The sequence below is a fragment of the Sturnira hondurensis genome, unplaced genomic scaffold (assembly GCF_014824575.4).
Source record: "Sturnira hondurensis isolate 20B ecotype Veracruz unplaced genomic scaffold, ASM1482457v3 Scaffold0022766, whole genome shotgun sequence".
Lineage (NCBI taxonomy): Eukaryota > Metazoa > Chordata > Mammalia > Chiroptera > Phyllostomidae > Sturnira > Sturnira hondurensis.
In genome coordinates this window covers 800,222-872,310 of record NW_028095397.1, presented here as the reverse complement: position 1 = coordinate 872,310, position 72,089 = coordinate 800,222, and positions in this window count along the sequence as shown.

The following is a 72,089-nucleotide window of genomic DNA, read 5'->3' as shown; positions in this document are numbered from 1 at the left end:
GTCCCAGAAAGGGTGGGCCTCGTCTGTCACAACTACCAGGGAGATTATTCCTTGTACCTCTGATACAGAACTGACATTAGCACTAGACAAAGAAATGCCACCTCGAGGGGTTCTTTTTCCTTTCAGCTGGAATACTGTGTGCTGAAGTAAAACCTGGTGATGTCACCTGTCCTGCTGTGTGGTTCGATAAGAGTTCCGACGGAATCATCCGCAGGTGACCGCCACCCAGCCCAAGACACACGAGAGTTCCAGCTCCACCAAAGTTTCTCCTGTGCCACAGTCCCGTCTGGAAACCAGCTGCAGAAGCAGCTGCCACACTGGCTTCTAGCGGCAGACACGGACGCTTGTCTTTGAACTTCGTGTGGGTGCAGCCACACACCGACCACCGTTCTGAGTTGGCCCTGTTGCCCATCTGCTTTTATGTGGACCAATCCATGGTATAAACCCACCACAACTTGTTTATCTCGGTGCTGATGGAGATTTGCAGGCTCCATCTTTGAGACTACTCTAAATGAATATTAAAAGTGGATCACAACTTTCTCTCCATGTCTCTCCACGACATTGGTGCTTGATTCCAGCAGACACGTGGCTCGGAGGGGGATGGAGGGGTCAGAAGGGAGGTGCACATTCAGGGTTAGTGTGAACCACCGCGCTGTCTTCCAAAGCGGCTCCCCAGCCGACATCTTCAGAAGCAGTGTATCAAAGTCCCAGCCACTCCACATTGTTTCCGACATCAGCACTGTCTTTTCTGTTTGCATCGTAGCTCCATGCCAGGTGTGGAGGACCGAGGTTTCACTTTGCATTTTCCTTGGGACTGTGGTGGGTACAGAACACACTGCAGAGGTTCACAGGAATTTTCTGTGTGTTCTTGGTGAAGTGAGTGGTCACGCATTTTGATTTCCTCTGCTGAGTTCTCCAACCATTTGCAACTGATCTGTAATGGCATTTTTCGTAGCCTGGATGTGAGCCCAGGCTGGCCTTTTGGGTCATATAATAATGTTTTTTGGTGATCAAAATCCTCAATGTTAACGAAGACCAATTTACAAATTTTTATAGTTAATCACTTTACCCACTGCCAAACATCTATGCTTACCCAATACTAAATTGAAAATATTAACTGCATGACTGAAGTTAAGCCTAAAGAAAGCATTTGTGGTTTTTCGAATCTTGAATTAAATAACTTTTGATACTGTTAGCTAGGTCTCACATTCTATGGGAATTCATCCTCAATAATGGCCCCCACAGATATTGACACTAACCCTAGGAAGTGTGGCGTATGTTCACTTATGTGGTGAAAGGGGTCTGGCAGATACAATTAAGCCTAAACGGTTAGAGACGGACGTGTCGCCATGGGCGCTCCCAGGGAGCACCATCCATCAGAGGTCATTACCAAGCAGGCCATCTCTCCTAGGTACAGAGAAATGGAGCCACTGTGGCAGGAGCCAGAGGGGCACCACTGCCGGCCTCGAGGATGGGAGGACGGGCTGCAGGGCAAGGGATGCAGGGGGTCCACAAGCCGGAGAAGGCCACTGAAGCTGGGATTAATCACCGTGACCAGATATATGTATATGCATGTATATACACACATACATATACAGAGTTACATATATAGATACATATGTAAATACTTACATATTTAACCTTATCAACATCTTTAGATGCTATCTGTATACTCAAAGACCAGTCACAGGGCCCCTAAATTCTCTAACCCACTGAGTAAAAAGTTCATGGTTGCTTGATCACAAAATCAACTGTAATAGTTTCCAAATGTTTGATGAGGAACATTCACAGAGTAAGTATGGTGGTTGTTACTTTTTTGTGTGATGTTTCATTGAGGGAACACAGGGAACCTACGTGATTTTAGATGGTGTGCAACTTGGAATATAGGCTAACACAGGAACACGGGGAAGCGGTTTGAAAAATGTTCAGAGTGATTCAGGCTGCTGTGTTAACGGCAAGTGAGAACAGATGGCTGGTCGCGGAGCTCATCAATCTCAGTTACTCGCGGCGAAATAAACTTCGGAAATAACGAGGAGTGATTCATCAGGGCGGAGGACGAGCCGCTAGGATCACTGCGCCCCCTCGGGGTGGCCTCCCACGCAGAAGCAGACTGCTGGGCTACCGGGCGCCGGGTGGGACCCGGCGCGAGGGGGAGCGCGCCGCGGGCTCGCACTTGGTCTCGGCTCCTCCGACGGACCTCGAGCTCAGGCGGGCTATTCAGGCTACTGGGCTCTGCTGTCGCTAAAACAGACACATAACTCGGTAGCTTGAATGAGTAAATGCGTGCAACTGCACTTTTATGAAGTATCATGCAACCACATTAAAAGATACAGGTCTCTAAAAATAGAAACAGGAACTCTTCAAAACTATTTAAATTAGCAGAGATTTATCGTGTTTACGATTTTTAGCAAAACTCGACAGTAAACTAACATATTGATCATCAGCAAATTTATATTATGCATGCAGGAGAGAAACACACGCATGCACCCCAGTTTCCCGCCAGAGTGACGGCACAGACATTTTTGCCCCGAGTGGAGAACGCCGACGCCCACTCTCAGCGCTCCACCTCCTTACCCCTGCTGAGAACCGCGAGCAGGCTGAGGGCCCCGGGAAAGTCACGGCTTTGGTTGACAGCACCTCCAACTCCCCTGGCATCCCTCAGGGTGTCCCTAGCAGCCCGCGGGTCTCTGTTCCCGCGCCCACCCCGCCTGACTGAGATCATCTTTCTCTCTCGGGGGTTATTGCCCACACACTCGTGTTGGGGCCTGTCTTTCCCAGGGTCAGACGTCCTTCCCGGGAGCTTCAATTAAGGGGTGAGGGCTGGCGATGTGCATCAGCCTAAGTGGTGACGACCGGTGACAAAGAGCTGTCCAACGCATCCGCAAGTCGCCCGGAGGAACTGCAGCAGCAGAAGAAATGTGTAATCACGACAATACACTGAGTCTCGGTAAAGATAGTGCGAGTCCACGGCGTTTGAGTCGAGACCCCTTCCAGCTCGCACTGTTTCAGTGGGCCGGAGCTCAGCTGTCCACACAGATGCCCAAGAAGATGACACCTCCTCTCCCTGCAGCCCCTGAAGGCCATCGCCTCTCCTGAACGGACAGGCCGCCCGCTGAATGTTGCAGAAGCTCTCTCTGGTCCAGGCAAGAGGAGCTGTGTCCCCTTTGCTGCAGAGGCCCTGCCTTCTCAATTGTGCCCCCGCCAGTGGCTCTGTGCCTGCAGCTCCCATTGCGGAAGGCTTGCGTTGGAGCCCACAGCCTTTGTCCCTGCCTGTCCCAGCCCACAGAGGCGATGGGTCGGTCGGTCTGAGAGAGAACCCTGGAAAGAAACTAAGAGGAGCCCTCCTGGGGTCCACATTACCTTAAATGTTAACAGATGATGAAGAAAATCTTGAAAGGAGCAAGAGAAATACCCTCATTAGTTCGCAGCTAATTTATGATGAGCATTCGCAGCTGATTTAGGATCAGAAACAATGGCACCGAAAGGTTGTGGGATGACATTATCCAAGAGCTCAAAGAGGAAAACCTGTCACTCCCGAGTCTGATATCCAGAACAATTATCCTTCAGAAACAAAGGCAGGGGGAAGACGTTTCCAAACACACCACCGAGGAGAGAGACAATGCATCGCGTGGACACAGCCTTACAGAAAATGCCGAAGGACGATCCTCAGGCTGAAAGCAAAAGCCTCCGACAGTAATTCGAACACGCGCACACACAGAGGCCCCTTCAAGGGATCGTGTACACGCAACAGCAGTGTGATTGTACCTGTCTCCTCTTGTCTTCCCTTACCTCATCCATAAAGAAATGAAATTTAAGAAATAGGGGTGGAATTTTATTGTGCTGCCTGAGACACACAGGAGAGGAATGCATTTGACAGCAGCAGTGAAGTATCGGTGGGGAGGGCTCGGGCCGCCCGGAGCCCAGCGGTGGCACCGCGTGGCAGAGCGAAGGGGACCAGAGGTGGGCACACACCGAACTCTCGCTGTGCTCGTTCTCCCTTCTGATCCCTCTCCGGGAAAAGACACGGCCTTACGGGGGGCAATGCTTCCAACACCGTTTTCGGTTTACGACACACGACACACACAACGTGGCGGGTACACTGACAATAACAGCAAAGGTGTGCAGGGCAATCAAGCCACACGGGAGAAATGTTTGTGCATTCACTGGGACTAAGCTCCTTCAATCTGAAGTAGATCCTGATAAGTTAAAGTGTGTAGGGTAATCCTCCACATAACCATTAAAAACAAATATAATTAATATAGTCAAAAATCTTTAAAGGGATTAAAATGGTGTACTGAAAATACTCATTTAAAGCAAAAGCAGTAAAGTTCAAAGAAAATTTAAAAGGACATGACACACAAAAGGACCAAAAATAAAATAAAAATGGCAGTCCCGAATCCAACTATATATGTAAAATCCTTTAAATGTACATTGTTAATCTAGCCAACTAAAAGGCAGAAATTGTTAGCCTGTATTTAAAAAAAAACTATATAGTAAGATCATACAATATACTGTGTATAGGAGACATGCTTTACATTTAATATACTGACAGGTGGAAAATAAAATGAAAATACGTATTATACAAACAGCAACCTTTAGAAAGTTGGAGAGACTATACTGTTATCAAACAAAGTAGATTTAAGCCAAAAACATTATTGTTAGAAATAAAGAAGATTCTCAAAAACAAAAACAGACAATCCATCAGGAAAACATATGCACATAAAAACAAAGCCCTCAAATATATGAAGTACAAATTAATACATGAAGAATTGAGGGAGACAGACAATTCAATAGTTGATTCCAATATTCAATATTCAACAGTCAATTGGACAACTACGCAGAAGATCGACAAGGAAATAGAGGGTCTTAACAATGCTATAAGCCATAACGATAAACCAGGACAGACATCAAAACACCTCAAAACAAAATATAGATCATTTGCAAGTCCACACAGACCACAGCCCAGGAGAGACCAAGTCTGAAGCCATAAAATATGTTTCGATTAATTTAAAAGAATTGAAACAATACAATGTATATCCTCACACCATGATGGAATTGGCATTCAACAACAAAAATCAAAACTCAAACTATATGTGGACATGACAAACACATGCCTAAGCAACCACTGGGTCAGTAAGGAAATCAGAAGAAGACACTAGAAAACACCTTTGAAATGAGGGAGGGACACACGCAAGCCAACATCCCTGGAAGGTGACTGAGTTAGTGCTGAGAGGAAACTGACATCTGTAACTCCGCGCATTAAAAAAGAAGACCTCAGATTTAAAAAAACAAACCTGTAGCAGGCCTCAGATAAAACCCCCATAGCAGGGCACCAGCCAAGTTAGCTATTGGAATGATTCGGAAAATGTGCAAACATTTTAAATTAGGTGAGACAATGTAGGACAGTGTTATGCCTCCATAATTTTTCATAATATATGAAGTTCTCTATTTGCTGTTATGATTTTAAATGACTTTTAAGGTATGCTCCTCCTTGTTTTCTTCCTGATATATTGTGCTCAATCTATTAAGACTTGTTCAAAGTGAATTTCAACATTCAATTCAGTTCTTATAAACTCCTGCTCAGAAACACTGAATCGGAACACGAAAGTGAGGCCAGAAAGAGTCCCCACCTGCAACCCTACACCTGTGGCATAGGCTGTGTTTGTGAATACACATTTCTGACAGCTCACACTCCTGTGCACAAGCAAAGCGCAGAAACGGTTGAGTTTTTATTCTTGAAGGGGACACCTTTCGGGTTCAAAACCTGGGGATGGAGGTGTGAGTGGCACACTGGTGTAGCCACGCAGAAATGTCACTCCCCACACGGCCTTGTGTTCTTCCTCCCCTTTGGGTCCTCACCGGCCTCCCCAGCGGGCTGACCCGCCTGCCCCACTCCCCGCCTTGCAGGTGCACTCCCTTCATCATTAAGGACAGCGAGGTTCTGGTGGCCTCCGATCACCTTGTGAGCAAAGCCAGGCGTCTGTTGACCACCGAGACTGGCCACGCTGGAGGTAACGCCTAGGGCTCAGCTGTGTTTTGGCTCCAGGCCCAGGAAGGCAGCAAAGCGATGTCATCCCCCTCCCCTTTGCGCAGCCAGACAGAGCGACAGCATGGATGCATTAAGGATCCGGTGCAAGGGCCCACCGCCTGCGCCCCTAACCGGGCCCATCAGCAGAGCGCTGCCCCCGGCCTGAACTCCCTCCGTCCCTACTGACCGTTTCCCCCTCTGCCACCCGCCCCCGGCAGCCCCGAGCCAGGTCTTCGTGCACAGCACACCTGCGTCCCCGTCACAATGTCCTCAGAACCGCGCCTGCACCTGTCTCCCTGGGCAGCGAGGCGCGCGGGTGAAAGGACCCCCTGTTGGGGAACCAGAGCCACCCGCACCGCAGGTGGGAGGGGGGTTCCTTTCTGACCCACCCAGTGAGCGCTGGGTGGCCTCCGTGGCCACGTGAGAACTGGGTCTCTGTTCCCTCCGCCACGCGGTGCGATAAGCCGGGGACTTACCGTCCGGGTCCGCTTGTGGCCAGATCCCGAAGTGCCTGGGCGGCACCAGGGGCGGCGACGCTGCGCCAGAGGGTCTCGCGGGGCTGCACCCTGAAGTGGCCCCAGGGCCTGGGGGCTGAGCACAGGTTCCCAGAGCGGGCGGGTGAGGAGCCCCGAGGGCCCGGCTGGGCCCACGCGAGTCCAGAACCCAGTCTCGCGATAGCTCGCCCGCCCCGTCCCCGCACCCCCCACCCACGGTGGCCGACCTGCCCACGCCCTGTCCAGCTGATGTGGCCTCCTTCCCGGGTGTCCACGTGTCCAGGTGTCAGGAGCGCACGCCCTGCCCCTGCTCATGTTACTCGGCGTTTGTCAGGGACACTTTCTATTTTAAAGTTCTGTGGAAGAGCAGCTAAGGGGCCCTAGAGGCTGTGTTCTCCGGGGACAGGGACAGGGACAGGCTGGCCTGTCTCCCCCGGGCTGTGGGGACGCTGGCCTAGAGCGGGACCTCGCCAACGGGAAGGGTGGGCTGCGTGTCCAGACTCCCACGTGGCTTCTCCCGCGACAGTGGCACGTCATTAGCAGCCGAACCTTGGGGACCTCGCAGGTGGGAGTCCAACCCTCATTGGGGAAACAGGCCGAGACTGCGGGTGCCTGGCCCTCAGCCGCACCTGCGTGGCGCAGGGACCCAGGTGTGCCCAAGGCTGGGTGAGAGGCCCCAGGGCTTCTTATCAAAGCTAAAACTGCAGGCTTTTAAGTAAAGTGCACATTTACAGGGTTATATGTGATGGCAAACTTGAATATAGAAAAAATTGGATGGAATTTTAATTAGCACCAAGACCATTATTAGCATAAATTATTAATTTTCCTTCTGTAGTACCAGCTCCTGTAGATACAAAACTATAACATGAAGAAATCTTCCATTGGTTTGCTTAATTTCTTCCAAATACTGTTACAAATGTGTCATGGGGAATTTATAGAATTCTAAATTCAGGAAATTAGAATTCTAAATACAACCTCATCTCTCCACAAGGGGAAAAATGTGCTAACAGTACACTTGATATTTAAAATAATTTCACCAATGTTCAACTCCCATATTTTAGTATTTATTTTAAATGTCACCATGAAAATGTTAATTTTGGTATTTTCATCACCATGCTTAATCCGTCGGTATATGTATTTTTCAGTGCTAGGAGATGATCAATTCACAAATAAGATAAAAGTGCTTCCATTGTAAAGTGGTCATCACTGGTGACTACAAGCTGGGGTTCCTGATGCCCCAGAGAGGGGACACTGTGTGCCCCACCGTCGTCTGAGGACTGTGCTGGTAGTGATGATGTGTGGGCCTTCAGACTTTTTTTTAATCCCCACCAGAGGGTATGTTCACTGATTTTAGAGAGAGAGGAGGGTCGAGAGAGAGAGACAGCGACACCAGTCAGTTGCCTCCCAACACACCCCAACCAGGGATTGAACCCACAGCCTAGGGATCTTCCCTGACAAGGACTCGAACCCTCGTCGCTTTGGTACATGGGATGAAGCGCCAACGGGCAGAGCCACCCGACCAGGGCTGGCCTTCAGACTCCTAAAAACGTGATTTACAGACTGTGCTGACCTGTGTTTTCCAGCAAATGGAAAATGTAATAAAGGAGCATTCAGGGTGGAGAGCAGGCCTTGGGTCTAGTGACAAAACACGTGTGTGAACCCGAAAGGGAGGTTTTGGGAATGTCCCAGCAGCCATTTTTTTTGAAAGCCAGTTTTTAAACATTGACTCGGGGAAAGGTCATGGTCCATACAGCCCCTCAATTTCTACGTCCACATGAAGATTGTTGTGCCTTTCTCCAGTGTCCCCTCTGACACTCTTTATTGGAATTCCTCTTTTTAAGATTCCCGAGTCCCAGACACTGTTTTGGGCTTTTGTGTCCCTGTCCTCAGCTACAGCCCCCTGAGCCGTGTCTCAGCCTCTGACACCAGAGAGGCTGAGTCGGGTGTGTGACGGGGGAAGAGGTGCAGAGTGCTGGCTCTCTCTTTTCCTTAAGTTAATATTTTAACAGGGACATTTTCATGGTGACTTGCTTTTGTTTTCTGCTCCAATGGGATGACCATAATGGAGAGAGCGTGGGCGAAGATAAGAAAAATAATGACACACAGAATAGTGAAAAAGCTGACCTTGGCAAGGCCTAATTTGATGACACTCCATTAAAATATTTACAGCAGTTGCTTATTTCTGTGTCCATCTGTATAAATCTCAGTCTGACTAGACTCTATGCTTATGCAGGCGTCAGTCTGATTTAAGTGTCTTTATAAACCATCAGAATTATTGGTTAAAAGCTAATCAGTAGTGGGAGGCGACCAGTTCAGTGGACTGACTGGTACAGAGCTAGTTCCTCCTGTATCTGCAATAATGTGTGTATACATTACACACGGTATGTATGCATATGTGTATGTGATATACATATTGCACTCTGTGTATATATATATATTACATATATACAAATACATATGTAATTTGCATGTTACTCAAATATAGTTCATAGTATATAAGTACTATTAATTGCTCATTATTGCATATAGGAAATCAGGGTTCAAAAGCTTAACTTTATCAGAGTCATTTATCTAATATGTTCCATAAACTCGGTTTGAACCCAAATGATGGACTTGACATTCACCGGACCCCACCGTTCAATTCTTCGTTCCCTACCTCACCTGTAAAGTGTCCCGGTCTCAGGATGAAGACCTCTGGAACCCTCTAATTTCTTCAGCAGTGGTGACAACTTTCACCTGGGTCGCGTCAGCAAGGGCTCATGACTCGCTGCATCTCCGCCCTTCTGGGCAACGGCTCTGCGTGGCAGCCGGGTCTCTGCACTCAGCCCGCGCTGCAGCTGGCCAGCTGTGCAACTTGGTAACACAGTTGACATCTCTGTGGCTCTGTGTCCTCCTCATAAAGAGAGGGTGGAATGGTACTGACTCCCAGAGGTGCTTAGGAATAAATTATGTAACGCACTTGGAACAATGACATAGTTCATATTGTCACTTTTCTTCCAGAGTACATTTTCTTGCTGTTTTTTTTTCTACGTTCAGAAATCATGTTCTAGGAGACCTGGGTTTTGTGGTTGATAATCATTTAGTTTGACACCTTGTGAAAAGTAGCAATGAAGGTACATTTTGACTGGGCTTTTCTTCTTTGTAATTTAATATAGTTCAATGATAGCTGATTCATGTTTGGAAATAAAAGTAGTGTAACTAACATTAAGTACCTGAAAAACTCATAAGATTCCTAGCTTATGAAATTATCATAGACATTTGAGAAAAAAGGCTTACAAGATAGTTACATTTGAGAAAATATTATTCAAGTAATACCTTAGATACATATTTTTGACAATTATTATTAAGATTAGCAATTAATGCTAATTGTAGCATAGCTTTTAAACATCTATTTCATCATGAATATTTACACTGTGATTATAGATAATAATTAGCATATTTTCATTGTTTATTTTGAGGATCACAATGAACATATCGACATGCAAGTTAATGATGTAATAGATATTTAATAGCCCACAGCTTTATGTAAGATCTTTTATAACAAAGCATATAATTTGTTATATCCTAATATAACAAATTAAAGCATTTCACTTTCCCTGGTGGGGGTCCAACTACAATTTGTATTCATCAAGTAAGAAGGATTTCAATGGTTTACCTTTCAATGATGTTCATTCTTAGATTGCCCCAAACACACAGTGATGTAGAAGCATGAACAATGACTTCAACCTTTGCCATCATTGTCCACTTCCGACTCCATCTTCTCTTCCCTTGTCTGTTCCTAGACCCGCCCCCAAACGTGCATTCTGGAGATCTGGGCATGCGCATAGTTCCTCTCCAGCTGTCGCCGGTCCACGGACCGGCTGCTAGAAGAGCCAGTAGATTCAGTACAATACAGACACCACCTCGTTTACTTGTTTTTGATTTACCCAACAATTTCAAAGAAACAGAAAGAGAGAAGAACATGTAAAACAGCAATTGAACAACTGTGGTTTGGTGCCAGCACAGCGCAGGTGCAGCTCTACTTCTAAAATGATTGGAAAGAGCATTTGAAAGAGGGTTTCTTTTCTCCTTCATGTGCTGCCGGTCCTGTCTTATTTTTTGCACTTGGCAATGGCCACAGAAGCTTTAAAACTCCGGGACTTCTGGGGCCTCTTCCTGGACAGTGGGAAGTGGAGTGTCCTCAGAGTCTGCAGCGAGACCAGAGGAAACGTAACGACCTGTGACGGGGCCCGAGTGGCAGCACCAGCCCTCAAGACTAACTGTGGGCAGCGTGGAGAAAGAGCCCGTGGAGTTTCGTGGGAGGAGGCTCCCCTTCTGTTTCCCTTTTGAAGAATCCACTCAGGAGTGGACAGATCGGAACCGCTAAGGAGGGACAGTGCTGAGCCCAAGGAAAGAAGACTGTGTGTGAAGTGGCTGATAAATGGGGAAGGGTGACGTCATCAGCCATGTTTCTATTACTTTGTTCTCTTCATCCGCAGGGACATAAACAAAGAGTCGTTTGGGTCGATCGCTTGTTTGTAGAGTTCTTTTGAGCACTAAGGAGTGAGTGACTAAGCAAAGAAGAAAGAAACTGATGCACCAGGGAACGAAGGAAAGAAACACATTGACCTTCTCTGGTTCCTCGCTAGCCCGGCGAAGCACCCAGGATGTTGCAACCCACAGGTTCGTTTCCGAAGGAAAACTCCACCGAAGGTCTCCGTTACTAGATGGGGGAAAGCAAATTTTGAAATGCTTCAGGGTTTTTCGGAGATGTCTCCAGAACCGTGTGCAAGTGTTTTTAACAGAGAAAGTGTGCCCATCTGAGAGTGTTTTCACACACAAGTGTCTTCAGCAGATCACGGGTTCGACGGGGAGGACACTCAGCAGGCTCCCATTGTGTGTAGCTGCACGTGCGATGAATTTTATTTACCCCGGCTTGTTGCCGTGTCTACTTATCCAGGAATGAAACAGAGGAAGGTGTGGAGGCAGCTGTCTGGGATTTAGCATTCAAGCGTTTCGGACCGAGCGACTAAGCTAGTAAATACGCTTTCAACAGGATTTTATGGACATTACATGCCATTTGAAGCTCTTGGTGTTCTTTCTTTTTAAAATCTATTTTATTGATTATGCTATTACAATTGTGCCAATCTTCCCCCTTTGCTCTCCTCCTCCCAGTACTCCCTTCCCTCCAGCAACCCCCCCCCCCGCCCCGGTTCACGTCCATGAGTCACACATATGAGATCTTTGGCTTCTCCATTTCCCATACTATTCTTAACCTCCCCCTGTCTATTTTATACCTACCAATTATGCTTCTTATCCCCTGTATCCTCCCCTCCCCTCCCTCTTCACCCTCCCAGGTGATAACCCTCCAAATGATCTTCGTATCAATGACTCTACTCCCGTTATGGTCATTTGCTTAGTTTTTTTTTTAGATTTGGTTGTTGATAGTTGTGAATTTGTTGCCTTTTTAATGTTCATAGATTGTATGGACAATAACATTCATATTGCCTTTCATAGGGCGTGCGGCACTCGTGAGAAGCATCGCTCTGTATCTGCGACTCCGGCGGCTGGCGGCTCACCAACCTGTCAGAGTGGGGGGGGTCCCCGCCCAGAGGCAGCACGGGGTTCATGGAAAGAGGGCGGAGGAAGAGGGGGTAGGCGGCAAGCCTGCGTGAGATGTCGCATTGATGTGCACACCCACGGTACATACACACACAAAGGGCTACATCATCTGGTTCACAAAAAACAAATGGGAAAGGAGTGTCTTGTATTTTTCAGAAGAGCCAATAGAGAACAAACACAGGGGAGAACTCACACAATAATTTCTTAATTACTAGAAATGTATGTGTGTTTAGCTCTGATGTGGGTTTGGGTGTTTTCTTAAGTTGGCACTCCTTATGGACTGATGGGGTTGAGAAAATATTACTTCGTTCTACAAAACTTCTGTAAAAAAGGCCCAAAAAAGGTAACATTCATCATGCTCCCCATTCCCTAGAGTCTTACTTAGAGTCTCTTTCTCACATAAATTAATCCTAAAAAATCGTATCTGTCATTACCAATATATCTACGTCATTGTGCTTCTCATCAGCTTAGCTGGGCTAACAAAATCCCCTAAAGGGAAATAAGTAGAGTATGGATTTTATGCAATTAGCAAGACCATAGAGTGTTTAAAATGTGTTTGAAATACAATAGGGTAATAAATGTCATTTTTGTTAAAATTATAGGTGATAGTTTTAAAGTAATAAAAATTTTATTTCAAATATTTTAAGATTTTTAAATAATAATTATAAAAGAGTTTATATATTTCCCAATTGTTACAATAGCAAGTTCTTTGTGATAAAGAAAAGCAGTGGAATTTAGGGAGGGGTTGTCTCTTTTTAAAAACCTTCAGCACCTTGATTCTAAAACACAGAAACCAGTGTGAAAGTAAAATAAAAAGACAATTTTATTATCGATCGATTTTATTCCATGAATAACAAGAAGTATGCAGTGTTAAGAAGAAATTGGCCTTGAATATTTCAATGACCTAAACATTTCTGATTTACATTCTTTTTTTTTTAAAGATTTTATTTATTTATCTTCAGAGAGGAAGGAGAGAGGGAGAGAAATATCAATGTATGGTTGCCTTTCATGTGTCCCCTGCTGGGAGTTGGCCTGCAGGGAACCAGCCTGCAACCCAGGCATGTGCCCTGGCTGGGAATCGAACCGCGATCCTCTGGTTCGCAGGCCCGTGCTCAATCCACTGAGCTACACCAGCCAGGGCTGATTTACATTCTTTTAACTGACATTGAATACCAAGAAAAAAAAGTGAGCTAAATCTTTGGCTACATCCACTCTGTCTTAGCAATAACCGCACACCAATGTTTTCCATGAAAATCACTGCTGCATCTGGATTGAGAAGCATTTCACACTCACCTTATTAAATAATTCCTGCCCTCCCTCAAAAAAAAGAAAAAAGAAAAGGAAAGGAAAAGACAGTCCCAAAGGATGCTGTTGGAAGCTTCATCTCACCCTCCTGTCAGCCAGCACCCACTGTCTCTACAGAAACTTGAGGGAGTTGTTGGGGAATCCGACTTCCTTAGATTTATAATTCTATACGTCCTTCCAAAAACTCCCTCCAAAATAATACAGCTGGAGAAAGAGGAGGTCAGACAGTACCTCCAAAGGCGCTCAGTTGCCTTTGGCAAAGCTTCACAGTACTTCTGGAGAAAGAATGGCCAGAGCAACACGTGGTGAGAGAGATGGAGCTTTATGCGTTAGAAAGACCAACACTGTGAACCTGGTTGGAAGTCAGGTTCATCCAGGAGCGCGCAGGCGTGAGGCATGGGTGGAATGGATCGATTCTGGTGACCTGGTGGGTGACGTAGTGTCCACTGTGGGAAACGGTGGCTAAGCTGAGCCTCCCTCTGCCCGAGTCTGGGCAGTGGAAGCCACCAGGAAGGTGACTATAGTAAGAAGAGTGTGACTCTGGGCGAGGGGCTCCCTTTGTCCTTGGGACGGTGGTGGCAATCTTGGTGGTCGGAGTAAGGCGTGAAAGTGGGAAGGGTAGACGGGGAGGTTTTCACAGAAGAAGGTGGCAGAGGAGTTGAATGGGTAAGGAGACGCAGAGAAGAAAAGATGAAATGACTTTTTAAAAGAGCGGTATATTAATTTGCTTGACAGTCACAACAAAATACCATAACTGGGTAGCTTAAACAAGAGAAATTCATTATCCTCAGGGTTATAGAGGCTAGAGTCCCAGCTCAAGGTGTCAGCCGGGTTGGTTCCTTTTGAGGACCGTTGGGAGGAAACTGTTCCCTGCCTCTCCCTACACTCTGACAGGGTGCCGGAAGTTCCTGGTGTGTGTTGGTTTACACGGGGTTGGCCGAAAAGCCTGTATGTTTTTTCTAAAAAATAAAAGGTGCATTCTTCATTTTCACCAGTAAGTTTATTGCTTTGGATATTTTGAGTATGTCAGCTATCTCCCGGGTGGTAAAACATTGATTATTCTCAGTTAATGTCTCCATTTGGTTGCTACCAACTTCAACTGGTCCACCCGACCGTGGGGCATTGTCCGGCGAGAAATCTCCAGCACGAAATTTCACAAACCCCTTCTGACGTGTTTGATCAGGCACAGCACCTTCTCCACACACTGCACAAATCTTTTTTGTGTTTCAGTTGTATTTTTACCTTTCTTGAAGTAATATAGCATAATATGCTGAAAATGATGGATATTTCCTTCCATCTTCAGTATTAAAATGGCTACACAAAAACTTGCCAATTTCAAACAAGTTTTTTTAATGCATGCTGATATGACATCTGTCACAATACAATCTGACAAAATTTTTTGTAATGACATTAAAGGACAACTAAGCACTACTAAAACCATCTCTGCTTTCTCCCTTTATGCATTATTGTTAAAATATAAATTTTTTTTCTATTTCAGAGAAAGCACAAGTATGTCCTTAGACTTCAAAACTGAAACATTGTATGGCAGCATATTTAGTTTTATTTATTTATTCATTTACTTTATTTAATTATTGTTCAAGTACAGTTTTCTGTCTTATATTCCCAGCCCCACCCACCCCCCAGTGCTCCCCACCTCCCTCCCATTTCCACCCCCCACCTTAGTTATTGTCCATGTGTCCTTTATACTTGTTCATGTGAGTCCCTCCCCTTTTCCCCTATGATTCTCTCCCCTCTCCCGTCTGGTCCCTGTCAGCGTATTTAATTAGGTTCCATCCATGACTGATCAGAGGATCTCTCTGACAACTGACACTTCTCTGTCGTGAAGTCAAGAATGAAACGAGAACCCCTCCGTGGGGGGTTATCCCCCACCCTGCCTTCGCTGGCAATGGTGCTCCAGTTTTTACACCAGACTTGTCCAGTACTCGCGAACTGTTTTAAACATATTTTCATCATGTTAGACTGGCAAAATATTTTTTTCTTCACCGGAGAAAAGAAATATCTTTCAGTCTTTCTACTGAAATTCAGTCTTTCTATAAATAATCTTAACTTTATCTTGATGTTCTTTTAACCACAATTTAAGTTCTAGCATCCTGTGGTCATGCCAACTGTATATTATTTAAGGATCAATTTAATTAAGAACATCATATTTGGGTTGTTTAAATTTAGACTCTTTCTTAAGTCCTACTTACAAAAAGCTATTCCAGTATTAAGGTTGGTTTTGAAATCATAGTTGAGAAAAATCAACTTGCCCTGGCTGGTTTGGCTCAGTGGATTGAGTGCCAGCCTGCAAACCACAGGGTCACTGGTCAGATTCCCAGTTGGGACACATGCCTGGGTTGTAGGCCAGATCCCCAGAAGGGGGCTCATGAGAGACAACCACACATTGATGTTTCTCTCTCCTTTCTCTCTCCTTTCCTCTCTCTCTAAAAATAAATAAAAATCTTTAAAAAGAAAAAAATAAAAAGCAACTGAATTTAGACAAATATTTTTAACATAAACTAGAAATGCATACTGCCAAATACAGTGTGCTAGAATTATTCTAGGTTTCAAAAATCAATATTAAAGAGCAAATAGAGAAATGTAGGTAAAATGAGATGTAACCTGCTTCGGGAAAACTACCAACCCATTTTTAAGACTTAAAAAGATTTATTGTTTTAAAAAGTAATTTCTTATTTTTAAATTACAGTTGGCGTCCAATATTATATTAGTTTCAGCTGTACAACAGAGTGATTAAACATTTATATAAGTTATGAAGTGACCACTCCTATAAATCAGTGTTAAGAAATTTCAACAGATTAGTTACTGTATTCTTTAGACCATAAGACACACCTAGGGTCTAGAGGAGGAAAACAGAAAAAAAATTTTGAAGCAAAAAATGTGGTAAATATTTAATAACATAAAGAACATAATATCTCACCAGTGTCAATGTAAACAGAACTCAACAGCAGCATTAACAACCATTATTCCTCCCAAATTTGGGGTGGAGGGGGTGTATCTTATAGTCCAAAAACTATGGCGTCTTTGTTATTGAGGATACATCTCACTTAATGGACATTATTTCTCCTAATGCATATTATATAACATATTCACATACATATGTATATGTACACAAATCTATATTTACATATACCTGGGTTATATGTGTGTGTGTATATGTAAAATACCTAGGATGAATATAAATGTCCTAGGACACACGCACACCCTAGTGCTGTTCTTACCCTGTGAAGGTCACTGCGGACGAGGAAGCAGCCAGGCCCCCCTTGGGAATCGCCGTTTGTCATTTTCATTTTTCAATCACGCTTCTTTATCTATCTTAGTTTACTAGGTTAGGCTAAATGTCTAGTGGATTTTATGTTTTATTTGAAAATATGTAAATAGCATATGTTAAGCTGCTCTGATGCTTATTTAAGTTTATAAAAATGATTTCCATGACCCTACCAAAAATAGAGCATTAATGCAATAAACAGAATTACCAGGAATATAGTCATAAAAATAATGCACAATTTATTGGTTAAAATTGATCAAGAAAGATATTATAGCACTAAATTTAACAATAGCTCTTACAGATGTCTCAGGTATGAACTCTTAGTGGGCGGAGAACCTGAATAGGCTGAGCCCCAGTGTTAGCCAGTCGGTATCCAACTTTGGTCTCATCATCGTCTTACACCTCACAGGCTCCTCGATGGCTTTCTGTGCCCAGAACACCTTACTGTCACTCCAGGTCGGTATGCACAGGTGGGAGAGAGATGGGCCTTGCTGGAATAAGCAAGATTCTCTGAGTGACACATGTAAGCAAAGCATCCCGGGTTCGGTGTGACTGTGTTTTTCAAGAACAAGCAATTGAGCATCCCAGACTCTGCACACCTGCGGCAACGCTGACCCCAACCCCGTTAGGTAGGCATCTGTGTCCAGAAGAAGGACTGTGGTTTTGCATTTGCTAACATGAAAGCCAAAGCTAATTTACACTTCACTACAGGAAATTAAAGAAGAAAAGATGGCCCCTTCCCAAAATTTTAGTTGTCAGTGTTCCGTCATCATTTTATTTCTGTTTTGCTTTGGTTTTCCCTAGCCCAGAGAGAACAACGTAGATTCAAATTACCTGCTCGTGAGAGGATTTCCACCCCCAATATAATTTTCCAAGTATTTATAGCAACAATAATTAGTCATATTGGGATCTTGGATAATCTGACTAGAGCTGTAAAATCTCTTCTTGGAAGCTTGGTGCAAACTCAACATTTTTCATATACTCCAACAAGTATGCAAAGAGGCAGGCTGTTCTTTTTAAGTGACCTCCAAAATCGCTTAACTGAGGCAGAAGCGGGCGTTCACGCAACCACAAGCCAGTAAGAGAGACTGGACGGCCGTGCTGGGGACTCCAGGGCCCCCTCCATCACTGTGGCCCAGGGTGCGGTTTGCATCTCTGGTCAGAGCACATCACGGCCATGTTTGTTTGTCAAAGAAGAAGAAGAGGGGGCGGAAACGTGGGCACAGCGACTTCATTTGCATCATTTGCATCAATCACCTGGCGGCACGGAGGCCCCCACCTATGAGGGCAGCTAAAACCCACAGCCAAGCAACCATTTCCCCAGTGAAAGCATCCTCAAAAATGGGGCACTATTGACTGGTAGCCACCGGCCTAGCTGGGTTCACTGAACTCTGGCTCTGTGCACTGTGTTCAATGATGCGGCACTTAGATGTTTCTTGTAGGTAGGTTTAGCCGCGTGTGAGAAGTTTATTCTGCTTCTTAAAGGAGCTCCCACACCTCCCCCCAATTTTCAAGGAAACACTCCCCCTCCATTGTGCTTTCTCATCCAGTGGTCAGAGTCAGAGCCCTGAAAACAGTTCTTGGTGCCTCTGTTCTTACCGTCCACGTGTTCAGCTCCCAGTGTCTTATTAGTTCCTTCACCAGCTCTACTCCCAACAGCCCCTCCCACAGCTTCCCCTGTCAGCACCCAGGCAAAGTCCTCAGGTCCAAATGATCATCATTTCTCCTGGCTGGGTTATTTTTGGAGCCTACTAACTGGTCCCTGGCCTGCTTTTGTTCCCTTTCTCTTCCCTTCCAATGATAAAGCCAGATTTATCTCTCAAATATTAAAATGTAGGATAGCATGACTTCCAAACTTAAATGTGTAGCGGCTTTTCACTTCTTTAGATCACATTTAAAATCTACCAATGCAACATTGTGCATCCATGGCCCTATCTCGCTAATGGGAAGCAGGATCAACCCCTGCCCACCTCCCTGTCTCCCAGGCTCCACAGTCTCCCTGGGCTTCCAGCGCCCTGGCCCACTTCCCAGCGCAGACCTACTACTGATACTTTTTCTTCTCCCACAGAAGCTTTCCTCTCACTGCTCACCTTTTCAAAAGGCTCTCACTGAAAACTGTGTTGAAAATATTCTTACAGAAATATAGTATAGGCATTCCAATTTTTGAAAAGGACATTACATATTTTTCTGGTTAAGCTAACTTATTTGCATTTGGTATTATCTCCTTTTCTTCTTTTTCACTTATGCGTAAATGTCTGTATCGCCCAGCTAATGCAAAAAGGAAGCACCCGCTAATTTTTTATTGCCTACAGTGTCATGGGTTAAGCCCTTGCTAGTTTGACAGGTGAAGCCGGGCCTCTTCTCTGCTAACAAACGTGGTCCCAACTGGGTTTTGAGGATGCATTACAGAGGAGCATCTGCATTTGAGCACGAAAGATATAAATTGAAAGTTTTATTTCTTCAAAGAACCGGTATTCGTCTGTCTTCCTCTGCTATTCCAGCTTCTCCATCTATTGTCTTTGGTTTTCCCGAGAGGATGCGGAAGGTCGATATGGTTCCCAGTGCCCCCACGAGGTGGTTCTTGCCTGTTTCAAGTATATAGTTTCCTGTTGTCCCCAAAGGCACCACCCCGTGCTCCCAGGACAGATTCGGTGAGAAGGTCTCCACACCTCACCAAACTGTGGCCCCATGGTCCCAGACCTACGTTGCTTTGAACGCATGAACGTCACCTCCTGACATCTGTCCTCATTTACCACAACCGCACGTTCAGTCCCGAATGACGTCAACTCCCCATAACAGAAACACCCAACTCGAATCAGCTTGAAATTGTACTTCCCGAAAATTGGAGTGCCAGGATTGTGTGAGGAATTCTAATCGCAGGAAGTGCATAAATAGGAAAACTGCTGGTTAATTTGTCCTTACATGTACTAGTGATAACCAAATACACACTTGTATCACACACATGTATCTGTCTCAGTAGAGATTAGAGATGAGCTATATGACATCATAATTCTTACCTTGAGTCTAAATAAAGGAAGATGTTAAAGTTTTAAGTCTGTATGACCCTAAAACAATAGTACTAAGTGTGTATAAAACTGAGGTTGTTAAGGCTAAGAGAATATAAATAAACAGATTAGTATAGTCAGAAAATTTAACTCTTATCTCTTAATAAAAAAGAAAAAAGCTGAAAATATAAAAGCTAGTCAAACCCAAATAAATAATGATTGGAAATAACATGGAAAATTACATCAATGAAATATGGAAGAAAAGAGAATCAACTTCTTTATGACATAATCAATACTGCTGGGCAGTGAGAAAGTTACAGTCTCTTCAATAATTAGTGCCGTGTCCACTGGATCCTTGGGGGGAAATATTGGATTCCCAAATTACAACGTTCATAAATATCAATTTCAATTGGCTTGTGACTGTAATTGTGACAGATAAAGCAATAAACTTTCAGAAGCAAACTTACAAGACTGCCTTTATGACAGAAGGTAAGCGGAGATTTCTTAAAGAGGAAGCAAATATTGGCCATACAAGGAAAAATGCTAACACCACGTTAATGATTGGATCTGGTAATCAAATGTTCCACTGATAAAGCTCACAGTCGGAGAAGATGTTTGCAATGCTGGTGTCTGACGGAGGACTTATTTTTGTCACCTACAAAGGACCCCTAAACATCAACAAGATAAAGTCGCCCTGTTCAGCAGCAAGAGTAGTAGGAAAACCTACGATGTGCTTCATACAGAAAGGGCGTTTCAACAGCCAAGTGACCCAGGAAAAGCCGTTTCATTTCACCAGTCATTAAGGACATGCAAATTAAAACCACAATGAAGTCCAGCCACACACCTGTCAGAATGACGGGCACATACCAGTGTCACGGGGAATGGGGACCAACCTTGAGTCTCAGGCGCCACTACCTGGACAGCAGAGAGGCAAACCCGTGCACTAACGGAACATGACCCAGAAATCCTGTTCCTACTGACGTACGTGGCAGAAATCATATCAGCCCACTGAAATAAGTTATTCTTATTGCTACGAATGCTCAGAGCCATACTCAGGATTGACAAAACTCTGAAGAATGAACAAACTGCAGCTCCGTACAGTGACACCCACCTACGGATCTGACGTGGATCGAAAGGAACCAAACCCAGAGCACAGGGACAGTTCGCTGTGACTGCACCGAGGCCCTGAGACAGCCAGCGAATCAGGCGACAGATGTGAGGACAGCAGTTGCCCCGGGAGACAAGTGCCAGGAAAAGGTGAACAGGGGCCTGGAGTCCGGTGACGCTGATTTAGGCAAAAGCTGTTTACCGTAACTATTGTTTGGTTGTGGTGAAGCCACAATATTTACAAATTACTGCTAAAATAATGTAGAGCGTCACAATGAGATAAACTGCTTAAACATGCCGAAGGCACACGACAGAGGCATGGGCCTGTGCCCCTAACTCGTTTCTCACAGCAGTGAAGGTAGTGTGAGTGAGGTTCCCCACCACATCCATGTTGACGGTCATGCGCAAGAGCTCATCAGACCTGTTTTCTGGGATTTTGTAAGCCCTGTGAAAACCTTGGTCTGTATAGATTTTTAACCACTTTAAAATATAATGCTTCAAAGGCAACATACTTTTAAAAGTGTGGGAACATTACGATTGTTTTGAAATCACCTCCACCCCACAAAAATCTCATGACACTTCAGCAACTTCTTATTCAAAGCCAACCTCAGACAAACAACCATTTCGGACACTGTTCCCTCTGACCCAGACTGTCCTCTGCGAAGACCACGGGGACGGTCAGCCAGTGTCCGTGCAGACATTGAAGGGGAGGGCGCACGATTTGAGAGGAGGGGCCAGAGGTCATCAAGTTGTACAGAATCACCAGGTAGGAACTTGCCTCTGGATGATGAGGGACCGAAAGTGGTGACGAGGCACCAGGGAGAGACAAAGACCAGTGAAACTGTCACCGCCCAAGTTCCATTTAAAAGATTTTTAAAAAGTGAATCTCCTGGCTCCTGCATGAACAAATCCTCCGCATGTAAACCTGTCTGTAAAATATATAGCCATTGGAAACTCTGGTATGTGATGTTGTGACACCCTGTAAATCCTAGGAAAAACAAACCCCAAACATTACTTTTTATTTGACATATAGAGTGCGTTTGGGACATATTACTGTGTATGATATATGTAAAGTGTTACAAATCTTTTTTTGTGGGGTCTTTTTGTTGCTTAGTAACAGGGGAATGGAAGGGGTGGTAAAAATAGGTCACTATTAAGTGAGGGACTTTCTTGTTTTTTGTGTCAGGAAATACTGTTTGAGGATAATAATGGACATAAATCAGAGTGTGCCGGCATTGCTGAGACAGCCCAGGCCGAGAGCCGGCTGCTCCTGCCGACCACTCCTCAGCCCCGTGTCCCCCTCGGCGAGATGATGAACATGGAGCAAGCAAGTCATACCTCTTAGGCCCCCATAAATGTTAACAAATTTTAATAGCCTATCAGTACTTCCAATTATGTGCAAAATGAAACCACATTCCCTGCACATTTGCAGGTACTTCCGATGCTTCGCACAACAATAATTGCTGTTCTGGGATTTCCGAACTCAAGTGAGTCATTCTTTTTCTGCAAACAAAATAAAACGTAAAATGTATTACTTCATTAAAGTTTTGATTTTAATGTTAATGGTGAATATAAGTACCTAGGACATTTAATTTAAACTGATTTAGGTAAGCACTTTGCAGGTGCACTGCATTAATTATAATCACATTAGCCTGGTGGTATTCTAATTCTGTGTGTGTTTGTGTAGCACAGGTTAGCCGGAAGTCACCAGAGACTTCTGTTATTAGATGTTAGGAGAGACAGAAAGCACAATAAGGATTTATTTTCCATAATGAAAAGGCACGACCTTGGCTTCTGCTTCCAGATACCCGGGAAACAATGATTACCTGTGAATAAACCACATTTTAAAAATTCAGATACATGTAGGCACTGGAAATAACCATATGAGTGGGGAAGGGGGGCAAGCAAAACAAAAAACCCCTAGAAATTAATAGATGCTGAGAAGGAGGAATGGTACAATAGAATATTTCCAGGTATTAGTTTCCACGTGGAGGCAGAGCCAAGTCTGCACTAAAGGGCAATGTGAACCCCGTCCCGAAGCCACGGTGTCGCTTGGAACCTTCTGAAGAGCTCTCAGAGCTGGTACAGGAGGCAGCAGATTGTAGTGAGGAAAGAACCATGGTGGGGGCCAGTGCCCCCTAAATTGAAAACATGGGAAGAACCTAAAAGGCCGAAGACTGAGGTCTGAGACCAGGTCACAGCGGATGCCCGCCAGGAGAAGGACCACATTCAGAGTCTGAGTCCAGCCAAGGTGAATGTCACATAACCCCTCAAATCAGCAATACCCTTAAAAAATAACAGAATCAAGAGTTGGTAAAACTCTCCCCTTCACGGTGCCTCATCTACAGTAAAAAGGAACCAGCAATGATGCTGGGCCTCAGAAGAGACACCAGTCATGGCTGAGAGAAAGGCAGACAGTGCACCCTGCGTCGGGAAGTGTGCTGGAATTGCCAGTCAGGGACTCGAAGGAAAACAACCCGTGGCCAAGGTACTGGTGGTAACCGCAGCAGGGAACAGGAACTACAAAAAACAGTGTAAACTCCAGAACAAGCTCGTGCAGTGCATGGAAAGAAAAACCCAGGGGTGGGGTTAACCACAGACTGTTAGTAGCAGAAAAATGGGGAGTTAAAATCAAAGATGATGCACAGGTTTACAGTGTGGAGGGCAGATTTTTAAAAATGATTTACAAAATAAATCTTGTACGATGTGGAATAATGTCAAACATCTAACAACATTGGTGACACTGGAGCTCCAGAACAATAGGGAAAATATTTTTAAAAAATAAAGCCTGGGAAATTCTCAAATGTTGTGAAAATCAAACTATTGTAAAAAAGGGGCCCAGCAAACCCAAAGCAAGACACATAGAAAGAAACAAATGGGACGATCTATTGGTACCACATATCAAACTGATGAAAAAGGAGAATTTTGAAAGCAGTTAAACAAAAACATCACATTTCACACAAAGAACAGCCCGATTCTCATACATACAAACTGGGAGACAGAGAGATGGAACGGAACCATTCACATTCTCCAGGAAAAGTGTCGACGCGCAATTTCACTTCCATTAAAAAACCTTTGAGATAAAGTCAAAGTGATGCAAGTTTCTCATGAATGAAATGTGGGAAAACTAATCATGGTCCATGGTTCTTTAAAAGGGAATGACAAGTAATTCAGAACCACGTTCCATGAAATTCAAACCGAAACCTCCAGGATGGAACAAACTGACCAAAACAAAACAAAACAAACAAACAAGAAAAACGGCCACCGACATCTACAGGAAAGAATGAAAACTCTGATCAATAAGAACAAGACGTAGAGGCTATAAAGTTCTCTTTGCATTACGTAAAAACAGGGTTTCCTGCATGAATTTAACATTACTGCGCGGTGACTCAGAGCCCATGAAGGGCGCAGGGCCCCCGCTGCACGCCGCGCGGGCACCGCAGCGCCGCCGATGGGTGTCCCTGGAACTGCACCCAACTGAGCTGCTGCTTTTGGTATTGAGGTTGGAAATGTTTCTCTTAAAATTGCATTTGATCAAGGATTCGTACTTTCTCCTGAAATTGCTACAAGAAATAGTGCACACACTAATAATTAAAACCCTGCTCGAATAATTTAAATGTCATTCTAGCCATACACATGACGATCATCAGAGAGGAAGGGGAAGGAACGGAGTGACAAATTGTGCTACTCTGACCCGGACAGAGTCACATGGACCAAGGTCACCTGCTGACCCCAAACCACGGAACATGCCGAGAGATTACATGGAACACAAGTTTTCAAGACCTTGGACATGAGACAAAACTGGACAGCTGATCGGCGGAGTTCATTTCATTGACTGAGTGATGAGGAGCTCTCTCTATTTTTCAGAGATAATTTAAAACCAACAGGAGCCTTTCCTGAAGTTTGGTGGATTTCTCACATGAAATTACGAGTCTCATATTTTCTTTATATGCAGTTACCTAGCCACTGTCCACATTTATTAAGTACTTATAGGCAAGGTCAAGTTGTTTTTTCTTGTATCATGAGTAAGTTTTGATGATACATTTTCTAGATATTTCTCCATTTAAAATTAGGCTTCAATATAGTTGACAGGTACTCATTAATAAGAGTCCCACTTTTCCTTCATCTCTATAGTATTCTCCCCCCTTATACATCATGTCTCCTCTCAGTTTCTCTATTTGACAAAAATATTTCCTTTTTGGTGGATAATTATGAGCTTATCTGAGGCTACAATTTTCTCTAGGAGAGTGTGAAAGTATGAAGGTGCCATGGACTCGCGTGTCACTCACCCTTAGTTTATTAGAGTTCTCCAGATCCTATGGGAACTGCACAGCTTGGCGTTTAACTTCCAGAAACTGCAGAGTTTTAAACATGGCCCAGGGTTCTTTAAAAGGGAATGACAAGTAATTCAGAAAGACTACTTCATGACTCTCTAACTTAAGGTTAAGACAAACAGAAATAGAGATAATATGAGTTAAATTGAAGGCAGAGGTACACCCCAGTGGTTTTCTGGTCCTCTTTTACCTGAAAATATGCTGTGAAAGACAATTACATGGAGCTATTTTTTTTTTGTCTGAAAGGGGATTGAATTTAATGATGCATATTATGTCTTTTAAAAATCTGATCAAAGAACAATTAAAACATACTATTTATAGCAAATATCCTTGGATAATGAAAATGAATTTCTCTGTCATAAAATAATTAGAGAAATGAAGGACATGATTTTATCCACTTCCTTTCCTTAGCGGTGTTTTCTCAACAAAAGCCTCCAACAAACATTTAGGTGTAACCCTATTGAGGACTATTGTCTGGCCACTCACAGGGGAGGAGGAGTCTATGCCTGCAGTGTTTTTTAGGCTAGTCAAGTACCAAAGAGTGAGTGGTCAGAGGAAATAATGTATATTTTAAGTTTCTGAATTAAAGAAATGGCATCAGAAAACAAATAATTTGTAAATGATCTTAAAGTACCCAGGGTTTTTTCAGTGGGAATACCTCACCACCCCATCATATAGGGATCCTGTTTTCACGTATCTGTTAAAACATGCACATCTCCTTTAGTGTTATTGGTTAATAAAACATTAGCCTTTATCATAGAGGTATATTTTTAACTCTTGGTTTAGACCTCTGCTGACAGTCGCCTGCTCATCCACCTGGTAGGAAGAAAAGAGGGCTGACTCTGATGAGGCCCAAATTGAACCAGGTTTCAGATGGATAAGAGAGGGTCTCCCATCCGGTTGGGAACCTCAAGACACTGAAATAGAGAACAGGCTGACAGGGACCAGAGGGAAGAGGGGAGGGAATTTCAGGGGAAAGGGGAAGGGTTTGCAGGAACAAGTATAAAGGACACATGGACAATAACAAGGGGGTGTGGAGATGGTAGGGAGAGGGGAGGGCTGAGGGGGTGGGCAGGGATGGGGGTAAAAGGCAGAAAACTGTACTTGAACAACAATTAAAATAAAAAATAAAATGTTTTCATTTAAAAAAGATACTGTGAAGTTTAACTAAATTTATTTCTATAAGGACCTTTTTGGACTTAGGATCTAAGACTCATTTAAAAAAAAATAACCAAGGAACATCTACAAACACACACAATGACACAAAGACGTGTGTGGCAGGAGACATGCAGTCCACGTCCTGCAGAAAAATGATTTGACATTTGATAGGCTGGTGTTATGTAGTTATTGTAGTTATACAAGTAACTAAACTATCTTTTAAAAATGAAATAAAATCAGGTGTTAATGGAACATCTAACGCAGTTCAAAAACTTTTTATAATGGAAGGAACATGCTTCATGGACTAAGAGACCTTGACCAAATCCCAAAGGGTCTCATATGAGGTCGTGTGTGTGTTGGAAAATTCTCAACTTGCAAACCAAGTGAAAGGCCCCTAAACTCTGTCTTCTATAATTGGGATTTTTCCTTCAATGCCTTAGGAAAAAAAATTAAATTACTGGGGCTTTTCAAAAGCAGTGCATTCCTTATATTTGAGCCAATTGCCAAGAAAAAATGTTTAACTTCTATCAAAGTTTGCTTTCCACCAATAAAATGGGAACCATCATCGTACCTTTAATATCATTAACAGGAAAAGCAGCTGAGATAGCCACATAATTTGTGCATTTATCGTTTATTCCTCTTTGGTGATACACAGAAAGGACCTTTCCTACTAAAGTCAGCGTAAATGACTGTGAAGGAAGATAACCCAGGGCTACAGCTGGGCATCACCCCAGGGCTACAGCTGGGCGTCACCCCAGGGCTACAGCTGGGCATCACCCCATGGCTCGCTCTGCTGCCTCGCAGCAGCTGCAGCCTCCCCAGAAGGCAGTGACGTCAGGGGTGAGAGCTGCTGGTGGGCGGGGGCCAGAACCTCCTCATGCACAAACGTTCACCTCCGCCTTCATCCAGTTACTTCCCCTTCCTTCCTCTTACTTTTTTGCTTCATCCATGCTCTTTTCGTAAGTGGCGAAGAAAGTTAATGTTAGCCAAAATACAGAGTCAAAGAGATGCAGATTGCCTTAGAAATATGCATACATGAAGCACAATCGTGCACTCAACGGACGGCTCAAGGCGGTTTAAATGTTCCGCTCAGCACACCTCCAACGCAGTCGCGTCGTTGCTCTAAGAACTTACAATCTCCGGAAACACCATCTTCCCCCCTTCCTTCCTTTCTTCCTCTTCTTCCTTCCTTCCTCTTCCTCGTCTTGCTTTCCTCCTCGTCTTCCTTCTTGCTGTTTTTCATTCTTCTTTAGAAGGAAGAAATGACGGTCCAAGGCGGCATCCCTGTGGACGCATTTCTCTCCTCACTGAAGGCAAAGTCTGCTCCGAGCAATCGGTGTGCATATAGACGTATTCTGTTAGGGTAGTGATTAGCGACAATGGACTTCAGTTATATTAAAAGACTTCCTAATTAGAACACACCTTCACTGGCATTTTAATGACAGCACCAGTACTTGACAATGTTAAGTCCCCTTGTTAAGGAAGAAAAGGACGGCTAATTATAATGCGTGTAAGTCACCTCTCACATAATGAGAACGCATGTCGCCAATAATATCTCTACTCTGAAATCCCAAAATAACGCGAATGCAATTTTACTTTCTACTGATGAATTACCATGGATTCAGTGAACTGTAGGACAGAAAACAAACAAATTCTTGGGAAGGAGACACAGCATGTTCTTCTCAATCTGATCTGAAATCAAGGGACTAGCAGATGAAGCCATTGCGTTGCGCACGCCAGCCCCATCTCGGCGCCGTGAGGAACCACGGTGCACCGTGTGCTTTGGTCTCAGCTGGCTCGGCAACCAGTCCTGGCTTCTTTCTTACTACATGATGGGAGTTTTAGTAACTGTTAGTAACATTTTGAACATTGATTTCAGTGTTCTATTTTAAGGCCTACGTAAGACAGAGGTTGTAAAACTCTTCACAGTTCTGTCATTAAAAAATATTTCTCCTGCCTGTTCCTCTCTAGAGTGAGAAAACCATTTTTCTTCTTCAGTGGGTATTTCCGGCTGTAACAGCTATTAAAACATTGTTGAAGCGGTTTTGAATGCAATACATCTTGAAAGACAATTTCTGTGCAGTTGCATGTGTGTTCACGTAGGCAAACTAGAAGATGGAAATGTGCGAACACACAACGCAGGTCTGTAGCACCAGGCGCGACATCTCTGCCGTCTCCACTGCTGTGCTGCACCTCGGTTGGTGGTGTCTCAGCTCCACGCCTCCCGCAGCCCAAGCTCTGGGAGCCCGGGTTTCCTGGAGGAGGTTCTCCACCAAGTGCTTGCTGTGCTGAGCTCTCCACAGAGGGCACTGTGGCCATGTCCCAGGAGGCAGGGCTGCCCCAGTTTGTGGCTGCTGTGAGGTCTGAGGGCGAGATCTTGCAGACTATAAAGCCTGCATGCTCAGCGTATTGGCTTTAAATTGAAGAGAAAGGAAGGGAGGAAGGGAGGGGGCCGGGGAGGGAAGACAAGAGAAGTGGAGAGGGAAAAAGCTCGGGGAGAAGAGAGAGGGCGTAAAGAAGCACTGTCCTGTCCTGGAGAAGGTCTGAAAGAAGGTGGGTTGGAGTTGTCAAGACCTACGGACACTTTAGTTGGGTTTTGCCCATTTTAGGGACTGGAGGGGACAGATGTATTTCATCCTAGAACCCATTCATTTTTGTTTATGCTGGTTATAAACTTTGGCACACACTGATATAAGGCAATGTTGGAAAGAAAGATATGCATTTATTTTAATTTTTCCTTGAGTTTGAATCATAGTCCCAAATGGAAGGAAAATATGTTTGTATTTCACAGTGAAACAAACTAAATTCATAAGTGTTCCAAAAATGTTAATGTAGTATGCCAAAAATTTGATCTCATACTATACAACAAAAGATTTGCTTTAAAAATTTACATCCTAAGATTCAGATAAAAAACGTAGTCACGGAAGTAAATGTTATTGGCTCTTAAGAAAATGATAAGACTCATAAATAGAATGTATTTGTGATTAAAATATTCATAATGCTGGTATGAAATGAAGCTGTTAATCGTCACCTATAATAAGTTAGTAAATTTAATGATAAAAATATGACATCAATTTATGTGAGAGACAATGTTGAGAGAAAACGTGAAAAACAGAATATTCAGTATCATATCAACTTACATTGTTGTCCTGGCAGGAGCCTCGTGCATCTGTAACAGTGGGAAAGCTGGAGATCCAGATGCAGTGTGACACTTGTGACATAGGGAAGGCCGGAAAGGGACATGAAAAAGAAGCTTAAACTTTCCATAACATCCAGATGTTTACCTTGATTTTCGCTGTGTTTCTTAACTATTAAAGTCAACGATAATGTGTTGAAGACAATGCTGGTGTACGGAAGTGTTGGAGGGGTGCCCAGCTGTTGTGCAGGACAGGGAAGCCCCTGCTGTCATGTCTGCACCTGCTCACGAAGCAGGGCTCGCATCCCCAGCAGCTGGACGTGAGCCGCCGCAAGCGGCAGCAGGACTAGCAGGAGCCAGGGTCAGCCGGGCAGCCTGAGCGTCCGCAGAACAAGGAGAGCGGCAGATGCACTTAATTCTGATCGGTGTGAAAACTCTCTAGAGACAGTGCTGTGCCTCTTCTGACTATGGATCCTATTGTGATTGTTACAAAGTCATACATTTGTCATACATTTTATCAAATATATATATGGTGATTTGCTTTGGGAAATATTTGCATGTTAATCATGAATAAAATATGGAACAAAAGTGAATGTCACCTATAGCAAAATCTATGCAAAATGCTGCCATAAAGCTAGCAGCAGGAATTCTCTAAACGGATAAAGATAAATCACATTTAACAAACTATAAACGGAGAATGGAGGGGAAAAGCGTTGCAAAATTTTCCTGGAGGCTCATGACCTCGACACCTACATCTAATTACTTTAAATTCTCAAGTTGCTTTTCTTGGTGTTTCGGATGGATTGTCCCCGACAACTGTTCTGCTTCCTAACTCGACTCTTGCGAAGACGGAAGCTCCGGCCCACCAAGGCACGGCCGCGCAGCTGAGACTGGATGTGAGGGCTGCGGAGTACAGGCAACCCCACCGGCGGGAACAGACTCACCTGATCTTTATTTCTGTTTGATAAGTTTCTAGTTTGGCGAACATGATGATGGTTGTTGGGAATTACCTTCAAGATAGAATATCACATATTCATTTTTGAGACTATCAATAAATATACAGCTGAGAAAACATTTGGAATATATTTAAACCCCAACTGTAGTTTATTTAGAAACGTCTCTTGCATTGGAAGTATTCCTGGAATACTGGTGGTGATTCTGAGGTGTCGATAATGAAAGAAAAGAAATTTGGAGAAATAATTGGCCAATATACATACGTCTTAGTAACACAGACTGACAGTCCCGTGTTGTAACCAGGAAGCACAGCGTGGACTCTGTGTCTACAGCTTTGACGGCTTGGAAGCGAAGGCCCTGGGCTCTGCAGGGCTGGAAACGTTCCCCTTCTACCCTTCTAGGTTCTTCGGCTGGTCTAATAATCAAAATGACCTAAGACAGATTAACGGAAGAAAATGTAATTATGTACTTACGGGATCCCCATACAGATATGAACCCCCAAAAGGCAGCTGGGTCACGACGCTTACCCGAGACCTTGGGCTAAAAGCAGGGGTGGCATCTGACACACCAAGAGAGGAAGTCACAGGAAAGCGGTGAGACGTTTGGGACGTGGAGGCTGCCCTGTTTGCTGGGCATGTGAGTTGCTTAGGGAACAAGGCATCTGTGGTAATAGCCCTCTCCCGCAGAGGCTCCGCCCTCTCCTGCAGAGGCTCCGCCTCCCTCTGCATGTGAATTTAGGCCGTGGAAGGCAAGGCTAAGAGCTTTGCCTGAATTTGTTGGGTTTGATTACCTTTAACTCAAAATAATCCTTCTGTTGAAGAGACACATTTTGAAGTACTGTCTTCTGCTCCCACTACCTGTTATACAAGAATGCCTGGGTTTGAACTTAATTCTTTTGTTTACAGTTCGTGTAGTTACAGGAGAGTGAGCTAACTCTTCCGTGTTACAGTTACATTACCCCTATGATAGAGGTTCATATAAACTGTTAGTCCTAGATGTGTGGTGTATCAGTTCATATCTGCAAATTCATACAATGAATATCAGTTAGTGTGTGTTTAATGTATTAGTTAATGCTATAATCTGGGTGACCATTCCCTCCCAATATGCAGACAAAGCCTAACCCCCACTGCAATGGTATTGGGAGTCCGGGCCTCTGAAGGGCAAGCAGTGAAGAGGGTGGAGCCCTCATGATGGGCTTAGAGGCCCCAGAAAGAGGCCCCAGAGAGCTTTCTCACCACCTCCCCCCGTGTCAGCGAGCCACCCCGAGAAGGTGTTCTCCACGGGCAGCAGGCTGATGCTGGACACTGAGTCTGACAGCACCTCGATCCCACTTCCAGCCTTGAGAACCGTGAGAAATAGATTTCCTTCGAGTATGGGCCGCCCGGCCTAAGGTATTCTGCTCTAGCAGTTGGAAGGGGCTGAGACAGCCGGTATTAAGGAATATATCCTGAAGAGCTCGGGGGAACCGGACTCACGCTACGCTCGGTGAAAGTCAGCGGTTGTAAGGTTTTTCATGCTAAGTACTTACAATTTATTATACAGAATATTGTCTGCATCCAAATCCATTCACTTTGTTAGTATGAATCAATTAAAATACAGAACTAATTTGCATATATTTGTTTTATATTAGAACCATCTGTGAATCACTCTGCCCTTTGACATGGGAGAGACAAAAACCCAAAGCTAAAGGGTGAAAGTTCACATGAACATATTTAATGTGTACAATGCCCTACGTGTTTTAATGGCCCATTACGACATGTGTTTGAGTCATCCCTGCTGGTCACCAAAATATGCAAGGGCTTATAAATGAAGAAAAACATTCCTTTCAGATGAGGCTTCAAGTGCTCGTAAACATAGAGCTTTGTCAGGAAAACGTTGGTAAAATTTAAATTGGTAATAATGACATTTTCACAGCATTAGTTTTATGGAATGTAAATGTGCTTAATGAATCCCTAAATCTGCTCGCGCGTATGTCCATCCAGGCAGCACTGTGGGTCCAGCATCGTTCAGGGTGTGGGGCCCAGGTGCGGTGGGCAGGGCACGTAAGGTCTCTGTCTGGAAGGAAGGGAAACAAAATGTGAAGTAAGCAAATCAGCGGAATCGGGTGAGCGGTGCTGGGAGACAAACAGACCTGGCGGTGTGCGGAGAGGAGCTGGGCGTGAAGGGGACGCAGGCACGCGGGTGACACCCTGCCGCTCCGGGAGGAAACCCGCAGCAGGGAGCCACCCAGCGCGTCTGCTCATGGTCATCACCTTCCAGGGTCACGAGCACAGGGGGCTTCTGTGGCACAGGAGGCTGTCACAGGTAGAGCAGTCGGTACCGGCCTAAAGGGGCCCCGTTGCGTGCGCACACCAGAGCCCCAAAGGCAGGAACCAGGGCCTGCAGTAAAGAAAGTCGGAGTCTGTTAGCTGAGGAAATGTGGCCCAGCCCAGAGACAGGTGAGCTAAAGCCCCGGGCCCTGGCTCTGTGATGGCTTCCAGGGGGTGGATTATTGAGGGGGAACCTTTATTCCCGTGGCTAAAGGAATTAGGGTCTGGGGCTCTACTGATTGGCTGGCCTAGGGTCGGAGCGGTTGATCCCTGCATCCAGTCCTGACGTGGCCATGGTGTCACTCCATCTGGCTTGGCCGCTTCTCTGGGCCTGTAGCTAAAACACAACCGAAAGGTCTAAAGATGTTCCCTTTCACTTGATTAAAACCCTGTCCCCGTGTCCAGAGACGAGGCTTTGTCCCTGAGATTTTGTGAGTCCACCAGAGCCTCATTGTCCTGAGGGCCTAGCGATGCAAGGAGAGGACGTGCAGCGGGGAGGGAGGGAGGTGCGTCGGGGCGCTGAGTGAGGCCAGTCAGAATCAAAAGGAAAGAAAGGATAAAAGGCCAAACTGGAGAAGTGACGTTTCCGTGCGGTCGCACAATGAGCTCAGAAAGAGAGCCATGGCGGATCACGGTGTTTGCACCAGTTCTGACGTGTGTGGAGAAAGGGTCCTCACCCCAGGGGGGCCCCTACAGTACAGTTCAACTCCGTCTGACACCAGCTACCTGGAGACGGCATCGGGTGCCCCAGGCCAAGGGCCCAGTCCCAGGAGACTGCCCTCCACCTCGGCTGCCAGGTGCAAGCTTGGTTTGTCCCCGCTGCTTCTGACTGTCTGTGCACCAGAGGTTTCCAGAAGCCCTCCTCACATTCGGTTAACTCGCTGGAGCAGCTCACAGGACGCAGGACCTGGCTCACTCGCTGGGTCACTGGTTTGTTGCAGTGGGCGGTGGGCAGCGGAGACGAAGAAATGGGCAGGGCGGTGTCTCCAACAGTGGGCTTCTGTCCTGCAGCAGTTTGGGGACAGCACGGTGGCACGGGGCGGTCTTCCGACCCACCGGGTAGAAGCTTTGCGACTCCCCTCCCCTCAGGTTTTTACGGAGACTTCATTTCACAGTCACGATCGACCGTGGCTTTGCATTGGCCCTTGGTTCGCCCTTCAGAGCGGGACGAGGAAGTTGCACGAAGCAGAAAAGCGGGTTCTCTTGCAGGGCCGCTTCCTCTCGGGGGTGGCGGGGTCTCTCTGGCTGATGACCTCACCAGGGCTGATCAGGTTACTCCTGATGGACTGGTGTAAGTCCCATTCTGGGGAGAGCCCAAACTGTAAGCAGGTTACGTCTCCACTTGGCGTCATGGAGCTTCACACAAACAGCTCCATGTCTAGCCTCATGTACCAGCTTCACGGCAACACCTTCAGGAGTCTGGCCCTCAGACAAGGGGACACAGAAAACCCAATGTAGCCGCAAAGCCCACGCACAGGTTACATGCCAGTCATTTGATTAGAATCACAACTAATCCCACAAAGTCCATTTTCCTTAACTAATTAGGCAAAATGAAAAATGTGTGTCCGGTTTAAGCTAAATTAAAAGGGAAAACCAGATTTACCATAGCATGCATTTTATGGCCTGGCTATTTAAACAAATAAAAACTGAATGCACAACATTGATAACAGTTTGAAAGTGATAAAATGTAAAAAGTCCATAAAAACTTACTTCTTGGTTCTATTTAGTAGTTTCTCTCAGAATTTAACCTTTTGCCATGTGTAGAATTCATGAATTCCTTTCATAATCTCATGATAAACACACAGTCAATGTCTTTCAGAAATAGAACTGTGTGATGTGTTCATTTGTCTTCCATTTCACTGCTCAGTGGTTGTTCTGTCGATCTGAGCGACCGTGAGTTGTTTTCTCCCTTTATCAGCCATGAGAACACCCTCTGAACTTGAGGGCTGGGTCACAGACGCACGGCAAAGAGGCGTCGTTCCTCCAAACACTCTACTCGGGCAGCTGCGGTTTCCAATCAGAGTGTGGGTTCCTTTCAGAGGAGCCTCTCGGAACATCCCCAACACGTGGCGACAATACCCATTGTTCATCACAAAACATTTTTACGCAGAGACCAACCGGAAATTCTAATCAATGGTGTTTACTTTCTGCTCATGTTTAGCACGTGACACCATTTCTACTCCTGGAGTTTAGAGATATTTTGCTAAAATATTCTTTATAAGCCTGTTTAAATTATCCCCAAGTGGTGAACCATAACAACTGAGCACACATGCAGAGGGACCTTCATTTCCCTATAGCAAGGTCAAGTTGAATATCATGATTCCAGGCATTTCTCCTCTAAATTTACAGGTGCCATTTGCTACTTTGTCAGGAACTGACTTTCTTGTTTTATTTTTAATGCACACTACTTTTTGTATCCTGCAGTCACACAGTTGCCTCTGCAGCCATCTCCAGAGTTTTCTAGCTGGAAAGGTGTAGCTGTGGTGCTCTCGCCCAACTTAATTACACAGTCTCCGTTTGAACCACAGCGTGGAGGTAAAGCCGAGAAGTTGAACAAATTCAACTTCTAGAGAAAACACAGAGCAGTGACCTCGTTTATACCAGATCCCAGGTCTCACTGAAAGACGTATTAAAAAAACCATGCCAGAATTTATTCAGAGGCACATTATGAAAATATTCTGAAAGAGCACAGACAGGACACCATCTTAAAATCTGTCGGGGGAAGGTCAGAAACCACACAAGAATAAAATCGAGGCTATAAAATAGAAGCTCTCCACCAACAATGTGATACAGTGCAGCCTTTCCGATATCTAGCAAAGTCTTGCTCAATCATAGGGTGTTTGTGTGATCCCGTAGACGTATTTTATTTTTCATAATGAAACGTGGTCAGGATCTTCAGAGTGGGCAAAGCTTCAGTAATAAATTTGTCACCGTGCAATAAATCCAAGTGGAGTGAACCGAGATAGAAATATAAAACTTTGAGGATTCCAACCACTGTGGCTGCTTGGGAGACTCGACGGGCTGGCAGAGGCGAAGTGGTGAATGGCAGTGCGGGGTGAGTTTTCTCGGGGAAAAGCACTGCAGGGAAAGTGAGGCTCGCTCTCTCGTCACGAGGATTTTGAGAATTTCCAGTCAAAGTTGGAAACAAGCATTTATGTCATATATCATAAAATGGAGCATTTAACATTCACTCTTGATTTACTTTTAGTTTTAAATAAAAAATTGTTTAATTATAAACAGCTATATTATCAACATAGGCAATAGAATCTAAAAGTTGTTCTCGAAATGCAATAGCTTCAACATCAAGCTTAGAGGTCAGGTTGCAAAATGCCCTGTTTTATCAGCTTTGTCTCCACTGAAGCTTCGCACACTTCCTCTCTGCAGGAAGTGACTTTCCCAAAGGCTAAGACACGCTGCACATTTCAGCCAGGGGACTAAAGATGGGAGACTGCATCACTTGTTAAAATACTCAGTTTTAACTCATGAAAAACAAGTATAAACATCAAATCTGTCTCAATCTCATGTCCTGTGCTGGGTGTTGTCATATATCTTTGACACTTTTGTCAAAAAGTCCCTCCAAAGCAGTTGTCAAGTTTTCCATGTGTAGCTCCTGTCCATGCATTCTTTCCTGAGTCGCCCTGCGGGCTCCGATGTCCTTGTCCCTGAATCCAGTGGTCCGTTCTCAGGCCCTCCCTGTCTGAAGTAGCAACATCAAGGGATTCAGCCCAAATCAGCTCCTGTTACACCTCGTTCCCCTGAACGCCCTGGGTGCTGTGTCCTGGGGGAGAGCAGGCCTTGTTCTCGGAGGCTGGTTACTCTTCTCTCCGACGTGTGCCTGCCGCAATGTCCCAGGGTACAAGCGCCGGCCCTGAGTCTTCTACCAAATTTAAACAAATTAATTTTCTCAATCATAGAATCTGTAAATCTATATAAATCTAGATTTAGAAATCTATGTACATCGATAAGTATAAATCTATCTATAGAGAATGTATTTGTGCCAATTTTACAACTGAAGAAATGAAGAATGAGAAAGCTCAAGCTGATTCTGGTAACAGAGCAGTAAAATGGCACCAGCCATCTCAGAGCTATGTCATAGCGTTTTTGTGATCTTTTCTGCACTGGAGAGGAGATTCGTGTGTTCGTAGCATGTGGGTAAAGTTAATAAATAATCACAGCGTCTTGGACATATCATACTGCGTGTATAAATACACAGTCACACAAGCACATCCCACCCATCCACAAGTTATCTGCTCAGAGCCAGTGACACACCAAGCGTAAGAAAGTTCCCCAAGGAAGAAAATGAAATAACTTCTCTAGGGAGTTTCAAATCGAATTGAAAAAGTGGCAGGCACAGAAGACAATCTGTATGATACACAAAATCTGTACCACACAAAAAATGAGATACCCATACCCTTCAGACATGGGAAGAAGAGAGGGTTTGGACTGTGTTGTTTTTATGCAGGACGGAGAACCTGAAACGCGAATTCTCGGTGTGCCGTTTGCACTGAGAACAGAGCTCCGCCGTTGGAATTAAAACACAGGCGTCCGTATCCCGTGGGACGCGAGTGGATAACAATGGTCACGGAACCACTGGGCGCAAAGGGGGCTGCTCCACAGGCCACCAGCGGAGCTGATCACGTTTCGGCTCCTCCAGATCGATAGTGCATTAGTTCTGGGGCCCAGGAGACAGCGACGCCAGCTATTAGTCTGCTCGCAGCATCTCAGGCATCTTCTACCTTCATCAAATTCTTGAGGGTTTCTGCAGTTCTGCGGCTAAAATATTTATGAACGAGTCCTAGTCTCCTTTCAGTGTGTCAGCGGTCACAAGTTATCACAATGCCGCCTTGGACGATCCCAGCGTGGGAGTGTCACGGTGTGTCTGTGGTGGTCCTCGTCCTGCATGTCCCTGCGCCGTCACCTGGTGGCCAGAGTCAGAACCGACCGTCAGCGACGTGTGCCGGTGGAGTTTATCCTCCTTGCTCCCCCAGGTCTCTGGAGTCTAGCATGCTGAGAGAGAAATATCCACTTAGGTTCCCTTGAATCAAAGTTGACTTCATCGGTCACTCAGGGCGTCCTTCCCGAGACAACCAGTACAAACCTTCAGGAGAAACAACTTGATTCAATTCTCAGGAAGGTGCTCAACTCTGAATGGCCGAGCCTGCGTTCCCCCTTCCTTAACGATGTATAAATGGCCTGGTTACCGGTTGTCAAGTCACCCCTATGTCTTTGTATGTTTGTATTATAGCGGATTTCAGAATAGGGTGCATGTGCCAATCTGTGTACAGGGAGGGGCTTTTTAGAGTTTATGCTGGTCAAGTTTTCTGTAATCTCAAGCCACTCAAGAAACAGAGGTGATGTGGCTTCTTTACAACGATGATGACAGGAAATGCCATTCACTTAGAGAGTCAAGAATAAAGACATTCTGCATGGACTGAACCACCAGGATGCTCCAGGTAAGTGGGGAAATTGCCCTTGATAGATGTTTTTGAAATTATTTTAACATGCTGTGTTTTACAGCCACAGTATAAAACTCATCAACCAGCAACGTCGTCAAAGTTCTGAGCATCATTTTCCCCTGAAAGACACAAACATGCCTCTGGGCTTAGTAAGTTTCTCTGAAATTCTCTCACTCTCTCTAAATTTATAAATGAACTCCCCAAGGCTTGCTCTTAGCCAAGGATCCCAAGTTTTCAGTAAAATATATTGCGAAAGCCCACCTCTGCAGAAATGCAAAAATATTTTCAACCCACACATCCTAAAATAAGAGCTTCAGGGATTTTTCTTCCTATTTCTATTCACTTATGAAGAAAAATACACCCACACCAAATGTCCATCATGCAGCACTTATCCATTCAAGTGTCCATACGTATAACGTTTCGCAGTGAGAAGGTCCCCCTGTCTGTCCTGCCCTCCCGGGTCCCGTCCCCATCCCCTAGAATAAGGACTTGTTTAATTTCTCGGGTTTCCTTAAACACAACGCTCTAGCTGTTTACAAATATACGGCGAGCGCGTGCCTGTGAGCCACGATTTTAATTTCTAAAAGGTGAATGTGAGAACTATGGAAAACTAAATGTGTTTATAAAAACTATACAAAGTGAACAAGTTACAGAATGATAGGGATCAATCTTAATTGGGTATACTTTGTGAAGAATCTAAAATATTTTATTTCATAGCTTTTTGAATGCTAGAATAATAGCTCCATCTTTCAAGCTTCATTTTTTTCATAATTTGCTATTGTAACTTATGAGATTCATATGAATAGTTTTAAAAATGAAAAAGAAGTTTATCTAAAACAATGGGTACTTTTGTTGCTGAAGATTTTTTAACTCAGTTTTTGTTCTGATCCTATTTCTCTAATTATGAATTATGTATGGTGAAAATCATTAAACTTGTTTTTTCACTTTAGTTCCTTATGATCTTTCTTGATAGAATGGGATTCTTCATGACTTAATTCAGTTTTTCATGTTTACTGACTTTTAAAAACAGAGATAAAAAGCTGAAAATATATAACAAGAACAGACTCAGAAATCCGTAATAACGAAATTTAAAATCTTGTGATTTTCATGGAACTAAGTCATTTTATTCTTGTATTCTTTCTCTCAAGTCCACTCGAACAGCAGCAAGTCTCACTTCCCTGCAAGACCACCGTATCCACACCGTTTCCTCATAAATAACCACTCCTGTTAATCTCAATAATTATTCAAGTCCATGACCTTTAACGGTAACTCTGGCAAAGGAGGATGACCACGTACGGCACCAAGGTGTTTGGCATGTAATGAAAATGGTTTGCTTTAATTAAAATGTAAGTTATTGTTAGAAAGAAAGGTCGCCCGGAGAAAATGTCACTTCAGAAGGGCGGTATAGCCAGCACCCCCTGGTCGGTGTTCGCTGCCTGTGAGGTCTGCCGTTGGCGCCTGACATTTAGGGAGGGAGCCGGGAGGCTGGGGAGTGGGCTCCCACGTCTCTGTGTCCTCCTGTTGCCGTTGGTTGTCCTACTCGGATCATTTTTTAATCCGATAAATGCTTAATGTAACAGCATTTGCATCTAATCCTGGGTACTCGAATGCTTTGCTGATAAGGAAATATATTTACAAATTTTAAAAGAGCGGTGTGATTTAGGCAGTGCTTGAACATACTGTATTTCTTGAACACAAAGTTGATGCGTCACAGTCAGACAATCAAGTTGCTATGATTGTATCATGTATCTTTCGCTGATGAAACGTAAGACACACAATTTATAATTTAACTTGTCAGAAGCATGGGCACTTGTTTCTTTGTGCATTTTCAATATTTTATTGAAAAGATTAATCCACTGTAAGATATGATTTATGGAGATACTTCATGGTAAAGTTGTTTGAGATACAGTTTTTGGCATTTTGCCCTTAATAAATCAATTGATAAGATGTTCTGGAGTCTGAGAGTATGTACAGAAATATATCTTTAATGATGGGACAAATCAACAGTCTTGATATAGGTCAGAAATAAGAATTGTTTTTAAAATTACTCATTTTTACAGAAAAAGAAGTTTGGGGGGGGGTTGTTTGTTTCTAGTTTACCCTGTGACTCACTGAAAACTGAAGCCAGCAGACCCGAACTACCAGGGAACTGGGCTCGTGCCGAGGAGGCAACCCCTGCTCCCCTGGGTCACGTTCTCGAGGTGGGGGTGGACAGGAGGGAAGTTCCTGGAGAGACTGCATTTGGACAGAGACGCGTGTTAACAAGTGAGACCAGAAGGAAACATTCAGGCAGGACACACAGCTGGAACAAAATCTCCAGCTGGCTACAATGTCGACGTTTCAGAGAAGTGGAGAGCAAACCTTGTGGTCTGAAAAGAATGGTCAGTGACAAGAAATGTGGGGCCAGTGGCTGGAGGGGCGGACTGATGGCGGATGATGAGGGCCGGCAGTGAGAGGGGGTGTGGCTGTCACTCCCACAGAGGGAAGCCCTCGGCCACCAGGAATGGCAACAGGGAGTCTCATCTGTGTATTAATAAGGCAACTCCGGATTCTGTCAGTTTAACTAATGACAGAAATAAAGATACCGACAGAGGGTCATCGTGTGGGAGGAGCGTCAGGTCACCCATGGCGTCCCGGGCGAGTTGGCAGCAGCTGAGCTGGAAACAGGTGGCCCTGCGCAGGCCCACGGGGCAGCCATTTGCACCCAGCACGCCCCTGGCATTTCTGCAACGCACAGCCCCCGACTCTTTCGTCAGGGGCACTGGCCTCTTCGCCCTTAGATGGTCAAACAGCAAAAAGAACATAAAATAGCCGACACAACAACAGCCATTCCATGGGAATGAATCAAAATTAGACCTATTTTTTTGGTCTGACCAGCAAAAGATACATTTTTTGATGGGTCTCAGAATTTTAGTAATTAGTTTACGTGTGCCGTGAGATGAGAAAGGTTGAAAATCGCTTTGGTAGACGGAGAGATAATAAGATCACAGCAGTGCTAATTTACCACTGGTCCTTGGGGCGGGGAAGGAGAGAGGATCGTGGGGAAAGCACACCCGCACAGTAGCTGAGCCGGGTGACAGACGGTGGGTGCAGCCTGTGAGGGCGGAGCAGGGGGCGGGTGGCCGTGGGAGCCGGTCCTGTGGTGTTGAACTCGGGTGCGTGCTATGGTGGATGTGTCTAACCGAGTGTTCCAGGTGAGCACGTGGCTTTCGGATTACAGCCCTCGGAAGTGGAGGTCGGAGCTGGAGGTGTGGGTGGATGTTGTCACCGTGTTACAGTGTGTAAAGCCCTCGAAACAGACGAAATCGCCGGGAAAGTGCGTGTTCGTTCGTGTGAGAGAGGCGCCCGAGCCCTGGGCCACTTCAAACGTCAGAGGCTGAGCAGTGAAGGAAGCAAAACCACTCCGAGACGGGGCAGCCGATGCGTCTTGAGTTCGGAGAGTACGAGGAAGGGGGTTCGCAGACGCAGGGAGAACGAGGTGTTTCTCTTTTCTTTTTCTTAAATAAGTTCCTTTAACATTTATGTAATAATGGCTTGGTGATGATGAACTCATTTAGCTTTACCTTGTCTGGGAAGCACTTTATCTGCCCTTCCATCCTAAATGACAGCTTTGCCAATAGAAGAATCTTGGTGGTAGGTCCTTGCTTCACTTCACTTCACTTGGAATACTTACTGCTAGTCCCTTCTGGCCTGCAAAGTTTCTTTAGAAAACCAGTCTATGGGCACTCCTTTGCAGGTAACTCTGTGCTTTTTTCTTGCTACTTTTAAGATGGTCTCTTTATCTTTAACCTTTGGCATTTTAATTATGATGTGCCTTAGTGTGGTCCTCTTTGGGTCCAACATGTTTGGGACTCTCTATGCTTCCTGGACTTAATATATCTATTTCCTTCACCAGATAAGAAAAGTTTTCTTTCATTATTTTTTCAAATAAGTTTTCAATTTCTTGCTCTTGCTCTTCCTCTTCACCTTCTGGCACCCCTGTGATTCAGATGTTGGTACACTTAAAGTTGTCCCAGAGGTTCCTAAGCCTCTCCTTGGGGTTTTTTTGGAATTCTTGTTTCTTCTTTATGTTCTGATTGAATGTTTATTTCTTCCTTTTATTTCAAATTATTGATTTGAATCCTGGCTTCCTATCCTTCACTGTTGGTTCCCTTTATAGAGAAAAAAGCAAAGTTAGTTATAGTTATTAACTTCATGGAAACGTCATGATTGAGACAGTGTAAATAATTCCCATTCTTTGGATAATATTCCACAGAAAGGCATTTAACGTACTTAATATATTTAATGAGTTACTTGTATTAAAACCTTTCTAAACGATGCAAAAGCCAGTTTAATTTATATTCTTTAAAGAAAAGGGGGCTTCTTTCTCCTTTTCATGGCAGCAATGCTTCCTAGCACGTTCACAGTGTGGTTTGGGGGATGCCTCCTCGCTAAGCACAGGTACCAGCTTTGCTCTTGCTCCACGTCACGGTCAATCACTGGGGCTCTGCTCCTGGGGTGACTTGCACCTGGGAAACAGGGGTGTCTTTCCAAAGAAAGGAGATCATCACGTTTGGTATTAAACAATTAGGACACATTATTTCATCCTTTTTTATTACAGTGGCTTAACTTGACTATTGTTAGCACAGAAGATTACCAACGCAAGATAGGAGTAAAACTCAGCAACATGTCACCGTGATCACAGAGGTTAGGTCTGGTCACGAACGGAATTTATGGCTTGTGATGACAGTTTCCTGACAGTGACATCACTTTGGATTTGTCTCTTCTTCTGGAGAAACTGCAAGGTTGTGATTACAACCTTCATTCTAGGACAAGTGTCCCTTGTGACAAAGAACCTCAGGGAAGCTTGTCCCCACATCATGGTGCAGACATCTGGGCAAGGTGTGCACACGTGGCTGGCTTATGAAATGTGGAAGACCGAGTGCCCCTGACTAAACTCACACACGATGATCCCACAGATACGTGCCGTCAGCAACCACACACACACGCACACACATGCGTGCAGACTTGTGGCCCTGCACCATTATCTGTTGCTGACATTGGTGTTGACGTTGTCACAGCTGGCGATTAAACAAAAAATAGGTGTTAATTAATAGCACCGGATCCTGCTGCGGCGTTGGACGGTGTCAGTGCTGCAGGTATTGCAGAACTTCCTTTCTAACCACAGACGCTGTCACTGGGAACTGGAATCTATTTTCAACACGTCCTTAATTTGCAATCCTCTACCCAAACCATGGAGTCACCAGGGCCCCAGGCAGAGCCAGCATCGCCAGTTTAAAAACATCCAGTCAGGGGAAGGGCTCAGAGGAGAAAGTTTCAAGTCCAAGGTCTTCTGCATCAACGTCACACCGTATGACTAAGCATAATTTTATTTTGAGCATAAATCTCCAACAAGAGCAAAAAAGTCGAAGTGCGGGTCACAAAGCTGCAGTAAAGGAGGCAAAGAACGGTGAGAGGCCGAGACTGTGTCTGCCGTCTGGTCTCCGTGTGGCGGGCGGAGCGGCCACAGGCAGACCCGTGTCTCCGCTCTCCCTTCTCCGCATCTTGGGACGCAGAGGTCCATCCTCATCCTCAGCTACCCTGCTCCCGCGTCCATCTGTCTGTCCTGTGTGTCCTCACCCCGAAGCCACCTGGACAAATGCAAGACCAGAGACCTGATAAGCCAGGCGCTTCTGCATGGCCCTCCTAGCCAACCTTCCTCTTCGAAAGCTCGATGTGCTTAAACAGCTGAAAAAGGTGAAATATACTGCGTGTTAGTAATAACGGAATGGGTGGGTGAATTACGGGCCTTCCACAAACATATATTCTCCAGCTAGCTAATATTATGTTAAAATATCTATAAATCTACGTGAAAAAGTTTCATATATTTAAAAATATAAATAGATGTCACATAGAGTATGTATGTAATCTATGTGAAAAACACTCTCAGATACGTAAAAATATAATTAAAAAAACAAAGAAAAGGTAAATCACACTAACAGAAGTACTCAGTTAATAAAAATAAAATCCCCGTGGAAAATACCTCACTTTTTAAAGTCACATCAGCTTATTAATATAAATCACTTTAATACACGGGAGCAAAGCTTTCAGGGAACAATGGCTTTGGTACGTGTTCTGGAAAAGAAGAACAATTCTGAACTTTCTGAAGTCCTCCCTGCCCTCCCCGTCCGGCACCCCGGCCTCCAGCTCCCCGAAGCTGGCCTCTGGGCTGAGGGGGCACCGGGCTCGTGATGGGCGGCCAGGGGTGCAGCAGTGTCGGGTGTGCCGACTCAGACAGTGGCTGGTCGGGGAGGCCAGCCCTGGGGCAGAGCGGGTTTGTGCCCCCGGAGCCTGGAGCACAGGTCCCTGTGAAGGCAGAAAACGCAGTTCAAGGGACAGTGAGGAGTGGGATTTGCATGTTTTCATTGCCAAGATGATTATTTAGTGTGTCACCATGAAGCTTGACTGCATGGGCCTTACCCGTTCCCGAGATTCATGATTATGTTTAGAATGTGGATATTAGAATAAGTGTTCCTGCTGAAATCAATAACATGATATTTGAACAATCACACACGAAGAGGTGGACTGTGATTGGAAATATCCTACCTCGAGTTACAGGTCGAAGCGTCAAAGATAATAAAGTGAAGAAGAAGCAGGTCTGAAAAGAAATAAAATAAATTGTGAGTGATTTGGTGTACACACATTTGGGAGGATTGGAGTCCCGTGTCCAAACAATGAAATCCCCCAGCTCACCGTGGTGACCCCTGCTTTACAGTCGCCATGTGCCTGGTGTGTGTCTCGGGCCCTCTACGCCCTCCTCTCCAGATCACACGTGTGGCCGTTTGTGTCATCTTGAATCACATCCAAGGACATCAGGCCCAAAGAAAGAGCATCTAACTCTCCAGTTCCCGGGCTGCTCAACCCTGTCTTCTGAGGATTTAAAGCGACACATCAAACAGTAAGCAGATCGCTGTGACATCGCTGTGGCTCCAGGCACGCTGGTCCCTGCTCACCGCACAGGCCAGGCCCTGGGCCACTCCGTCCTCCTCGGCCACACCCACCCGGCCTCTGTCTCCAGGGCTCCGCTCCAGGGGTGCTCTCCTCTTCACTCAGGAGTCACCCTCGTAAATCTCTGTGCTGAAGACAGTGCCCGAGGAGTAACAGAGACTTACCGAATTAAAGATAAAGGGAGGCTCTGGTCTAGAGAGGTGAGCGCGTGAGAACTGACTCATTCCCCACACGACCATCCGATCACAGGATAGATCACCATCTTGTTCCATCCTAATTCGCACCGTCTTTCCCTCGTTTGGCGGAGCCCATGGAGTTGATATATCCCCCTCCTGGTGTGTTTGCAGTTGCACCTACAGATAAAATGTTCCTGACTTTGCAAATCCCTGCCATTCCTGGCAATGCCTGTCCCATTGCGACCCAAGCCCTTGTCTATGGGCTCAGATTTCCCCTCGATTTAACCATGCCATGAATACCAATGAGATTTGTAATAATGCTGGAAAAAAGGATTACCAAGGAACTATCACACTGACTCACGGTGCAAAGTTACAGAGACTAAAAACAGGCCATCTTTTCTTCGAGGCTCACGATGACAGTGAAGACCGATGAAGAACTTCCTTTGAGGGCTGGTGACAGGGTCATTATGCCTTTAAGAAACATCAATCTGACACCAGAAATTGAATTTTTGCAAAGTCCAGAGAGAGAAAATCCTACCAAAGTCAGGACTTTAAACAAGATTAATGGAATTAATGAAAGAAGAGAAGCTATAGATATGTAACAGGGAAAGTCAGCCCCTATGACTAATGCAATGTGGTACACACAGGAGAGAAAATAGTCTTATTGACCCCGAGAATGACTTGGGAAACAGTAAGCTATAAAATATGGATGAGGACGAAATGCTGGTTAGGTTGTTCAGTTGGATTTGGGTTAGGTTGAATTTCTTGTATTAACACTCAACTGAAAATGCTGGTCGGAAACAACCGTGACGTCGGGGCTGAAGCTTCAGGCCTGGAAGCATCAGTGTTGAGCTGGGAGGGGAATGTGGGGCTTGAGGAGGACGTGAGAAGCAAGAGGAGAGGCCCAGGATGAACTTGAACTTGCGGGAATTGAAAGCAATCAGGAGAAAAGACAGTGAAGCACTGAAGTATGCAGATTTTTCAGGATGTCTGACGAGAAAGGAGCAATCGAAATAGAAACACGCAGTTGGTGGGAAGGTGTGTAGTGAACTTACTGCATTTACAAGTTTGCTATGTTATGCTTCAGGTGTTTCAGGTATTTTTAAGTGGAGAGCTCTCTATTTGATTGATGACTGTCTATTCATCAATTATGCATTTTAAGTTTTGTATTTTCATGTTCGGTGTCTCAGTGCACCAAGATTTATGACGGCAATATCTTTCTTATTTTCTGGTACTGAGATCACCATGTGAGATATTAGCTTCGGAATTCTGTATTCTCTTCGTTGCCTTCTCATTACGGCCTCGTTCCATTAGCACCATGTAAACACTGTTCAGCTGCTACCTCTGCTCCGACAGCAGCTTCTCCGCCGTTACTCACTCACCACGTGAGTGACGTGACTCGGCCACCATGGCTTTGGCAGTAATCAGACTCACGTAGAGAAAGCACCCCAGGTGGGTGTCAATTAACCGTGTACAGAGGGGAAGTTATTATTATAGACCGTACCCTTAATTATGATCATCCGTTTAAAACCTCAGGTTAGTTACTGCAAGGAAAAGATGAAATTCTTTAAAATGTATCACCTCGTTGCAAAAAATACTAATCTTAGTAAAACAACGGAAATGTAGTCGATGACACTGTTCATCGTTTGATCACATTGTGTTTTAACTGAGGAGCAGTGATCTACTGTCTCATTTTTATCCACGGGGTCAACGTGTTAGACTGGATGTTTATCTATAACGATGGGGAGTCAGCAGCCAGAGATCCCAGAAGCATGGAAAACAAAACTTTTTTAAAGAAATCACTATGATTTATCTAAGATTAAGAGGAAGAAATTAGAAAAACAAACAGAAAATTGGACCATTTGTGACCAAATCAGAACCGTCAGTAGAAGGGACACAGGACAGATGAAGAGTGCAGGTCACGGCACGTCGCATGTCGCCCTCATGAAAGCCGTGTGGGTTAGACGAGGGGCTGGGGACACACGGCCCTGGCGCAGAGGGCGGAGGTGAGGGCTGAGAGCAGGCTGTGACCTGGAGGAGAGGAGTCTCATTAAACTGGAAATGGGGACAGATGAAGAGAGACATTAGTAACTGTTGGGTAGAAACTCTTCTTCAAGTGTCTTTTGGAGACTGTAACTTTGGACATTATTACCATAAAGTAAACAAAGCCAGATGTAAGTAAAGAGATATTTGATTCAAGAGACTATTGTAATGAGGAGAATTCTCTGAATGTAAGATCTAGAAAATTCTCAAAAAGAACCCGAAAAGACCTTTCCTTTATAGGGAATTACAAGCAGGGCTCTCGGGACTTGGTGGTGGTGTGGGGTATGCACAGCAGGGAGCAGATGGCACCGTCCGGGTGGCATAGACGGAACCCACCCTGTCAATAGGAATGAGTTTGTAAGGGGGGTGTTGGTGCCCCTGAGCTGAGAAGGGAGCTTAAGTCCAGAAGCCTGTGAGGAGGAAAAAACCTGACAAAAGTTAGATCGAGTCAAGCCAACAGGGGCCTGTGGGCATGTGGTCAAGACGAGCAGATGATGGGTGGAAGGGTAGGTGATGGAGAATGAGAAATAAAAGACAAATTAATCTAGCAGCATCAGTGATAAACTTAAGTGTGTTTGATCATGGGTAGCATTAAAAATAAGTTAAAGTGAATGCCCGTGACCCTGCCCGAGGCTGCGCACTCTCTGGGCCTCGGGCCCCTCCATGGTGTGACGAGGGCCTGAGCACCACTGGCGGCCCGGGCCTGCTGGGCCCAGCTCAGTGGGACCCTCTGTGACGGAGCTGTGACAGAGCTGTGACAGGCCACCAGGAGTGGGGGAGCTAAGTTCAGGAAAGCGAGCAGTGTGCTGCCCGGGGACGTGGAAGCGAAGTGACGTGCGGCCTGTGGGGCTGGCCTGACTCTGTCCTCATCAGCCCTTCCTGGAACAGCGTTCCAAGTCACTGCTGCAGGTGCCATTGCACTGAGCTGGCGTGGGGTCGTTTTTTCCCTTTTTTGCTCTTCAAAATGGCAGCCAGTTTTTGAGCCTTTTCTCAAAGGTAGAGAAAAATGCCAGAAGAAACTAAAATGGAAGTCAAATAATGTAACTCATTAACCTACCAGAATAAAGAGTACATGTGACTAGAACTTCAGAAAACTAATTTTTGCTGATTCTGCAGAGAATTTTTGTGGCATGTCATTGGAAAAGAGCCTATATGCTGAATGAATGATTTCACCGTCCTGTGAGAAATTACATAAGATGGCATAATTCTGGATTCTTAGTCCCGGAAATCTGGTAGTGTGAAGGTGAGTGAGCTTGTGATCTGTTCTTCCGTCCGGGATGGGATAAGTGAGTAGGATAAAGAAGCGTGTGTGTGCCTGGTCAGCGCCGCCCACTTCCTCCCTGCTCCTGACTCCTTCCAGTGCACTGACGTTCCAGCCACTGTGCCAGGCGACGAGGATAGTCTGGGGGGGTCCTCATCAGGCCAAGGGTCAGGGCACCCCCAGGACCGAGCAGAATTAAGGTTCATGCAGGAAATCACGATTTCTTAACGTTTTGCTTTGAAAGAATCAAACTGTGCACGTCTCACGTACAAGAACCCAATGTCAAACTGGAGCCCCCGTGCATTTCACTTCCTCTCAGTCGATGCAGCTTCCAGCAGAGGCACACCATCTGCTTCCTGTCTCGTTGGTGACAGATTGCGAGGCCTGTGCAGCCCCTTCCAGCCCCTTGGCCATTATTTCCAGGGCATTGGATCGCCATCCAGCTTTGCGTTGAGTCCTCTCCCAGCCCACCTCCCTGAAAGCACAGAACGGCTTTCAACGCAGGGGCTGCAAGGGGTCTGCTAGTAATCTGTTCAGCAGGAGGGTTGGGAGGGGCTGGCCCTGGCTCCCGGGGTCGGGTGTCATCTGCGCCCCCATCTGTCTTGGTTACGAGGGCCGAGGGGGACCAGGCAGAGAGAGGCTGCTCTGTTCTGTGCTTCCAGGGCAAGCGGCGGGGTGCTCTGCATACGGTACATTTAAAGGTTTAACGATTAGGACGGAGGCTCAGTCTGGGGGAAAGATGGATTGATTTTAGCAAATTGGTGAACTCTGGCTTCAGGCTAGGAATAAAAACCTTACTTCTCAAGTCTGAGGTTATTACTTTTCATTTGTTTTTATTGATTAGCTGTCAGCGATAAGATCTTGCCTCTCAAAACGAGACAGGTTCGGGTGGCCATTTTTCCTTCTTTAAAAGCTTTTGCAGAAGTGACTCATAGTAAATAGAAATAAAGGGGATAAAAATGAAAACAAATACTCATGCCATTTTGAAAATAGTAGCCAGATATAAAATATTGAAATATTAGAATTTTACTGACTCAGATAAATTTAAGAGATAATAACAAAACATGCTTTTCATGGGTAACCACATATTTTTTTATCTTCTGTGTATATAATATATATTTTAAAGGAAATTATATTATAAAATACATTTTTAGAGACCCTTCTGCCATCTCCCCTGCACAGCTTGGCTTTCTTCATGGAGGAGGAACAGGGGATAAATAACTGGTTTGTTAGCAGATCATTTTAACCAGTTTTGCTATTAATGATCATGAAAAAGATCATCACAGTGACTAGAAAAGGAAGGCAGAGAGCAGATTTTTTAATATAAACAGTCATGCAAGTAAAAGTAGAATGAACATCTAAGTCAAGGAATTAAGAAGTATATACAAAAGAAATCTTGCAGTATGAGAAATAACAAAGGGTAAACATTTAGTATTTTAATTCCATTAACATATTTTTTACATATGTAAATATAAAATGAAAAACTTTTCCAGACAGCGTGCCTTCCAAGGCTCCAAGAACACAATGCTCGGGCGGTGGGTCCCCGGGCACCTGGGGTTCTGTCTCTCAAGTTACAGTCCCTGTGCTGTTGCCGTTTCTACTCGGTCACTTACGGGCACCACGGGGCTGGGGATGTGAACCGACCCTGGTGAGCGCGACTGTCTCCAAACTTTCGGACTGACCTTTTGTGGGGACCCGTGTGGCCCACGATGGTGTTTCGGGGCTCCCAGCGCTATTGGGAGCTCCCCAAATTAACATCCGTGTGTGTGGTGACCTGTACTAAGTTTTACTTTACTGAATTATAGATAAGTGCACTGACTCAAAACTTAATTATAATATTTGCATTCAGCAATACCTGCAACAGTTTTCTTAAACATGGCCCAACAAAAGCATTTATTTAGGAAATACTGTCTAATCGCTGTGAACAAAAATTATTTTAAAAAATACAGTAGGCCATGTGGAATTAATTTTCTAATACTTATACATTCCCTGCAGAAGGTGTGACCCTCATTCCTGCCCCTGAACCAGCCAGGCCCACCGGCCGGCGCCCTCGCTGGAGGGAAGTCGGGTGAGTGCTCGCGCAGCTGCCACGTGGTCTCCGCATCACGACGCTCACGCGGCACCGACGTGAAGGAGAACGCTCCACACTGTGTGTGGCGGAAAGTCAGTTCGACTTAATATGAGAAGAAAGGTATTATTAATGCGGTGGGTGGCTCGGAGGATTGGAGTAGAACTTCCAAGATCTGGAGAGGTCCAGGTCCGCCGGGCTCTGGAAGGAGCACAGAAGTTATTTCTGTGGCTGCCTTTCTGTTTCTCCCACTTTCACAGGGTGGGGCGACCTGTGGGCTCTCCCCTGAAACTGGCATTCTTTATTGTAGTTTTGCTGCCTTAACATAAAAACTGCTGCCTCGGGAGTTGCATTTATAGCTTCTGGCTAAGAAATGAGAGGGGGCCATTCATTACTACTTCCCCTTAGAAACGCCCGTGACAGAAATGTGGCTGATCTCTCTGACGTTGGAGATGCCTTTCATGTATTACTATGAGTTTAGAAAAACAGAAGTGAAGATTTTTGCTTGAGTATATATTTTTACATTATAGTGCATTATAAAGTACGCGTGCGCGTGTGTGTGTGTGTCCCTCCGTTGCCATGGAGATCTTCAGTGTTTGGGCACAGCAAGTAGCTCTGGTTCACCAGAGTCAAGTGGAAACCTAGGGCTAATTGGAACACGCTGGAAAATAAGAGTGAAACATTGGGAAAGTGGAGGGAAAGTTCTGAGATTCTATAGTAAACATGTGTTTATGGGTGTTAAACAAAAAGACTGTGGTGAAGTGTGTTCATGTGAAATGTTCATGTGACATGTGAAATGCATGTTCTCTGTGCTCAGCCCGAGGCAAATGTGGTAGATGTTGTGAACATCAGCTGTGAATTGTGCAAAATAGTGTATATTCTGTCTTTGAGGTACTTGGAAAGGGAAGGAACATGTTAAATTCTCTGGCAACAGGAAGTTATATCTGGTTGATTTAAAAAGAATATCTGCCCTGGCTGGTGTGGCTTAGTGGATTGAGCACCAGCCCGCAAACCAAAGGGTTGCTGGTTCCATTCCCAGTCAGGGCACACGCCTGGGTTGCGGGCCAGGTATCCAGCTGGGGGTGTGCAAGAGGCAACCACACACTGATGTTTCTCTCCCTCTCTTTCTTTCTTCCTCCCCCTCTCTCTAAAATTTAGTGAATACAATCTTTTAAAATAAATAAATAAATGAAATGAATATCCCCATCAACAGCTCTATTTACTATATCATATTACTATGAATATTATGTTACATTACATTATGCATAAACGGAGGAAGAAATTGCATGGTACACCAGGGTGCTCAGCTCCAGGAAGATAAGGGCTTCCAGCAGGGAAGTGATTAACGGGCACTATTTGGATCTGAGCGCAGAAGAATGAGATCATGCCCACTCCATGTACAAAACATGGAAAACAGATGGTCTTGAGTAGAAAATAGTCACGGGATGACTTGCTTATTACATATTGGGAAGAGAAGGAGAGTCGGGTGCAGCCAGACTGGAGCGAGTCTGCCACCCTAAGCTGCATGTCTGAACAGGGCAGAGGAACCGTGACAGCAAGTGACTCTCACCAGAGTGCAGGGCTGTTGGAGGTGCACGGAGGTGGGACTTTGGGAAGGAGGGGATGGGTGAGGGGCCCTGTGGTGTTCCTTCCTAAGAGCAAGACCTGCGGGGCCAGGGAAACAGAGAGGCAGCGCCACTGGCTGGACCAGGCTCTTCCCTGGAGACGGGAGATACGGAAGGGCAGTTAAGCTGAGATTTCTGAGGGGTTTTTCCTTAAAACCCCCACCCTCGCTTTAAGCGTCCCCTTTGACCATCACCACCCAGCTGCTGCCTCATCTTGGGAAGGAGGAAGGCCACGGCTGGGGTCTGCGGGCTGGGCCGACGGAGCACGAGCTGACCTAGGGCCCAGTGCGGTGGCGTCTGCTGCAGCTCTGCCCCACACTGGCGGGGCCTCTGCTTCTAACCAGTAGGAAGCTGAGCCCTGCGCTTCTCCGTAAAAGAGACAGTGACCCCGGGACTGCAAATAAGCTTGGTGTCCCTTGTGTAGCTAAGGGTCCAAATAACTCGGACATTACTTGAAATATAATCCATGATATTGGGAAAAAATGTTGATTTTAACCAAGCATGTTTATCATCCAGCCTTTACTTCATCATAAGATTAAAGAGAAAATAAATGTGTGTGAGATTACATGATGGTTTTTACCTTCAGAAAATATAGATGGTGTAGAAGGAGAACGTTGCGCTGCCCCTCTGTCAGGGTCAGGCCACACAGCATGAAATGTTCCGGGAGGAAACACACCGAGTGGCTGTGGCAGCGATGTCCCTGATGCCAGCTTATCTATAAATCCCAGACTCAGGAAGGCAACGCTGAGGGTCATGTGGAAATGAGTGGGGATTCTTCTCCTGCTTGGCAAACAGCAGATGGGTATGCCACGCTTTCAAATATGAATTCATGCAAATGGCTATGACTGTACCTTTCCAAAGAGTGTGGGACATAAATAATGACGACAGGCAGCAAGACGCCCCTGTGCACTGGGACAGCCCAAACCCTCTTCTCCGTGGGACTCGGTTTTGGCGGGCAGCATGTGTGAATCCTCACATGTGCACAGTGGGCACCATTGACCGCCTGGTGGCCCATGTGCCCACGCGGTTCCCAATGAGGGCAGGTGCAGATGGCACGGGGGGCAGAGAGAGGTGCACTCCGAGACCCAGTGCGATCAGCGGGTTTGGTGGGCAGAATAATGAGCCGGCAACCATCAACACAAAGGGACAAGGTCATGTTTTTAGTCTCAGCAGAGAACTTCCAAAGGAGACAAGAGCAAACGTAGCCTTCGAGATGTGGGACCAAGACTGGAGAAACAGCACTGGGGAATAAACTAATGCTTTGCCTTGAGTGTGAAATTAAATGAACGAATGTCTAGCCCCTTCATCAGAGATCTCATCATCACCCAGGAAAGCAGCAGTAACTGAGTTTGAAAGTCAACACACTGCCTCCCCACACACCCACAGTAGAAATACAGATGGAGAGACCGCATACGGGTATTTACCTTGAGTGTAAAGAAACACTGTCTTCATGACAATGATTGCTCTGTTCTCAAAAACTAATAGGATTGATTTGTCACTTCAGTTCAAATTAGGGGAGATAAGTGTCTATTGTCTCCCTTCTTCCAAGCTCTTTGCACTAAAAGGAACCTGAAAAACTAGGTTGCATTTCTCAGACGTTCTGGGTTAAAATGAAAGTTCTGTTCCTCACCACAGACCCGCTGAGCTAGCATTTCCGAGGACATTTCTGTGCACACGGTCACATGCCCCGAGGAACTCTGAGGCCCTCTGAGATTTGAAAGGCACAGGGCTACCCGATAATATAAACTTGACCCTGAAGGCTTTGTGAGAGCCAGAGTAAAATTAAAGTATGAAAGGTCGATAGTCACATGAGATATGTTATTAATGCAAGTATGTTTCAATATATATTATATGTACATATTATATGTGTATGTTTACTCATATACTATTTTATATCTATCTAGATGCAAAGAAATAACGTACTACAAATATTTATGTATCAATCTAAATGTCATTTAAAAGGAAATTCTAACCATCTTACAAATGAAATCATTTGTAATCATTCAAACATTTTCACTTGTCCAGTTACTAATATTTCTTAAGCTTACCAGTTACTTGCAAATTCTATTTAGATTATGCCTTGCTGTTTCTGGTGAAAGCAACGTTACTGCCTGACACATCTTTCGTCACATCCCTGAGCCTGTCCTCTGCATTTAGTCTCCCAGGTGTGCGGTCGAAGTCCTCTGCCCACACGGTTTGGGAGCACCGCAGTGCTCAGGAGGAAGAAAAGAACTAAGGCACGGATTCTGACGTGGCCCCGGGAGCGCGCACAGACGCGGGGCAGGCCTATGTGTTGTGTGAAGACAATTCCCTCAACACTATCGCTTCCTCTCAGTTTCTCTGCGGCCCACAGGGTTAACTCTGAAAGTGACACATAAGGCCATGTAAAATCAGTGTCAGCGGGCTAGCTGACTTTCCTTGAGTAACAGAAGTTGGGACAATTTCTCTGTCCCTGAGAGTCAGGGAGGTGACCCATGACCAGGTCAACCCAACCAGCTCCAGATCAGTGGTAAAGAGGCATTGGCGATAATTACAGCAGGCGTCATCTCTTACAGCTGCTTGAAAAACAACTAGCTCAACCGTGTAATTTAACTATTAGACAACTCAATCCAGGGGCTATTAAGGGATTAAGCCAAATTCTCTCAGAGAGATGATGGCAGACTGAGGACCAGAATCTAGTTCTCGAGACTTCAACTCCGATGCTTCTGGTGTTTTTGGTTTTTTTTCCTGTGCTGCCTCACAGTCCCCATGGTCACCTGGTCCTTTTTATTGACCCCCCCCTTCCCACAACACGGTGTCACTGACCAGCTCCGTCCTGGGCCCTTCTCCACCCCACGCCTCCACTGTCTGTGTCGTTAGCACCCTTACTCGGCCCCACTGGTGGCTGGAATACACAGTGTGAGTGTCTGCAAGTAACTAGTTGTGTCGAAAATCCACTCGGTTGTAAAATAACATGAAAAGCTGCAGCCACCAGCTTTTGACTTGAATACAGAAGAAAAGCAGGAAGCACAGAATGGTAATAACAGAAAATTGGGGCTAAAACACAGAGCAACATTATGGTAAAACAATCAAAACATTAAACTTTTGCTCACATAGTGACACCAGTCCTTTTGACATGTGCAGTTGTGCATGAACACAAATGTCCTAACTTTTCTCAGTATGTGCCCTTGTAAGAAAGAAATGACGTTCCGTCACCCTCCACTTGCAGCACGACTAAGGGAGGCGCTGCAGGGATCTGCTCTCAGGTGAGGCCTGCTCTCAGGTGAGGCCTGCAGCCATTTAAAGTCTTTGGACACGGTCCTCGGGCAAATGACAAAGGAGGAAACATTATTTAAGAAAATATACAAATGCTTTTTAAGAACAGAAATAGTCTGTGGCATTTGAAACACAACCTACTCGTTCCTTTCCCCTCCGAGGTGAGCACGAGAGAAATTCTGCTCCCATCCTCACGGTCAAGAGCACAGGGCTCCCTCTTGCCTGGCTCCCGGTGAGGGGAGGCTATGACATCTTCCCGGGTTTACTGGACTCAAAGGGTCCATTCACCTGTGTCCATCAGAGCCCAGTAAGACAGGAACAGGGGTTCGCAGCAAAGAAAGTCCGGGTTTATTTTCAGCAAGTGGCCCAAGCATGAACACGCAGGTGAGCTAAGGCACAAAGCCCTGGCTCCTGGATGGCTCCTGGGGGGTGCGTTAAAAGACGAAAGAACTGTTGATCATGTTGGCTGAGGGAGTCGGCATCCTGGTCAGTGAAGCTGGATAGCTGGGGGTGGTCGGAAGGGACAGCCAGAGAGAGTCCTCACTCAGCCGCAGGACGACCAACCACACCCAAGGCATGCCTTCTAAGGAGTGACACCAGATATCGGATGACACCCAGACTGCCACAAAATTGTACAGAAGCAGAGCAATCGGAGGCACAGGTAGGGAGAAGAGCAAGCCGCAGATCCTGCCAGTAAGAGCGCCCCCTGTTGGGCATGGGGGACACAGACTTGGGAGCAGCCCCAAAACCATGTCCAAAGCACCAGACACCTCGCTGCCAGAAGGTGAGGGAGGTGTGATAAATATGTGGCATCAGATAGAGAACGTTGACAAAGAGGTAGGAACTATAAATGAAAATAAGTAACTGCAATGAAAAAGAGTAGATTTTAAATGGCAAGGGAAGTCGGCGGACTGGCAAATAGATGGAACGGTTTAAAGAATGGACAACGGTGAAGAGCAATGGACTCAGCAAAGAGCTGGGGACTGCTGAGCATGACAAGATGCAGGCGACATGCGTGTCAGAAGAGGGGGAAAGCAAACCTCGAAACGATGACAAACTGAGAATCTGCATATCCACCAAGCTCACCAAAACCAAAGGAGGACGGACACAAAACGATCCACAAACAGGCACATTCGTAGAAAAAATGTTTTCATCCAAAGACAAGAAGAAATCCGGAAAGAGCAAGAGAAGGAGGACCGAGTAAGTTTTACGTAACTCATAAATATTACTTATAAATTGGGGGAAATGGAGTCCATGTTAATAATTTACGGTTAATACCCAGGAGAACATTTGGGAGTCGGAAGCATAAAAATTAGGCTATTTGGGAAACGTACAGGTGGAAACGGAGTGGGGCTCATCGAGGATCAAAGGATTACACGTTACAGTGGCAGGATCGTAAGACGTATAACGTGCAAGGAGTGTTGTACAAAAATACCTCTGGAACCAAGTCAAGATGGTCAAACACAGAGCTCTACAAGGGTTCAATGGCAACAACATTCTTGTTTATAGACCAATCTTTCATACTTTAAATTTCCTTCTAAATAATGAAGTATAGATACATGTAGAAATTTTTCCAGAAAAGCCATTAAGTTCATTAAAATAAAAAAAAAGGAGGGGACTTCCATTAGTGAAACGTTGGCAAAAGCTTAGTTGATGAATCTGGAACATTACCAAATTAGGAGAGAGGAGGGAAAGCATGCCAGCTAATTTCCAGAACACATTAAAGTCACAGGCGCGTGGTAACTCTCGCGAAGGTCAGCAGGAGGACAGCAATTACATAACCGCAGAGAGCGTGAGCGTCAAACCAGCCTGCACCGAAACGCGGCACACAGACAGATGCCAGCAGGTAGAGCAGGGTTAATCCTCTGTCTTTACTATCAGCCATCGTTAGAAGCTGCTGTTTGGGAAAAAACTGTGAGAGTGTCCCATTAATTATAAAGGCTTCATAGCTAATATAATTTAAAAGCAAACATAAAATCACACTTCATTTTCTACCAGGGGCGCTCACCCCCAGGCCTCCCAACAGTGAGGCAGAGTGTTGTGTGGGCTTCAGATTAGGGTCCAGCCTTCTGACGTCTACAGCTCGGCTGCTCGCTCTACCGCTCCCTCCTCCCGGTGCAGAGGCCTGTCTTAGAGATCTCAGGAGGACGGCTGGTCTTCTATGATCATTCCTGTGGATAACCACTTGCTATTTCTTTTTAAGCTACAAGATGCCAATTGCATTTTTTCAGATGCAACATTTAGCCTGTTACCAACGTGATCGATAGTCGTTCCTGGGACAGGTTATTTGTGACCTAAGCTTTTCACCTCGTGGAAGGCGAGCCTCCCCTACTGCACGTGAACTTACGGTGCTGCACCTATTTTTTCATAGCCTGGGACATAATTCTCAGAGACCGGGAGATTTAGGGTCACCTATAGCAGACTTTAGTTTTTCAAAAGTCTCTTGTTTTGAGCCCCAATTTCTATCTTAAATATTTGTCCTTTGTCCACAGGACATTTCCACATAAATGAGTTATCAAACCTTCGGTCTCAGCATAATCAAAGAGACCTTTGTCATCCTCGTGTGCCTCCCCAACACACAGATGCAGACACCCCACGTCCGTACTCTTCAATGAGTCACTTTTATAAAATAATTACAGAATAATTATGTTTTTCTTCATTTTTTCTTGATATTTGCTAAGACACAACTGCTTTCATCGTAATATCAAGATAAAGAGCCACTAAAGTGTGATTTAATCAATCCTTTCTTTTTTTATCTCCCACAGTCTTTTGGATCATGGATTTGGGCTATGTTCCTGGGGGCTGTGTTTTGGCTGTATAGGCAGATGCAGGCACACGGGCTGAGGGGATACTGGGGGTCTGGGAACTGGAGGGGCTGCTGGTTGGTCCCTGTCTTTCCGTAGGGAGAGCTAGTTTGGTTTTCCTAACAGCATGGAGACATCCTGGGGGGTTGAATATTTGCATGACCCCTGAAATTTTCAAAACATGTGCATCCCAGTATTTCAGCTAAAAAGGCACCAGCTGCATTGTCTTTCATACTCTCACCTTGGAAGTTGTACAGCATAATTTCTGACACATTCCGACTGTTACAAGTGATTTAAAAACCCCTTCAGCTCCGAGGGGAGGAGGACAGTGCGGTACCTCATGAAGGGGCGTGGGGAGGGTCTGGAAAGTCGTGTTAGATGAGAGACAGAGTGATTTCATGGTTATCTTCGGGAAATGCAATCTTCCAAAGTATTATAGTCAAAATCAAATCAACCCACCTTCAAAGACATACCAAGCACAAGCAAAAAAGAAATAAGTATGCAAAGCAGTTTTGGAACAAATAATATACTATGAAGTAATTCAAAGTGAGCAAATGATTACATGTGACAAAGACAATTAACTTGAAATAGAGCCTTGCATTTCTGTGTGCTATAAAAATCCCAGAAGTGTGGAGTCACGCTTTCCTTGTCCTTCCGTGATAGCCTTCTCTCCCTAGCACAGTGTCCTCCGGGTCCACTCCCGTTGTTGCCCATGGCAGGCCTCCTTCTTCTCTAGGGCTGACTACCGCCCTGTGGTGTATAGATGTAGATTAGAGGTGGAGAGGGAGGTACATACCACATCTTCTTCACCCACTTGTCTGTTGATGTACATCTGGGCTGTTCCCATGTCCTGACTGTTGTGACTGATGCTGCAGTGAACATGGGGTGCAGGTCACCTTTGGAGACCCTGATTTTGACTACTGGGGTGTGTGTGCCAGGAGTGGTGTCGCTGGATCACACGGTCATGCTGTGTTTAACTTGCTCAGGACTCTCCATTCAGTTTTCCGTAGTGGCTGTATCATTACATTCCCACCAGCGGTGTCCCAGGGTCCTGTTTTCTGTCCCTCCTCACCGACACGTCCCATCTTCTGTCTAAAGACAGCTGTTCTGACAGGTGTGAGATGGTGAAGAGTCAAACTCCAGAAGCAGAAAATGGAATGGTGGTGGCCAGGAGAGGGGGGAGGGAGACACGGGGAGTATGTGTTCAATGGATATAATGTCCAAGTTTCGGAAGATAAGTAAGACCAGAGACCTGCAGTACCAGGTGGTACTGCAGTTGGCAATGTGGCTGATGGACTAGAACATTCGACAGAAGGTAGGTCTCGTGTTAAATTTGGCAGGTGACAGATATGTTAACATGGATGGTGGTGGTGGTATCATGAGCACATGCACATGTCCAAACACATCAAATTGTTCACGTTAAATATGTGCTATTGTTGACATATCTATTTACCTCAATAAAGCCATAAAAAAATCACAGAAGCAAAATACTGGTGTAGAAATGCATGTATGGAAGGAAAGATTAGATAAAGAAATTTGAAAACAATGAGCAATATCAATAAATACTTATGTGCATTCAGTATTTAATGCCCATGTATGTGTGTAACCCATGTTAGTGCACCTACAGGTACATGTCCATCAGCCAGGGAAGGACAGACTTCAGTACAGCACCTCAGTGTGACTGTCTTACAATGTCTGCAGAACAGTAAGTAAAATCCGACCATGTCCCGTTTCATAAACAGAAATAAATTAATATGGTTAATCACAAAATATAAATCACATAATCATGAAAGCACTAAAAGTCAAAAAGTAAATTTTTATATAATCTGGAAGAGGGGAGGTCCTACCGTTCTACCAAAGGCAAAGATAATGAAATATTTTTTACATGTGTGGCAACCTGAAAAAATAAACTTTATGTGCAAAATATAAATGCAATAAAAGCCTCATCATCAACTAAGGATATTAATTTCATTATATAAACTTTTAAAGAGGCAAAATAACTCACATTTGTAAACTTCCAAATTAAATTTTAAAAACAAAAAATCCAGTCATTTGAGCAATTTCACCAAATATTGTATCTATTCTAGCTCACCTTCAGTTATTATTTATGCTGAATCTGTGTTCTAACCTAACTTTTGATTTTTTGGTTTGCTCAGTTTTGGGTGTGTCATTTAAAATAACCTATTCTGGTACTTTTGCCCGGCTTTTTGGTGTTGCGTCTAAGTGTTTATTTTCCAGGTCAAAGTATTCTTTACGGTTGTAACAATCTACATAATAAACACTCACATTTAACGTGGCTACCGGTGTGACGAGGTTTACAGCTGTCGCCAGGGACTCTTCTTGCTAACAAACAAGTTGCTTCAAGCACAGACAGTAACGATTGCTGGGCAGCCAGTAAAGTGCCACTGAGCCCGTCCACGATGTCCAAAGTCGGGGCCTCGAGAGCGTGTAAGATAGGACCTATTTACTCTTCAAACACTCTGAATCCACACTGATAAGGACTTCAGTTCCTGTCAGTAATAATAATGTTTTTAAAGTATACGTAATAAAACATACGCATTCTGAATCGTGTCAGGATGTCAGAGTGTCGATAAACTTCGGCAGAATTCACGCCTTCTAGCACCGTTGGTTAGCGTCCCACTAGCCACCAAGGCACAGGACTGGCCGTTTTCATTACCACTAAAATGCCTCCACTGGACATCCTGTCACTCATGATGATGGACAGAAACTGCAATCGCATTGCCAATCAACTAATGAGAAATGAAGTGCGAAGATTATGAAAATAATGCTATGCATTTATAGCTCATAAATAGAAGACAGAGAACCACCTAGCCATATGTAGAATTTGAAGTTTTTAAATATACCTTGCATCCTTTAAAAAGTACACATTATGCTTCTGTCATTGGTAGGTGATAATGCAATATAAAGTTTATTGGTTCTTACTCTCTTCCTAAGTTTTTCTAAATGCTTGTATGTGTTAAATGTTTTACATCTCAGGATTCCCTGTGAGGCCATATTATTATTTCCATTTTATTTCGGAGTCCCAGAAGTGGTGAGCAGTCTGCACAGTGTCACACAGCGTGGGAGGGGAGGAACATTTACTTATGACCTTGGTCCACTGGCCGAGCCCTGGGGATCGGGCTCCCCAGGCTCTGTGTGCACAAGGCCTCGCTGTGGAAGAGTGGGAAGGAGCAGGGAGTGGGTCCTCAGGGGGTACGGCAGGTGCCCAGAGACCAGCAGCCTCAAAACACAGGCACTGGGAAATACGAACCAGAGCCTCTGAGATGCAGGTGGAAGTTACAATCCGCACCTGAGACAAGAGGAAGCAAAATGGGAGTCCGTAGGGACTGTTTTCAAGATTGGGTTCATCATAACGTGGGGGCAGGAGCAGGAGGGATCCACAGCACGCCCCACATTTTCATTTCTATGGAAAGGTTTACTTCCGTTTGTGTGAAGCGAGTACAGGAGTAAAGCACACACATGTTTGCACGTGGCCAATAAAAAGGGATGTGTCCCTGGAAAAAAGACTCCATCGATACCAAAAATCTTTGCTATCAAGGAATGGAAGAACATTGTACCACTGGGGCTTTCTTTTATGTGTGTCTGAAACAACAAAAAAGAAGGAAGGAAAAATGGAGCTAATAGAAAGAAAGAACTAAAGGAAGGAAAGGAGAGAGAGAGCCAGCTCCGAGCGTTGCCCCCACGCTAGGTCTCTGCGGACAGTCTCAGGCACAAGTTCAGGCCGTCTTGCTAACAGACAAGAGAGAATCTTTGCTCTGCACTTGTGTCTTCTTACACGTGGTTGCTTTAATCGAAGTTACTGTCTTCTAGCACCAACACAAACGATGTATGTACCTAAGGCCGAGTCTATTCCGCTGTCACGTGAAACTCTGACTCACTACGGACCGCGGACCACGTATCAGAAATGCAGTCAGTCTTTGCATCACCCCATTCCACACCGGTTTTGCGGCTTTCACAGTCTGGGAAGTGTGATTGGGTTGACAAATGCAGGTGGAGACGGAGCTCCTACAGCTCAAATGTATTCGGCACACTCATGATTCAGACTGTAAAACCATCAAAGAGGTCAGTTCCACAGCAGAGCACAGGGGTTTACAGATGCACCACATGCGAGAGGAAGCAGGCCAGAGACGCCCCGATTCCCCACGGCGGGCTCGGAGAGTGCCTTCTGACCCGCCCCGTGCGTGCGCTCAGCAGGCGGATGAATCACGCGGAGAAGCGGGAACCGCACTCTCCAGTCTGTGGACAGTGTGGAGGGCTGCGTACGAGAGTGTCTGAAAGCAGAAAATCAATCAAGAGAGAGAAGAGGAGACGAACCCGTGCACACTCAGCTGTTTGAACTTCATGCCGAAAGCTTTGGGGAGGCGGGGGAGCGCCCGGACCCACGCTGCTCTTTAGAAACAAAGGTCACTCTAGAACCAGCGTAGGAGAGACCCCCCCGCCCACCCCCGGAGCCACGGAGAGGCCGGGACAGGAGGCTGAGCGGCTCCCACTGCATCCACGTGTGAGGCGGTGAGTCTGAACTCGAGCCGTGGGTGTGGGGAGATGCGTGAGTGTCAGGGCGGACAGTGTGGATGGCCACGAGGGACAGGTGAGACAGACGCTGACTCCAACACGCTAGATGGGCGGTACAGGGCAGCGGGTCAGTCACTGAGAGAGAACGTTGGAGAAAACCCTGTTTCCCAGGAACCGGCAGAGTCTGCTTTGGGGCACAACAAAGTTGGAGCATCAGCGAGGCACCCGAAGGCCTGGAGAGAAAGAGAGGAGGTGCGGGCTGTGTCCCCAGAGCCCACAACCCGCCCGCCACACAGCAGCCCCTCTTTGAAAGGAGAACCTACTGCTTCAGGCTGTCCAGTGGTAGGGGTGCCAGCCCAGGGCTAAAGCTTCGAGAATAACGTGATAACGTTAAGTAACAGCGAGAAGGTGGCAGAGAAGTAGCGGAAGCGGCATCTGCTTGCTCTTGCCCCCAGCTCGGATTCTCGGCTAAAGTTGAGTAACAGCTGCGTGGAAGGAGCTGTCAAGGAAAGGGAGGAAACACAGTGCACAGGAGGGGTTCCAGGAGCCGAGGACACAGAGGGGCAGGAAGGAGGGCAATTGCGGCAGCAAAAGTTCCAAACTAGTTACTTCACGTCAGGACAAAAGGACAAGGCAAAATACAGCCTTTTTGTTTGCTGATACGGATAAATCAGGAATTCAGCAAAACCAGGCTCAGGGATTTTGATGGGTTTTTGTTGTTTGTATTATAAAGTTCAACATAATATTTTATAATGTACAATGCTTAAAATATTTACTTCATCTTTAAAATAATGCTACAAGACCCTGCTGGGGAGAAGCGGTGCTTGATTCCGACACCTGACTTGCCGTGAGTGTGTGTGAGTGTGCAGGAGGGTGAGTGTGTACATTGGCAGAAATGCCTTTGGAGTTAGAGAAACCACAATTCAGTTTCCTTTCCAGCTGTGTAAGCTTGGATAGCTCTGAGCAACTTTCCTGTTTAATAAAATTGGAAAAATAATATTTTCCAGACAAGTTTTAAGCATTAAATAAAAAAGGAACTATAAAGCACTCAGAACAGTGTTTAAAACTAAGGGACAGCTGATTTTTCACCAGGGTTTAGAGTCTTTCCAGTTGAATATATTCAGGGGAATTAACTTGAATACAAATCTATGCTCTCACAGATCTGATGACCTGGTTTAATATTCTGAGAAAGAGGAGGAAAAGCAGGAAGGTGAGAAGCACTAGTTTGTACTATGAATTCTTTAAAATATTGTGCTGCTGAGTTACCCACACCATGAGTAAAGATCTCATTACCAGAAAGAACATAAGTCTTGTGATAGACGATTTTGGACATGTTCCAGGCATCAGACTCAGACATGAATGGGTTGATGGGAAAGCCTTCTCCTCTCCTCGGGTCTTTCTCCTTCTCCAGTCCTTTCTCCCCACCCGAATCTTGGCCCAATCTCCAGCCTCACCTGCTCATCTTCCTACATCCTCCGCTTTCCACGGGGAGAACGATGATAGACCAGGACACTTTTCCAGGTAAACCAGGTTGTGTTTCCGCTTTCTTCAGAATGAGCCTCCTGTCGGACAAAAGCCCAATTATCTGGTTCCGTTATAGCATTTAAAGACCATTCTATCAGAAGCCCCTACCACAAAAGGGTGGGATGGGAATCAGCACCATGGATAGAGACACCGCCATTCCCATCACAATACAGAAAACACAAAAACTCTCCTAACAATCACAGACAAGATTAGTTTAGAATATCTCAGTTCTTACAGTTAAACAGAACTAAGTAAATCGTATTATACAGTTGAATACAGTTACGCACAACCAGTTAGGATGGCCTTTTGCTGATCCTCAACTGAATATGAAACATCAAATATTAAGCTGGATCCTTATTTCATTGTCTGCTCTGCGGCAGGTCAGAGTTCACTTTAAACAGTCTTTTCTGGTCTCCTTCCTGAAACATTGTGTTTTTCTGCTCCATGCTGGCAGAGCCTGGAGCCCATGGCATTGTGCGGGGGACGGGCCGCCCCCTCGGTCACTCAGCAGCCCTGTTTCTGACATAATGCTGCGCCTTCACGCCCTGCATTCTCTTCCATGGGTGCTTTATTTTTCAATGTATGTCTTCCTCATTAGGACACAAGCTAAACGTGGACTTGGCATTTGGGCATAAATATGGAAACAATGTCTGTTGCACGGCATTATAATGTAAAGTTGACCCAATGAGGGACGACAAGATGCCGCGCAGCAGGAGTAGGGACGTGCTGGGGCTGGGCCGGAACCCCAGTGACACGGAGGTGCTCCGAGGCCTGGGGACCTCAGGGGGATGAGAGAGGTGCAAAGGCGTGGGACTTTGAGCCCTTCCTGCCCGCGCTGCAGATGGTGGCCAAGAATGAGGCCCAGGGCACCTGTGAGGTTGGTGTCCAAGGCCCTAGGGAGCTCAGTAAGGAAGGAGCCGGCCCCCTCCCCGACCCTGTAGGTGCTGAGGCCGGCCGGCTGCGGCCACCCTGGGTGGGAAGGCGGCAGAGGAGGAAGCAGAGAGGCTGGTGGCCAGCACGTGGGCAGCGGCAGCTGCACCAGCTGCGCAGAGCTCAGCCGCATGGCGCCCCTGGCTGGATGGCCTAGGAGCTCAGTCCCTTGCGCTTCCCTTAAACGATGCATGTAGCAATGACATGCCAATTTTATAAAAGTTGAAAATATACATTTTCTACTCTCCTACAAATTTGCATTCTAAGAATTTGAGATCTTTAAGGAGAAGGGTGGCACAGAACAAAATGTGTCCTTCAAGTATAATTTTATTTGGTGAAACAAAAATCGGAAGACATCTGCTTAACAACGTGACCACTCATGGGAATACATTTCAATGAGTAACATTTTCAGTAAAGCAACATTAGACCTAACACACAAATTACATTAGATGAGGCATGTCAATCACACAGGCTGGACACGCTTCCACACTCTCTAAACAGTAATGTGTCTTGCTCTTGCACGACTTGCTGTTCCCACTTCTCCATAAAAGTCCAAAATTGACTTGCAGAAATTGCTAAGTAATAAGTGCCATCAAATGACTTTCCTTCGTCGCAGAAGAGCACTGGACTGTGAATAAGAAATGCCTGTGCAAAGTTTTAATTCTGCCACTTACCCACATGACTTAGATAAGTCATTTAACTTTTTAGCTTCTCATTTTCTTCTCTGTCAAGTACAGATAAAGCTAATTTTAAAAAATATTTATCCACGATTTTTAAATTAACACTCCATCTAAAATGGCTACAAAGTTCCTGTGTAAACTGTGAGCTTCTGTAAGGATGACAGCTCCTATCTGGGTGCCTGTCATCTTTATTCAGTTCTCCAGATGGGTGCACTGTAACTCGGCGATTTTCAGCCTTTCTCGTCTCAGAGCGCACACAAACTAAATGCTAAAATCCTGCAGCACAAAAAATGTTGTTTTTTGCCAAGCTGACAAAAAAACAGGTATCATTTTGATTCATTCACACTAGATGGCTATTGTGTTGGCTGCTGTCATTTTTTAATTCGATAATTGAAGGGAAAAGAGGTCAGTCCCTGAGTAGTCAGATGTGTGTTTTAAAACCTCTGGTTGAAAATTTCTGCCTCCGCTGGAAGGACAAAGCTTTTAGTTATAGTTTTTCTTATTTTTAGATGCCAGGCACTTAATGGGCATTCTAGTTTTTGATCTCGACAGCATTTAAAATCATATTGTGAAACACACGTTTTTGCTTCCCATCTCGTGTGTTAAGAAAAACGTAATAGAAGCCGAGGGAGGTTGAGGTCTGTGTTCGATCTCAACGGCTGGAAGCAGCCTGTCAGGTGCAAACCCGTGTCTGTCCTTCAGAACCAACAAACACTAACTAACGTCCACACTAACTAACAGGTGGGAGTGAATGCCACGCTCACCGTATAGTGTGGAGAGTGTCACTGGGTCTCTGTGGTCAGGTGCGTGGTCAGATGTGTCACCAGTCACTCTGGGGATGACTTACAGTGACAGTGTATCTGTTGCTACCAATTGTTCTGGGTGCCAGGATGTGAGAAGCGCCAGTTCTTAGGAATCCTCTTCAAGGCATCGTGGCATTTTCAAAACTTGCTGAAACAAAGAGAATTTTTACACAACCCTCAGCTTCAGCAACTTTTGAAGGAGACACGGAGAGTTGGCAATAGCTTCCCTTTATTTTCGAACTCAGAGTCTTGGAGCTCACATCTGAGAGACCTGGTGGTGTGAACCCATGGAGACCATGGAAGAGTGTATTCAGCAAGACTCCCCGGGGGCCAGGCCAGCAGAGAGGTCTCAGCCAGCCCACTGTGGCCATGAGGGGGTGGCGTCCTCCAGCCTCTGATGCCGAGGGACCTGACCTACGAGTTGGGCCACTCAGAGAGAAAGGACGCAGTCACTCTGGAAGGCGTGGTCCTCTGCTCGGGGACAGCGTGCACGGCAACCACCCCGCAGGAACTGGTGCCCGGAGTCCCCTCCATCAGAATCGGTGTCTCGGATGGAAACCTGTTGTTCAGAAAGGAGAGCGCACGCACACCGATGCATTCCGTGGCCGCCTGCTCCCTAACCCTGCCCTTTTCCTTCTAGCCTCCATCCCTCGGCTGACTTTCAGTGAGCTTCTCTTTGCCTCTGGTTTTAAGTGATTCACCTGTTTGTTACCGCCTGACCTAAATGGGAAACCTTCGTGTTTACTTACAGGGAATACACTCAGAACAGTGCGCAGTGAACAGTAAACAACCTAATTGTAGATAATAAACAAGCAGGCTATTAAGGGAGGGCTGTAGGCGTGAGTATGGTGTCGCAGGCGGGTGTATCTGGGTCCTGATTCCAAGCCCTCGTGGGGAGGGGGTTCTCTGCCACCAGCACCAGATTCTCAGGCGGCAGCAGGGTGTCCAAGAAGCCAGCTCAGTTCTTCCTGGGTCTGCCCACAGGGAGCATCAGACCCTGTAAGCTGCCCCTCCCACCCCCAGAGCGGAGGCCATCCCAATCCCAGGCTGGCCCCTACAGCTCTGACCGGCTGGCTGTGACCACCTGGGGCCACCACAACTGCTTGGGTTCAGTTAACGTTCCAGCCTGGCGCTCAGAGCACAGATAGACTTGTCACCCGCTGGGTCTCAGGTTTGTTACACAAGGTTACAACTCAGGGCAGCCAGAGGGGAGGGAGGCACAGGCCAGGGACAGGCGAGCGGCCTCTCACTCTGTCTCAGCACCTGGAAGTAAGGACGTCCGGAAATCTGCTCACCCCGCCTTTGTGTTTCTTTCTCCTGCTTCAAAAACACAAAACTGGGGAAATCGAACATTGTCAGCAATGCTACTACTAATGTACTCGATTCCTAGGGGATCCCCAAATGCCCATACCTGTGTTTTCATTCATTTATGTACAGACTGACTCTTAATAATAACAGATTGAATTACCTTTACATGGAATACACTCAAGCAAACCAAAGTCAGTGAGGTAAAGATAAAAAAACCAGTCAGACCCTGGCTGGTGTAGCTCAGTGGATTGAGCACGGGCCTGCAAACCACATGATCGCGGTTCGAGTCCTAGTCAGGGCACATGCCTGGGCTGCAGGCCAGTTCCCAGAAGGGATGCACAAGAGGCAACCATGCATTGATATTTCTCTCTTTCTCTTCCCCTCTAAAGATAAATAAATAAAATCTTTAAAAAAACAGTCAAAAATGCAACTTACAGGTTGAAAAATTTTCTTTGAGAATATTACTATAGCAACAATCAAAATTGGGTGTAAAAGTAAAAAAGAATGATATGTATTTACTATAATGATGTATATAAAAATTATTCAAAGGTTTAAATCAGTTACTGGTTTTCTACAACATAAAATAATATAAACATTTAAACTGTGTTGTTATTAAATGTATCATGATTTTAGAAAATATTCATCAGGTAACATCACAAAAAATGTGTGATAAAATTCACCTGTGCTTGTGTCTGTGTGTGTGTTTATAAAAGCGAAGTCCAGCTCCATCACAGTGGGAGTTCTAATGTGGATAAATCATATATATCACCCATGCAAATAGTAATATATCATTACTTTTTACCCTACAGTCAAAATTAATTACCACTAAAAATTAGCATTTTTTAAAGATTTTCCCTGAGGTTAGCTTATGATAGTTCTTTTCAATCCTTCTGTTTACTTAAGAATTCTTTAAAAATTCTTCCATCTTCAGCAACATGTTCTTTGAAGGTTTAGTTTTCTAACATCGTTATGATTTGCTATTTCCCACTTTAAGTTTTAAATTGGAAACACGCTCACGGAGAGCAAACTGCGGGATGGTGAAGGGACCTCGCCTCTGAGTGCACAGGGTGGGGCTTCTCGGGGCTGGACCTTCCGACTGACGCTGCGTCCATTCATCCGGGCACCGTCAGTTCATGCAGACGAAACCCACATGCTTCGTGGTGCATCCCCGTCAGCGTCCCCAATCTGCAAGACGTGGATTCGGTTCGTTTGCTGCCAGTCATGAGGACCTCGTCCCTCTCGGTGTCCCCTGTCCTGTTACATTCCACGTTCCCTCTCTGTCACCGTGGTGCTGGGCTGCTTTCCCCTTGTCTGTAAACAGACTCATGCGGCCTCATCATCTTCCCCACCGGAGGGTCAGAGAGGCGGGCAAAGCCTTCCAGGGCCATCCAACCGCGGCCCAGGATGGCTGTGAGTACGGCCCGGTACAACATTGCACGTGTACTTAAAACATCGTGAGATTTTTTTGTGATTATGTGTCCCAATGTATTTAGTGTGTGGCCCAAGAGAACGCCTCATCTTCCAGCCTGGCTCGGAGATGCCACAAGTGTGGACACCCCTGCACAACCGCCTCGATTCTGTTCACCACCGACGGCTCGACCTCAGTGAGGGCGGCCACGGCTGTCAGCTGCTGGTTCCCATGGTCCTGCCCTTGATTGCCGGGTGAGGACCCTGAGCCAGGGGCTGCCTGGCCTCCACAGGAGTCAGAGTTTGACAAGACAACCGTCGTTCATCTGGTGTGATTTTTACCCCGGTTTTGCACTATCCAGAGACGCTAATAATGTGTCGTTGGGTGGTGGCAGCAGCAAAGACAGAAAGGCTCAGAAATGCCGCGGGTGCAGCTCACCACCACGGCCGTGCCCGTGCCCCGAAGTTCGGGGCTCCTTCCAGGGTGCTGTCCCTCGTGCCCCAGTGCTGGCTGTCCCGCTTCCCTCCCAGAACCCTTCGTGCTCCTCTGCTTCGAGGACAGGCTGACTCAATGAGTTGAAACCCATTAAAAGCATGTTCGGGTGGGGTTGCATGTTGTAAATCTGCTTCACCGTAGATACCACGTGGCTCCTCGGGACCCCTGCTCACTCGCGAGGAGTGAGGCAGCACCTGGGACTTGGAGCCCACAGAGCGCTCCCACTGTCTGTGGGGCCCATCCTGCGTGGGTCTCTCCAGCACCCTGACCGCGCCCATGACCATGGCAGGAAGTGTGGGCAGCCTCTCTGTGTTGCACGGTGTCTTTAGAAATCGAGGGACGTCCAGCCATCAGCGAGCGTGGAGCCAGGCCCCCGAGTCCTTCCACTGCAAGGAGGTCCACCAGGGGGCTTGCCCACGGTCCTGTTTCATTTTCATTCCACGTTGAAATTAAGATGATTTTTCTGGTCCAAAGTATTTGTTAACAAGCACTAGCCTTGACCCTTTGTTTTTAGTAAGTGTCTCTCACTAATGAAAACACACATTACACACTAAATATTAAAATAGGAGCCAGATGACAGCTGCTCAGGATGTGGCCCCTCCCCCGGGGAAGGTGTTAGGCGGCCTCGTTGGAAACGCATTCGCCGAGTGACAGGGCAGCAGGGCTCCGTGCAGTTTTGAAAAGTTTGGACGAATTCCAGAGATCAATGTAGGAATTAATCGCTTGCAGTTTCTGGCACATGCCTTGTCATCAGTGCTGAGGGTTTTGAGCATCCATCGTTACAAAGACGGCTTGCCTGACAGGTTTGCAATTAGACAGGACCGGGGGCGATCGGTGGGTCCTGGTGGGGAGAGGCTCAGGGTCCAGGCACCTGCACAGGCAAATTAACCAGAGGGCTTTAAAAAGAATCGTTTAATATTCTGTCATTTAACTTCTCTATCATTCATTTTATTTCTCCCACCGGGGACAGGCTTGCAAATAATTAGACATAAATATTTCGGAGCTTAGCTTTCTTTGTATGTGTTTTCACAATATTGTACATAAAATTTAATCAGTGCAGGAGTTATGCAAAATTGATTTTTATGAAAATAAGCATCTGGTGACATAAATAATGTTAAAAAAATAGCATCATTTATAACACCTAAGACATTGCACATGGTGAACTTTAACTCAAAGCGATAATGGAAAACATCACTCACTGTCTACAGGTTTGAGGAAAATGCAGATAGATGGCTTGTGTATTATAAATCAGACTTAAATTATTTATGAAATGGTAACTTTACTACCTTGTTATCCCAAATGAACTTTCAATTTATTAGCCACCAATCCTGATTATATAACTGAATAGGTTTGTGATATATAAATATTTTTCAAATAGTTGTGTTATTTAATGTACATTCTCTCTCCCCCCCGACTCTCTCTCCCCCACACATTCTCTAATTTTCAGTCTTCACTCTGATAGACATTGTTGTCCATCTTTATTTTTCTGAGGCTCAGCTTGATTTTTGTTTTGGATTGCCTTTCCATCGACGTTGGAGAAAGTTTGTGCTAGTTAATGGCTACTCGTCTCCTCGGTCCAGGGCTGAGAGAATTCCGGGGCAGGTTAGGCGGGCAGGTGCTGGCGCGCACACAGTGGCCGCCTGCAGGTAACAGGGGCCACATCCGAGCAGCAGGCACTGACAGGCACCGGGGTCTGTCCGGTCCCAGCCTGTCTGCGCTGGGCAGCTCTGCTGCTCGCTACGCGTGGACTCGGGCCGCAGGCTCTGCGTCTCTCATGGGGTCATTCAGAGTCGCTCTGTGCTGGGGTCAGAAAATCTGAGGGGCTCCTTACGCCCTGAGTGACAAGGTCTTCATGTCTCGCTGACTGCCTGTGGGAAGGCGGGCTTGGCTTCTCTCTCCTCCCAGCCCAGGGTGCAGGCCCTCCTTTGGGGCGGCTCACTTGTCTGTCTGAGTCCTACCTTCCCTGGGAGGCTGCTGGCTGGGCTTCAGGACAAGTCTGACTCTAGCAGTGCCCAT